The sequence below is a fragment of the Mobula birostris genome, chromosome 22 (genome assembly GCF_030028105.1).
Source record: "Mobula birostris isolate sMobBir1 chromosome 22, sMobBir1.hap1, whole genome shotgun sequence".
NCBI classification, from domain to species: domain Eukaryota; kingdom Metazoa; phylum Chordata; class Chondrichthyes; order Myliobatiformes; family Myliobatidae; genus Mobula; species Mobula birostris.
The window spans coordinates 45,729,407-45,790,709 of NC_092391.1; the positions used below are offsets into that span (position 1 = coordinate 45,729,407).

The 61,303-nt window shown below is 42.7% G+C and overlaps 1 protein-coding gene across 1 annotated transcript; it reads left to right on the forward strand.

Annotated features, from left to right (window-relative positions):
* Positions 1-16,038: 16,038 nt before the first annotated feature.
* Positions 16,039-28,841, forward strand: ambp (alpha-1-microglobulin/bikunin precursor). Its single transcript, XM_072240109.1, has 5 exons — positions 16,039-16,211; positions 20,536-20,602; positions 23,247-23,414; positions 26,069-26,245; positions 28,613-28,841. Exons 1-5 carry the CDS (start codon positions 16,098-16,100, stop codon positions 28,636-28,638), a joined length of 552 nt encoding a protein of 183 aa, XP_072096210.1. The 5' UTR covers positions 16,039-16,097; the 3' UTR covers positions 28,639-28,841.
* The last annotated feature ends 32,462 nt before the right edge of the window (positions 28,842-61,303 follow it).

A 61,303-nucleotide genomic window follows, 5' to 3' on the forward strand; every position in this document is an offset into this window, starting at 1 on the left:
ACTGAAGCAGGAGGTCACGGTGTCAAAAGTAGTGTCACGTTGGACGGAGGAAACGGATGAGGTCCTCCATGACTGCTTTGAATCGGTGGACTGGTTAGTACTCAAGGACTCGGCAGCTAACCTCGATGAGTATGCCTCAGTTGTCACGGACTTTATTTGGAAATGCATGGAGGACTGTGTGTCTCGCAAGATGATCCGGGTATTCCCTAACCGGAAATCTTGGATGAATTATGAGGTCAAGTCCCTTTTAAAGGCTAGAGCTGCGGCTTTTAGGTCCGGGGATACCAGTCGCTACACGGAATCCAGGCGTGAACTCTGGAAAGCCATTAAGGGCACCAAGAGGCAATATCAAGCCAAGTTGGAAGCCCAGGCTAACCAGAGGGATGCCAGTAGACTATGGCAGGGTCTAAATGAGATCACCGGGCGCAAAGAAAAGGCTGGGAATATCAATAATTGTGGTGCTTCTCTTCCTGATGAACTTAACATATCCCACGCAAGATTTGAACAGAAGAGGAGCGTCCCACTCCCTCCGGATGAACCGGACCTGGTGGCATCGAGATTCATCGTCACCGAGGAGGACGTTAGAAGGGTCTTCCTGAAGGTAAATCCAAGGAAGGTGACGGGCCCAGATGGCATCCCAGGACAGGTTCTCCGGGCCTGTGCAAGCGAGCTAGCTGGAGTGTTTGCTGACATCTTCAGCTACTCCTTGCTTCAGTCTAAGATCTCCTCATGTTTTAAGAAGGCAACGATAAGCCCGGTGCCGAAGAAGAGCAAGGTGGCATGCCTGAATGACTATCGACCTGTGGCTCTGACATCAATTGCTATGAAGTGCTTCAAGAGATTGGTTATGGCACACATCAACCACAGCCTACCAGTCAACCTCGACCCTTTGCAATCCGCCTACCGGAGCAACAGGTCAATGGCAGATGCCATCTCTCTGGCCCTACATTCCTCCTTAGAACACCTGGAGAATAAAGATGCATACGTAAGGCTCCTTTTCATTGACTACAGCTCTGCCTTTAATACCATCATTCCAAATAAACTGGTTCCTAAGCTCCAGAACCTGGGCCTGAGCATTCACATCTGCTGCTGGATCTTCCACTTCCTCACAAACAGGACCCAGGCTGTAAAAATAGGGGTCAAGCTCTCCTCTACAATCACTCTGAGCACTGGTGCCCCACAAGGCTGTGTACTCAGCCCCCTGCTGTACTCACTGTACACCCATGATTGTGTAGCCAAGTTTCCATCAAACTCAATATATAAGTTTGCTGATGACACAACAATTGTAGGCCATATCTCGGGTAATGATGAGTTTGAGTACAGAGAGGAAATTAAGAACCTGGTGGCATGGTGCGAAGACAATAACCTATCCCTCAACATCAGCAAGATGAAGGAATTGGTTGTTGACTTCAGAAGGAGTAGCGGACCACACAACTCAATTTACATCGGTGGTGCACAAGTGGAACAGGTCAAAAGCTTTAAGTTCCTTGGGGTCAATATCACAAATGACCTGACTTGGTCCAACCAAGTAGAGTTCACTGCCAAGAAGACCCACCAGTGCCTTTACTTCCTGAGAAAACTAAAGAAATTTGGCCTGTCCCCTAAAACCCTCACTAATTTTTATAGATGCACCGTAGAAAGCATTCTTCTAGGGTGCATCACAACCTGGTATGGAAGTTGTCCTGTCCAAGACCGAAAGAAGCTGCAGAAGATTGTGAACACGGCGCAGCACATCACACAAACCAACCTTCCGTCCTTGGACTCACTTTATATTGCAAGCTGTCGGAGCAGTGCTGCCAGGATAATCAAGGATACGACCCACCTAGCCAACACACTTTTCGTCCCTCTTCCCTCCGGGAGAAGGCTCAGGAGCTTGAAGACTCGTACGGCCAGATTTGGGAACAGCTTCTTTCCAACTGTGATAAGACTGCTGAACGGATCCTGACCCGGATCTGGGCCGTACCCTCCAAATATCCGGACTTGCCTCTCGGTTTTTTTGCACTACCTTACCTTCCATTTTTCTATTTTCTATTTATGATTTATAATTTAAATTTTTAATATTTACTAATTTTTACTATTTTTAATATTTAATATTTGTAATCCAGGGAGCGGGAAGCACAGAATCAAATATCGCTGTGATGATTGTACGTTCTAGTATCAATTGTTTGGCGACAATGAAGTATAAAGTATAAGTATAAAAGTATCACAATAGGGAAACATATCTCTATAAAAATGAGATAACTTATCCTTGGTCATATAAGCCCTATGAACCACCTTAAATTGTAGGAAGGAATGACAAGCACATAGCAATGAAGTATTAACCAATTTAAAAATCTCATTCCAAGTTTCTTCAGAAATTGTGGTCTGTAAATCTTGATCCCAAAGATTTTTAATCTTATCTAAAGAATCATTTCTCATTCCCAACAACATATCATAAATATTGGATATTGAACCATTATAGAATGGTTTCATATTAAGAACTTCATCTAAAACGTTCTTATCAGGTCTATTAGGAAATGTATATAATTGAGATCGCAGAAAATCTCTAATTTGTAAGTACCAAAAAAAATGGGTTTTTGGTGAACTATATTTAGTTGACAATTGTTCAAACGAAGAAAGACTTCCTCCCACAAACAGATCCCGGAAGCATGTAATGCCCAATCCTTCCCATTGTTTAAAGACTACATCAGTCATAGAAGGATAAAAAAATAATTTAAAAAAATGGGACTAGAAAGGGAGAATTTCAATAAACCAAAGTGTTTTCTAAATTGTATCCAAATCCTTAAAGTATGTTTGACTACTACATTTTCAGTTATCTTACTTAAGGATAAAGGAAGTGAAGATTCCAATAGGGAGATAATAGAAAATTTATTAACCGACTTAGCTTCTAAAGAAATCCACCCGGGACAGTCCTCGTGCTTAATATAGTATATAACCAAAAAGTGAGATTCTGTATATTAGCTGCCCAGTAATAAAACATAAAATTTGGTAAAGCTAAACCTCCATTCTTTATAACTTTCTGGAGATGGAGTTTATTCAATCGAGGATGTTTATTTTCCCATATGTAGGAGGATAAAATAGAGTCCAGAGAGTCAACAAAGGATTTAGGAATAAAAACGGGTAATGCCTGAAAGAGGTATATAAATTTAGGTAAAACATTCATTTTAATAGAATTAATTCGGCCAATCAATGATAACGAAAGGGGCGACCAATTTGATAATGTTCTTTTTATATAATTTAATAAAGTAAGAAAATTTTCTTTGAGTAAGTATTTATAATTCTTAGTAATTGTTACACCCAAATAAGTGAATTGGTTTCTTACAATTTTAAAAGGATGGTTAATATCAGTTAATGGCAAAATATTCAAAGGAAAATATTCACTCTTGTGTAGGTTCAGCTTATATCCAGAAAATTGACTAACACAAGATAGTAGAGAAAGCACAGAAGGTAATGAAGTTTCAACATTAGAAATGTAAAGCAATAAATCATCCACATAAAGTGAAACTTTGTGGATAGTACCCTTCTGTAAAATACCAGTGATATCATTAGATTCTCGAAAAGCAATAGCTAAAGGTTCTAAAGCCAGGTCAAACATAGAACAGAGAACATAGAATAGTACAGCACAGTACAGGCCCTTTGGCCCACAATGCTGTGCCAACCCTCAAAGCCTGCCTCCCACATAAGCCCCCACCTTAAATTCCTCCATATACCTGTCTGTTGCTGTTTTTGTTCGTCCATCGTTGTTGCCGATGAAGATCTCGACACCATTATGATGGTGTCGAGACCAGCGCTTAATTTGGATTTAAGTGAGGGAGAGTTGTGCAGCGTCAGCCTCACTCTCTCTTCCCAATTCCCATCTGGATCCAGCGGCAAGACAAGAGTCAAGACGGCTGGAGATGGGACTAGGCGCAGTGGATGACCAGGACGTCTTCTGTGTCTTGTTCTGCTCTACACGTTCCACGACACTTGCAGAGACGTGCATGCCTCTCCTCCTCTGTCTCTTCTTCTCTTATCTTTTTTTGTCCTGACTCTTTGATCCTGGAGTCGTGCGACCCTGGCCTCATCTGATTCTTGTTCTCTCCCTCTCCTTGCCACTTCCCGACGATGTTTGGCGTCATTTCTTGATCATAATCTCCCCCTTCCCTTTCCACGCGGCATAATTAGGCTGACCATTTTTTTTACCCTAACGCTGGATAGAAGATACGAAGCAGTTACATCAAAGGATGCTGATTATTCTTGATGATGTGGCTGGCGCTCTCCTAAATGGATGTGATATAGTCACTGCTGTCCTTTGACTGCAGCAAAGGGTTTTATGGGTGCCTCGAAGTACGTCATTACAATAAGATTTAATTATCTCTTATTGATGGGTGGCAGTTAGATCTGTCCCAATCCTGCACATGCTGATGGTGATTAGCAGAATGTGATCCCTCGAAATAGAGCTGCCCTGCCCTTTTGCTCCAGTAGGTGTCGCTGCTGAGACTGGCCGTGTGCACGCGTCGGGCTGTTGTGTCCCGATTTCCATGATGGCCCATTGGCTCTCAGGTTAAAAGGAAGCCAGTTGATTTTGGTGAATGAGCAATTTTATACTAATATATAGCCCTGAACTGTGCCTGTATTCTGTAAGTTAGCGCATTTTAATTCGATTTAGCCAAAAAAAGTGCCACTGTAATGCACCGTTTGCGCTAATTGGAGGTCACAAACAGACAGACAGAGCATGAGAGTTTTAGTAGTATATAGATTACACTACACTGCTGCTGGAAAACAACAAATTTCATGTCATATCTGTGACAATAAACCTGATTCTGATTAAAGGTGATTGGCAAAGCAACCATAGCTGAAATGAAAGGGACACGGGAGTAGTTGTGGTCTGGAATACAGCATTGGGAGAGTTGTGGGGTCAGAGTCATCTACAGACTTGAATGAGGAGTTCGTCAAGGCAGTTCGTCAAGAAGACGGCATCCATCATTAAAAAACCTCAGCAGCTAGGACATGATCTCTTCCCATTACTACCAACAGCAGGCAAAGGAGCCTGAAGACCAACTCAACAATTCCACAATAGCTTCTTCCTTTCTGCCATCAGATTTCTGAATGTTCCATGAACCCATGAACACTACCTTGTAACAAAATGCCGAAGGAACTCGGCAGGCCAGGCAGCATCTATGGGAAAGAGTACAGTCGACGGTTTGGGCCGAGACCTGTCAGCAGCACTATCTCACTATTTCATTCTTTTGCACTTTTTTTTAACTTTGCAATTTTATCTCTTGCACTATTCTGCTGCCACAACAAATTTCATGCCATATACTGTATGACAATGATAATTAACCTAATTCTGACTCTGAGGAACGTCTTCTGCAGTCAGAGCTGGATTTATCAATTTCCAGTAAGTGGCTTCTTCAGTTTGTACCAGAACTGGCTGGTTCCACCTGTGACACTGTCTCGGTATTCCTCTTTCCACTAACACTGCCTGATGGGCTGGGTATTCCCACACCACCAGACCTGCATTTCAAAGCTTTTACCTCTCCCTTTGATTGTGCACTTTCCCTCTTTATCTTGTCAGCCAGGTGTCTGCATCTGCAGCTTAATCCCAAAGAAACTCTGGCCTCATCCGTTTTCCCTTTGTTTTATCCAGCCCTGCAATTTAAAGCTGGCATTCCCTCTGTTTCCCAGTTCCGATGGAGAGTCATTGACTTGAAATATTAACTCTGTTTCTCTCTCCATGGAAGCTGCCTGACCTGCTGAGTGTTTCAGTATTTTTTGTTTATTTTTCCAGAGAGGAGGCAGATGGTTTAAAATCAGAAGTCAGCCAAAGGATCCTCCAGCCTGCTCTAACATTCATTAACGTCAATGTATATCAGCCCGATTCCCATATCCCTTTAATTCCTATGTCTCTTGCATTGAATGAACATTATTGTAGCTTCCACAGCCCTCTGAGGTAGATTCATTGCCCATTGAGTGCAGAAGTCTCCCCTTATCTCAGTCCAAAATTGCCTTTCCCCCAGCTCTGGACTCATCAGTTAGGGGAAACATCCTCCCTGCATCCAACCAGTTATGTCTATCAACAACTTTGTAGGTTTTAATGAGATGTACTCCTGTTCTACTGAACTCCAAGAAAATACAATCTCTCCTTAGGTGACAGACCCACCATCCCTGGTACCAGTTTCATGAATCTTTGCAGCACTCCCTCGAGGCAAGCACCTCGAGGTCAAGAAACCAAAGATATACATGCAGCCTCACCCAGGCCCTATTCAATTGCAATAAGACTTCCTCATTCTTGTAAACAACCCCTCTCATATTAAAGGATTTCATACCATTGCCCTTTGGCCTTCAGATAAAGCTCTCCCACTCCTTTGAACATATCCAGTAACCAGTCTCACATCATGTAACAAATACTTTACCCTTGTTATGTGCACCAAAGTGTATCCACCAAGGACTCCACATTATATTAACCTGCCCTGGTCATGCCCAAACTCCCATCTTTTCTATAGTAATGGCAGCTTAATTGGTTTTCAATATGGTTGCTGGAGTGCGAATCATTCTTCCTGTATTTCAGTATTCCATTAACTGATCTTTTTTTTTGGCACCAAGTCTTGTTTTGATCCTTCTTACTGAAGGAATCATTAACCAACTGAGCACAAAGTAGGAGCCAATGACTGTCGGTTTGCAGTTCTAGCCGCAGCAGCTGCTAGCTCCTCTCAGCCCAGTCTGTTGTAATTGCAAGAAGACCCGATCACGAACACCAGGTTAATGACATGACAACCCCTGCCGTGGCTTATTTCGTATTGGTGATGGTTTATTATCATTGCTGCACTCAGCAGAGACATGATGGAGAGGTCAGATACTGAGTCCATTTGGGGGGAACTCAGGAATAGGAAGGGTGCATTCACACTGATGGGATTGTACTAGAGACCCCTTAATAGCCACAGGGACATTGAAGAACAGATAGGTGATCATATCAAGGAAATGAGTAAAAATAACAGGGCTGTCGTCATGGGGGATTTCAACTTCCCTAATATAAACTGGGATCTTCTTAGTGTAAGGGGTTTAGAAGGGGTAGAGTTTGTTAAGGGTATCCAGGAAGGTTTCTTAAATCAATATGTGGACGGTCCGATGAGAGGAGGGGCTGTACTGGACCTGGTGTTGGGTAATGAGCCTGGCCAGGTGACTTACCTTTCAGTGGGTGATCGGTTAGGGAACAGTGACCACAGCTCCTTAATTTTCAGGATGGCTTTAGGTAAGGATGGGTATAGTCCTTGCAGGAGAGCCTTAAGTTGAAGGAGGGCAAATTATGAACTAAGAAGACTTAATTGGGATCACCTTTTTTCTGTCAAGGCAACATCAGACATGTGGAGGGTGTTCAATTGCACAGAGTACCGGAAAGGTCTGTTCCTGTTAGAAAGAAGGACAGGGATGGAAAGATAAGAGAACGTTGGATGTCCAGAGGGATGATGAATTTAGTCAAAAGAAAAAGGAAAAGTATGTAAAGCTTCATAAGTAAGGAGCAAACAAAGCACATGAGGATTATAAAGAGGTTTTATTGGGAAAATTTACAATTTACTATTACAACAGGATAATTATCCTCTATTTAAGATTAAGCAAGATTGGGAAAGAGAGCTTAACATGACCTTGATAACAGAGGATTGGTTGCGAATTTTGAAGTTGGTTAACTCTTCTTCGATGCGTGCCAGTCATTCTCTAATTCAATTTAAAATTGTACATCGTTATTATTTGACAAAGGAGAGACTGTCTAAAATATTTCCTAATGTTAATAGTCAGTGTGATAGATGCAAAACTGAGATAGCTACATTGACACATATGTTTTGGTTGTGTTCTCTATTGAAACAGTTTGGAAAATCTGTTTTTTCTACAATTTCTAAAGCTTTAAAAATTAATTTACAACCTAATAAATTGACATAAACACGAGGAATTCTGCAGATGCTGGAAATTCAAGCAACACACATCAAAGTTGCTGGTGAACGCAGCAGGCCAGGCAGCATCTGTAGGAAGAGGTACAGTCGATGTTTCAGGCCGAGACCCTTCATCAGGACTAACTGAAGGAAGAGCTAGTAAGAGATTTGAAAGTGGGAGGGGGAGGGGGAGATCCAAAATGATAGGAGAAGACAGGAGGAGGAGGGATGGAGCCAAGAGCTGGACAGGTGCTTGGCAAAGGGGATATGAGAGGATCATGGGACAGGAGGTCCAGGAGGAAGAAAGGGGGGAGGGGGGAAAACTCAGAATGGGCAAGGGGTATAGTCAGAGGAACAGAGGGAGAAAAAGGAGAGACAGAGAGAAAGAACGTGTGTATATAACTAAATTGACAGTTTTGTTTGGTATAATTCCTCAATATATTCATGGTATTTCTATATCAGACCAACATGTAATTGCATTTGTTACATTATTGGCTAGAAGGTCTACTTTATTAAAATGGAAAGCTGCTTCTACTCCCACTTTGATACAATGATTCTCTCAGGTGATGCTATGTCTTAGTTTGGAAAAAATCAGAAGTCGAACTTTTGATCCTCGATTTGACTTTGAGAAAAGGTGGGGCTCTTTTGCCGGCTACTATCATCTGATTTGATGGTCCCCTTCCTACTCTTGGGTAAAGGGATTTGGTTGGCAGATTGACGTCTTTTTTTATGGAAGCTTGTATGGCGTATAGCTCCGGGTTTGTGCTCCAAATGTTTTTTTTTCCTCGCTTTTTTTTGTTAGCAGGATTTTTTTTTGTTTTAGTTAGCAGGAGTTCTTTCTTCCTTCTTTCACTTTTCCAAAAAAAATAGCTTTAACATTTTGTTTTATTTTTATTAGTATTATTGATACACTGTTTAGCTTGGTTAATAGTTGGACACTTATTATACATGTTGATATATTGAGTTGATTATTTTAACGTATTTTTTTTGTTGTTGATTTTCAATAATAATTAATAAAAAGATTTTAAAATGAAATGAGGCTTATAAAGAAGCCAGAAAAAAAACTAAAGAAGGGGAGTAGGAAAGTCATGAAAAGTCCTTGGCAAGTAGGATTTAGTAGGATTTAGGTGAATCCCAAAGATTCTATAAATACATCAAGAGCAAAAGCATAAGTAGAGTGAAGGTGGGACAACTTGAGGATAAAGGGGGGAACATTTGCTTGGATGCGGAGAATGTGAGTGAGGTACTTGTTTCAATGTTTCCCAAGGAAAAAGACATGGAGGATCAGGCGATCAGTGCTGAGTGCATAATTGTGTTAGGTATTCAGGGGTTAAGGAGGAGGATGTGTTTGGTCTCCTAATGAATATTAAAATGGACGTCTCCAGGTCCTGATGGGATTTACCCCAGGTTATTGAAAGAGGCAAGAGATGAGATTGCTGGGGCTGTATTGTTCTCGTGCAGTGTGTTGAAACTCTGATTGAACACCAAGTTAAACCAGAGCCAATGAAGACAGAGCTGTAGTAAGGTTAACCATTTACTGTTCACTCTTCCATATTAACATCGTATGGTGAAAACTGTTGATAAAAAAATACAAACAGATACGGAGTCTGTTTCATTCTTGAGACCACGCACGCTCTTTTCTTTTAGCGAGTGTCTTCAGCTGCATGGCAGTACTTAGTAACACCCCCTTTGGCAAGTATCACAGCTTGTAAATGCTTTTTGTAGCCAGCTAAGAGTCTTTCAATTCTTGTTTGGGGGATTTTCACCCATTCTTCCTTGCAAAAGGCTGAAAAGGTTTCTAGTTCTGTGAGATTCTTGGACTGTCTTGCATGCACTGCTCTTTTGAAGTCCACAAATTCTCGATGATGTTTAGGTCAGGGTACTGTAAGAACCATGGCAAAACCTTCAGCTTACACCTCTTGAGGTAGTCCATTGTGGACTTTGAGGTGTGTTTAGGTTCATTATCCTGTTGTAGAAGCCATCCTCTTTTCATCTTTGGCTTTTTTACAGATGGTGTGATTTTTGCTTCCAGAATTTGCTGGTATTTAATTGAATTCATTCTTCCCTCTATTTTAACTTAATCAGTCCACAGGACTTGTTTCCAAAATGCATCAGGCTTGTTTAGATGTTCCTTTGAACCTTTTGAGTAGAACTTGTTGGCCACAATGAGCAAAGGTATGTTTGGAGAAAAGAGGGTGCAGAATTTCATGAAAAGAACCCCTCTCCAACTGTTAAGCACGGGGGTGGATCGATCATGCTTTGGGTTTGTGTTGCAGCCAGTGGCACGGGGAACATTTACTGGGAGAGGGAAGAATGAATTCAATTTTGGCCTCAACACTAAGTGGTATGTGTGGCGCAAATCTAATCCTGAGCATCAACCAGGTAACTCCATCCCTTCTGTAAAGTATGGTGATGTAGCATCATGCCATGGATGCTTTTCAGCAGCAGGGACTGGAAATCTGGTCAGGATTGAATGCCGCTAAACACAGTGAGTTCCTGGACAAAACCCCAAGGCATTCTAGAAGTACTGAGACCTGGGAGCAGGTCAGAGGCTGAGTAACCTACAGAGGGTGACTCAGCTCCTAACACCTTATGTCCTATCCACCATCTACAAGCCACAAGTCAGGAGCCTGATGGAATACTCTCCACCTGTTTAGATCTGTGCAGTGCCAGCAACATTCAAGAAGCTCAACACAACCCAGGACGAAGCAGCCCCATTCAGAAGAATCTGAATCAGAATCAGGTTTATTATCACCAGCATGTGATGTGAAATTTGTTAACTTAGCCGCAGCAGTTCAATACAATACTTAATATAAAAGAAAAAAAAACAAAATTAAAATAATAATAAATCAATCAATCAATTACAGTATACATATATTGAATAGATTAAAAATCATGCAAAAACAGAAATAGTGTATATTAAAAAAGTGAGGTAGTGTCCAAGGGTTCAACGTCCATTTAGGAATCAGATGGCAGAGGGGAAGAAGCTGTTCCTGAATCGCTGAGTGTGTGCCTTCAGGCTTCTGTGTCTCCTACCTGATGGTAACAGTGAGAAAAGGGCATGCCCTGGGGGCTGGAAGTCACGGACGCTGCCTTTCTGAGACACTGTTCCCTAAAGATGTCCTGGGTGCTTTGTAGGCTAGTATCCAAGATGGAGCTGACTAGATTTACGACCCCCTGCAGCTTCTTTCAGTCCTGTGCGGTAGCCCCCCTCCCCCTCATACCAGACAGTGATGCAGCCTGGCACCACTCTAAACTCTCATCCGTTCTACCAGTGGTGGCTGTCGTGCGTATTAGCTACAAGTGCATTGCAGTTGCTCATCCAGGCTACTCTGACAGCACTGCCCAAACCCAATAAGCACATCCCCTCAGTGAGATAAAGGCAGCAGGACACCACCAAGTCTCCAGTACTTTTTCACTACTGTGTGTAAGTCCTGGAGACCCCTCCCCAACAACACTGTGGGGATTGCAAAGGTTCAAGGGCGAGGGGGATGGGAGTGGTTTCAACACCTTGAAAGGGAATTAAATTGCAGGAAAGCTTACTGAAGTATGCAGGATAAATACTGTAATAAGACAGGGAAATATAAAAGGGGATAAGTGTTTAATTTTGGACAAAATGGAGATAAAAGTAAGAAGAAGGGTTGTGGATATAGGACTGAAGGAGTTAGATTCAAATGCATGCAGTGTACGAAATAAGGTAGGTGAGTTTACAGTGCAGTTAGAAATTGGCAGGAAAGCCATTGTAGGCATCACAGAGTCATGGTTGAAAGAAGATCATGGCCGGGTGCCAAACACTTTATTGAAAAGTTAGGAAGGGGAACCAAGAAGGTTGGTAGCATTGTTGGTGAAACAAATGAAGTCAAATCCTTCGAAGGAAGTGGCATAGGATGAAAAGATTTAGAATTCTTGTGGGTAGAGTTAAGAAACTGTAAGGGTAAAAACACCCTGATGGGTGTTTCTTACAGGCCTCTGAACAATAGCCAGGATGTGGGGTACAAACTACAATGGGAGATAGAAAAGGCGAGTAAAAAGGGCAACGTTACAATAGTTATGGGGAATTTCAATATGCATGTAGATTGGGAAAATCAGATTGGTGCTGGATTCCAGTGAAGGGATTTGTAGAATGACTACAAGAAAGCATTTTAGAACAGCTTTGGTCAACTCCACTAGGGAAAAAAGCAATTCCAGATTTGGTGTTATGCAATGAACCATATTTGATTAGAAAGCTTAAGGTAAAAGAACCCTGAGGTGATCATGATCATAATTCAATAGAATTTACCCTGCAGTTTGAGAGGGAGAAGCTAAAATTGGATGTACTGTATTGGTACTATAGTTGAGTAAAGGTACTGACAGAGGCACGAGGGAAGAGCTGGCCAAAGTTGATTGGAAGGGGAAACTAGCAGGGATGATGGAAGAAAAGCAATGGCCTGAGTTTCTGGCAGCAACTCAGAAGGTGCATGATTCTTTCATCTCAAAGAAGAAAAAGGGGACATGAGACAACTGTAGCGTCAAAGTCAGGATTAAAAGTAAAAGGAGGGCAAAAATTATAACAAAAGTTAGGGACAATCTGGAGGACTGGGAAGTTTTTAAAAGCCAAAAGAAGGCTAACTAAAAGGCAATAGGGAATGAAAAAATGAAATATGAAGGTAAGCTAGCCATTAATGTAAAAGAGGGTACCAGAAGTTTTCTCAGATAAATAAAGTGTAAAAGATAGGCGAGAGTGGATATCGGACTGCTGGAGATGTAGTAATGAGGAAGAAACAAATGGTGGATGAATTGAACAAGTATTTTGAATCTTCACTATGGAAAACACCAGCAACATGCCAGAAATTCAAGAGGCTGAGGGAGCAGAAGTGAGTGCGGGTTCTATTATTAAGGAGAAGGAGCTTGGGAAGCTGAAAGGTCTGGAGGCAGTTAAGTCATCTGGACAGAACCCCAGGGTTCTGAAAGAAGTAGCTGAAAAGATTGTGGAGACATTGGTAGTGATCCTTCAAGAACCACGAGATTCTAGAATGGTTCCGGAGGACTGGAAACTTGCAAATGTCACCCCACACTCTAAGAAGGGAGTGAGGCAACAGACAAGAAATTCTAGGCCAGTTAGCCTGACTTCAGTGGTCGGCAAGACGTTAGAGTCCATTACAAAGGATGAGGTTTTGGGGTACTTGGAGGCACATGTTAATAGAAGCTAAAGTCAGAATGGTTTCCATAAGGGGAAATCTAGCTGACAAAACTGTTGGAATTCTCTGAAGAAGTAATAGGTAGTTTAGACTAAGGAGAGTCTGTAGATAACAGGAATTCTGCAGATGCTGGAAATTCAAGCAACACACATCAAAGTTGCTGGTGAACGCAGCAGGCCAGGCAGCATCTCTAGGAAGAGGTGCAGTCGACGTTTCAGGCCGAGACCCTTCGTCAGGACTGGAGATCTGTAGATCTGTAGAGCCTGTAGATGTTGTTTACTTGGATTTTCAGATGATCTTTGATAAGGTGCCACATATAAGGCTGCTGAGGCACCTAGCGATTCAGTAACAGCTTCTTCCCTCTGCCATCTGATTCTTAAATGTACATTGAGAACCTTTGAGCGTTATCTCACTTTTTTAATATATATTATTTCTGTTTTTTGTACGATTCTTAATCTATTCAATATAAATATACTGTCTTTGATTTACTTGTGTATTTATTATCATCATTATTATTTTATTTTTTTCCTTTTTCTTTTATATTATGTATTGCATTGAACTGCTGCTGCTAAGTTAACAAATTTCACGACATATGCCAGTGATAATAAACCTGATTCTGATTCTGATAAACAAGATATTGCAGGAACGATTCTAACATGGACAGAAGATTAGCTGAGCAGCAGAAGGCAAAGAATGGGAATAAAGGAACCTTTTTGGGTTGGCTGCCAGTGATTAGTGGTGCTCTGCGGGGGTCATTGTTGAGACCACTTCATTTCATGTTATATGGTAATGATCTAGATGTTGAAGTTTTTAGTTTAGAAACATAGAAAACCTACAGCACAATACAGGCCCTTCGGCCCATGATGCTGTACCTTACATGCACTTATTTTAGAAATTACCTAGAGTTACCCATAGCTTCTATTTTTCCAAGCTCCATGTACCTATCCAAGAGTATCTTCAAACACTCTATCGTATCTGCCTCCACCACTGTCACTGGCAGCCCATTCCACACACTCACCACTCTCAGAGTAAAAAACTTACCCCTGACATTTCCTCTGTACCTACTTCCAAGAACCAACTAGCCCTCTCGTGTTAGCCATTTCAACCCTGAGAAAAAGCCTCTGACTATCCACAAGATCAATGCCTCTCATTATCTTATACACCTCTATCAGGTCACCTCTCATCCTCCATCACTCCAAGGAGAAAAGGCCAAGTACACACAATCTATTCTCATAAGGCATTCTCCCCAATCCATGCAACATCCTTATAAATCTCCTTTCTATAGTGAGGCGACCAGAACTAAGCACAGTACTCCAAGTGGGGTCTGACCAGGGTCCTATAAAGCTGTAACATTACCTTTCGGCCCTTGAACACAATCCTATGGTTGATGAAGGCCAGTGCACAATATGCCCTCTTAACCACACAGTCAACCTGCGCTGCAGCTTTGGGTGTCCTATGGACTCGGACCCCAAGATCCCGCTGATCCTCCACACTGCCAAGAGTCTTACCATTAATACTATATTCTGCCATTATATTTGACCTACCAAAATGAACCACCTCACACTTATCTGGGTTGAACTCCATCTGCCACTTCTCAGCCCAGTTTTGCATCCTATCGATGTCCCGCTATAATCTCTGACTGCCCTCCCTACTATCCACAACACTCCCAACCTTTGTGTCAACTACAGACTTACTAACCCATCCCTCCTCTGCCTCATCTAGGTGATTTATAAAAATCACAAAGAGTAGGGGTACCAGAACAGATCCCTGAGGCACACCACTGGTGACAGACCTCCATGCAGAATATGACCTGTCTACAGCCACTCTTTGCTTTCTGTGGGCAAGCCAATTCTGGATCCAAAAAGCAAAGTCCCCTTGGATCCCATGCCTCCTTACTTTCTCAATAAACCTTGCATGGGGTACCTTATCAAATGCCTTGCTGAAATCCATATACACTACATCTACTGCTCTACCTTCATCAATGTGTTTAGTCACATCCTCAAAAAATTCAATCAGGTTCGTAAGGCACGACCTGTCTTTGACAAAGCCATGCTGACTATTCTTAATCATATTATGCCTCTGCAAATGTTCATAAATCCTGCCTCTCAGTATCTTCTCCATCAACTTACCAACCACTGAAGTAAGACTCAATGGTCTATAATTTCCTGGGCTATCTCTACACCCTTTCTTGAATAAGGGAACAACATTTGCAACCCTCCAATCCTCTGGAACCTCTTCTGTCCCCATTGATGATGCAAAGATCATTGCCAGAGGATTAGCAATCTCCTCCCTCACCTCCTACAGTAGTCTGGGGTATATCTTGTCTGGTCCCGGTGACTTATCCAACTTGATGCTTTCTAAAATCTCCAGCACATCCTTTTTCTTAATATCTATATGCTCAAACTTTTCAGTTGACTGTGTCATCCCTACAATCGCCAAGGTCCTTTTCCGTAGTGAATACAGAAGCAAAATATTCATTAAGTACCTCTGCTATCTCCTCCGGTTCCATTCACACTTTTCCACTGTCACACTTGATAGGTCCTATTCTCTCACATCTTATCCTCTTGCTCTTCATATACTGGGATGGGTTAACTCATTTGCTAAGGATTTGCAAACGTGCAATCACCAGTGGACAAATATTTCGAAGAGTCTGATTTTGCTCCCTATATACATTCCACACTCCTTGTTGACCAAAGGTTGATCCTCTTGTTCAATGAGGAGTGATGACCAGTAATAACCCGCACAGAGCTCAGTCCATCAAATAGTCTAATTCTCCAACTCACTCATTCTCTGACCCGCTGCTGATATTCCAAGCTCAGACCAGTTAAAGTACCCCCTCAAGGGTTCTAGTGGTTTCTCAGTAAATTCATCAAGTTGTGATTAATGAATAACAAAATAATGTCAACATGGACCTTTGAGCTGTCACTGTTCCACACACACCGGGATTGGGACATCGTCTGTCTGATAACTCCAGGCAGAACCACGTAGCTGTGTTACTTTGGAGCAGACCAGCAGAATGTGGTGCACTCTGTGCCTTCTCCTTGTCGTGCAGCTGCTGGGCACAGGGACAGCAGCCCCACGGAAAACAAATGCTGATCTTCTACTACGGGCGAACTTTAATGAGAATCAGGTAATCCAAGCCAGACTGAACTCAGGGATGTGGGCCCATGAACTGTAGTTGTACACTGGGTAAATGACCACAGATAGTGCTGTGACTGATATATTGGGCTCAGAAACAGCAGTTAATGCATTAACTTTGGTCCACTAGGCTTAGGAGCTATGTTAAGGCCATCACTGTTATCATTGTCTTGCAGTTGTTGTAGGAACTCTGGTACATGGGGTTCTGGGATCATAATGACGTCTGTAAGTCTGGAACAGCGGAGTTAGGCACTGAGATTAATGCTGTATAAGGGCCAGTAGTTATTGCAAGTAGTATGCTTGTTTTATTCTGGTGCTCTGGGTCTCGGTTAATTTAACTAACCCCGAGGCGCTGGTTTAAGAGATTGTAATTGATATAGTAATTTGACAGACTGGGATGAAGTTGGCAGCTTATTCAGTAACTCATGTACCCCGTGCTCAGTAAGTTAAGTTGATGCTGTAATGAATGTACTGGTATAATGGCGATATTTCTCACTGTTTCTTGGGCATCTGCCCTATGGAAAAGTCATTAACGCACTAACTCTGGTACACTGGGTTTGGGAATGACAAGCCCAGTGATAATAAATTAGATAATATTCTAATTCTGTCCCAGAGATATAGTTAATGCAATAACTCTGGTAAACCGGGTAAGTGGGTTGCTTTGATTGGTGTAGCTTTGGGCTGAGCAGTGGCATTGATCGGTGCTTACATGCGATAACTACAGTAGCATAGTGAGCACGGCACTATTACAGCTTGGGGTTTTCCAGAGTTTGCCGTTCAATTGTGGTGTCGTTCTGTAAGGAACGTCTGCACATTCTCCCCGTGGATTTTTCCGGGGGCTCCTGTTCCTTCCCACAGTCCAAAAACATACTGGGTTGGTTAAGTGGTGGTTGGAAGTTGTCCTGGGATTAGTTTAGGATTAATCAGAGCTGTGGGGGATGTTGCGGCTGTGTACCATGAAGGGGTTACGCTGTGCAGCATCACTGTACGGGGGCAGCGGGAACACGATGGGGTTACACTTCAACACTCAGAAGAGGTTGAGGCTGAGTTTCAACTTTTAGGAAGTTTATTTTCTTCCAGTCTGCTGAATGTGCATGAGAGCAAACGTAACCTTACTGTGAGCCCAAAGATCATACAAACAACAACACTAGTCCAAGCCTCTATTGGTTCACCCCAAGGAAACTCATGTACAATTACAGACATAAAATCCTTGAACTACGCAGAGGGAAGACAGCTTCTGTGGAGAGAGAATGCCAAGGATCGTTTGTCAGAACTCAGAAGTGAGTGTGGGATCTGATGATTTTTCTGATACCCAGGTTCCTTTGGGAGTCCAAGAATGAGTAAATACTTGTTGCTTCGTAATTGTTTGTCTTAAAGTTTAAACAAAGGAGCAGATAGAGAGCTTATGAAACTGAGAGGAGAAAAAAGGAACAAAGAAATAAAGAAAAAAGGAAACAAAGATGGCGCTTTTGCAGTGCCTGTCACCTTTATCCTTCAATTGAGTTAAATTCCTGAGATAAGAAGGAACCAATAAAAAGTTACACAGTCACAGTAAATGTGTAATGTACTAACACTTAGCCAATGAGAAATGAAAATTGGACCTGCTATACTGCTTTTCCTCCAGTAGGTGGAGACCAACACCACATATTGTGAAAAATACGAGGGGTGATTGATAAGTTTGTGGCCTAATGTAGAAGGAGTCGATTTTAGAAAACCTAGCACATTTATTTTTCAACATAGTCCCCTCCTACATGTATACACTTAGTCCAGCGGTCGTGGAGCATACAGATCCCTTCTTTGTAGAAGTGGTCCACAGCAGGGGTGGTTGATAAGTTCGTGGCCTAAGGTAGAAGGTGATGAGTTATTAACTTCAAACTTTCTGCATTATCACTCAAAGAGTTAAACTGCCCATGCATGTAACAAGAGTGTCTTGGACCTCCAGGTGGTCCACAGCAGGGACGATTGATAAGTTTGTGGCCTAAGGTAGAAGGAGATGAGTTATACAGCTCTCTAAAATTGACTCCTTCTACCTTAGGCCACAAACTTATCAATCACCCCTTGTACATGTGTTTGTTAAAAATACAAATTGCATGTCAGTAAAACATATGATTTTAGTCTTGCATTAATTCAACTAATATTTTACTAAAGCATTAAAGAACAATTACAACAAGGGATTTACCAAATCCTCTGTAAGTAAAACAACCACAACCTGGATAACCTCAGTGTTATCATTTCAGAGCTTCTGTCGTGGGTCCAGCATGTAGGTGTGATCACGAAGAAAGAACTGCAATGCTTCTACTTTCTTAGAAATTTGCAAAGATTTGGCATGTCATCTAAAACTTTGACAAACTTCTATAGATATGTGGAAGAGAGGATATTGATCAGTTGCATCGAGGCCTGGCATGGAAGCGCCAATGTCTTTGGTTGGAAAAGCCTCCAAAAAGTAGTGGATGCTGCCCAGTCCATCACAGTTGTAGCCCTCCCCACCATTGTGCACATTTACATGGAGCACTGCTGCAGCAAAGAAGCATCCATCATCAAGGACCCCCACCACTCAGGCCATGCTGCCGTAAGGAAGGAGATACGGGAACCTCAACATCTGCACTACCAGGTTCAGGAACAATTCTCACCCCTCAGCCATCAGGCTCTTAAGCCAAAGGGAGTAGCTTTAGTCATCTTCACTCACCCCATTGCAGAGCTGTTCCCACAATCTATAGCCTCACTTTCAATGAATCTTCATCTCACATTCTTGATACTTACTGATTATTTTTAATTATTTCTTTATTTTCTCTTTCTTTTTGTATTTGCACAGTTTATTGTATTTCCCCCTCATATTGGTTGTTGTCCATCCTGTTGAGTGCAGTCTTTCATTGATTCTATTGTGTTTCTTGTAACTACTGTGATTGCCTGCAAGAAAATGAATCTCAGGGTTGTATATGGTGACATTAGCGCACTTTGATAATAAATTTACTTTGAACTTTGAACATATTAAAGAACATATTGACATCAAAGGCTGACAAATTCCTGGGATGAGGTTGTTCCCAAAATTACAATGGAAGCAGATGAAAACTTTGGAGATTAACATTATTTTTCACATTTATCTGGGCTTGGAAACTCTTTGTTTAGATTGAAAAATTGTAAATGTCACTGTTAATTGAGAAAAATGATACGCCCAAGGTATCACCAAGATAAGTGACTGAACAGTTTCATGGCTGATAAATCTGTCTGAAGGTTTTGAAGTAGCAATGAATGGGATGGCCAAGGGAGATGTAACTGATAAGGTTTTCCATCTCTGGGCTACCTGACATATGTACGAACAGGGGGTTATAGGGATTGATGGCAGGAGGTGTACTGAGCCAGTGTTCGATAGGGCAATGCTATAAAATCTCATTCAACCCATTATGGAACTGATCAGAATTATGTTCCATATTGCTTGTTCATGTTCTTGGTCATATAACATTGAGAAACATTGTAAACTTGTTTGAGTTTTTCCACAAACAAGTTAGTTATTATAAAATATTTAGTTTGTAAATGAAGACTGAGTATTTTACAGCTCTTGGGAAAGAAGCAACTTAAAAGAAACAAATAAATGCTTCATATTTGTTATGTTTTCTCACTCCAGAAACTAATCAAAACTAGTTTGATTTGCTTCAAAATACTGCTCAATTCATTCAGTATACATCACCCAGTTATCTGTTGTGCACTCAAACACATCTATCTTTCTGATGTAATGAGCCATTTCTGCTTTTTTAAAAATTTATTATAATTATCACCCGGTACTCACCGATTATGAACCCATGAATTCTGTCTGTTTTCTGACTTTTTTTTAAACTCAACCGTTCTTCACTCATTTCTGAAGAAATAAACATGGTGTGCTTTTTTAAAAAAACTCAAATGTCTCTCTGTCTCCCCTTCTGAAGAAGGAATGTGCTGTGTTTCAACAGGTAGGTAGGGGTCTCAGGTTAGGTTTAAAATTTCCTCGTTGCTACTGTTATGTTTTGTAACTTCAGAAACAAATTGAAAGAAACAACCGGGAAGCTGGGGTAAACATGCCTTCTTTCTTTTTATTTTCCATTCTTTACTGACGAGCGCCCTTATGATGTGATAGGCTAATGACATACGTCATCTATGTACATTTGCATATAACCTGCAATGAATTATGTGAAAAATAAAATTGCTTCATCAAGCAATATATTTACAATATTACTCAAATATTACTGAAATATTAAATACTGTACACAACAATATTTTTGCATTATTTTCTGAATCAATGTCTAATCAAATCTGAAGGCACTTTCATTCCTCTTTCATGCAAGGCTCGTGCAAGGAGAGCGTTGACAGACACGGAAGGGTCTGCTTTTGGAGCCATTGAGGCAAATGAAGGTGGGTCCAGCACTGGATGCAGCAAAGGGTGAATCACTGCTCTCAACATCAGGGGAGGTGGGGTGTTAAGGAGTAAATCAGCACCTTGGACGGTGGATGCAAGGACAGTGAGATCACTGGGCCACCCTGATCACGGTGCTGGGAACTGGCCAACAGTGAGCTGGGTGCCACATCAGGTACGGCACTGGCTGCAGAAATGGAACAGAACCAGTGTAATTATGCAGAGTATGCATTAACCAGTACCATGATGCAGTATTATTATGAGGTGTTTTGCACCACCACACTGGGCACAGGTCTAGGCAGGGGATTAAGTACTGTTTTGGCACAGCACTGGTTTGATTACCTGGTGCTGCTTCAGGCAGATGACCAGCCGCAGCATAATGTGGAGCCATCGGTCACTCAGCCCAGCCATGGGCCTTCAGTCCACCAACTCCACTTACCAGCACTTGGTCCACAGCCTTTAAAACTGGATTGATCCAAGTCCTTGTCTACTGTAGATGCTTCTTTTTTATCATTAAATATTTTATTGCAACTTCAACAAATTACATTCAATACAACCAGTTGCCGATTACATTTTGACTCTTTAACCCAGCCACCCCCCAACTTTCATCACCACCCCCCCTCCACCCCTCATCCTCTTCCTCATCCCCACCCCCCCTACTGTAGATGCTTCTTAAATACTTTGAGAATACTGTCTCCACCACCAATGTTCCCTCTAAGGTGTGCACGTGCAAACATCTTTTGCTACCAGCGCACAAAATAATTTAAACTGCGGACAAAAGGTTGTCACCCTGTACCTCGCTGACAATGTTAAGTATACTTCTTTTGATGAATATTTATAAAATATTACCCCCCCTCCCCCTTCCGCTATATGGAAGTTGAAAAGGCAGAGTGTTCTTAGAAATAAAACTTCTGATTGCAAACAGCGACATGTATATTTATCCATAAGTTTGAAGTCATTCAGTTTGCTGGTTGCACTGTTGGAACTTGTGCAATAAATAGTGAACTATTTGCATGTTTATGTGACATCAGCAATGACTCATTGATATGTATTATGTTATTTCTTTTAAACAATGAACAACAAAGTTGACTTGGTAGATTATCATCCTTAGAATAGCTTCAAGTTTACTTAAACATTCAGTGCACACATATTGCTGTCACCGGGCAAAAAATTGCACAGCACAAGATTTTTGCATGCACTGATCATTACATATTAGAGGGAACATTAGTTCCACATTTGTTTTCAACAACATTTCCCCTTTGAATTGTATATTCCCTAATGGTTACTTCCATATTCCGCTTTCTCCCTTGTAATTTTGTTCTAATTGGTCTAGGGATGTGGGCTTTGCAAGTTGAGCTAGCTTTGAATTTCCTGTGCCCAGTTGCCCTTGAGAAAGTGGTGAACTGTCTTCTTGAACCTTATTACAAGAAGGACTTGGAAGCTTTAGAAAGGTTGCAGAGGAGGTTTAGCATGATGCTCTCTGGATTAGAGAGAATGCCTTAGGACGAAAGGTTGAGTGAGCTAGGGCTCTTGTCTTTGGAACAACTTGAGAAGCAACTTTATGAAAGTGTACTAGATTATGAGAGATGTAGCTAGAGTGGGCAGCCAGCACCTTCTGCCCAGGGCAGCAATGGGCAATACCAGAGGACATGTATTTATGATGAGTGGAGGAACGTTTTGGAGAGTTGTCAGAGGTACATTCTTAGCTAGTGGGATTCAGATTCCAGCCAGACTACCATCAAAGACATCTTCAAACTGTGGTGCCTCCAGTGCATGCCCTCTTCTCATTACTCAGATCAGGAAGAAGACACAAGAGCCTAAGGATGGCCATGGAGAGGGCTGGAGAGAGGCAGGTTGGTGTGGGAATGGGAAGGGCATTTGCAGGGACATACAACCAGAAGCTCGAGGTGGCTGTTGCAGACAGAGGACAGGTGTTCCACAAAATCGATGCCTAGTCTACATTTGGTTTCCCTGATGTAGTGGAGGCCACATTGGGCATACTGGCTACAGTAGACAAGGTTGGAAGAAGTTGTGTGAGCTGGAAGGACTGTTTGGGTCCCTGGATAGTGGTGAATGAGGAGGTTTAACTTTGGTTTACAAGCAGTTCTCAGGGCCCTTTACCTGGTCTGGGGAATGTGTATATTTAGAACAAGCAGTCTGCTCAGAAGAAGACTCATATGGTCCAGCATCAATCAGGTCACGTGTGGCCAAGTAGAGAGTTTCACTCTGCTTACTGACCCCTTTGTCATTAAACTTTTGGTCTGATGACTTCTGTTTCTGGGAAGTTATATTTTGCTCCCTTGGTGAAGAGAGAACCAAAGCGATTATAATTGTTGGCCCATTGGTTTATTTTCGATTATAAATTCTCCCATTTCAGACCATAAAAGGTCTCAATCAAACCTTCTCTCGACCTACTTCACTCCAGGCAGAGCAACCCCAGCTTCTGCATCTAAGACTGTAGCTGGAGCTCCTAGTCCTCAACCCAATTCCTGGGAGTAAACTGAGGGGATGTGGTGGGAGGTAGTCCTTCCTACAATTCAGTATTTTGGCATTGGGTGACTAATTTCATAACGCTGTGACATTTGGTTTGTACATTTTGTATAGTTGCTAATGCTAACAATTTTCATTTCCTTTTGTATCAAGAATCCTGCCAACTTGAGCCTGATGTTGGTCCGTGCTTCGGGTTTTTCCATCGGCTCTTCTATAACCAAACCTCGATGGCCTGTGAACTATTTCAATATGGTGGTTGTGCTGGAAACAAGAATAATTTTCAAACAGAACGGGAGTGTCTACAGACCTGCCGAACTGAAGGTATGTGACTGAGCTCAAGCTAACCCTTAGTGAGCACCTCAGGGTAATTGTGATTGCAGAGTCCTGTATCTATAAAAGCAGAGAAAGATAATAATCAACTCTCAGAGGGAGTCCTTGTCATAAGGAGGTGGCTGGGAACGGACCCAAGTGCAAGACACAGACACTGAAGTACTAGGGACAGGACTAGGATACAGTGTGAGGGCTAGGACATGGACACGAAAACTGGGAACCCGGAACAGGACTGGACAAGAGAGCTAGGAGCCCGGGCTTGGACTCCGAGCCAGAGACAGGACAAGGACCCAGAACCTGGATCTTGCTTCTGGCTCGGACCCCAGAACTGGGCAAGGACGTGACTTGGCTGGCAGGCAGGACGAGGCTGGAGTCTTCAGACTTGAGGCGAGGCTGGAGACCAGAAACTTGAGGCCAGGCTGGAGACCAGAGGCTTGAGACTTGGGTCTTGACGCTCCTCTTGGGTAGGGCGCGGTACTCCACCTGATGGAGGCAAGGGACAGGAAGGGACAGAACCAACCGTAGATAACGGCAAGACGGCCTGGCTTACCCGATGGAGGCAAGGGACAGAACCAACAGCAGGGTAATGGCAAGGTGGCCTGACTTACCCGGCAGAGGCAAAGGACAGGAAGGGAGCTAGGCACAGGGTGGCTCAGGCGAGATGAGGCAAAAGTTACCAGCAAGACAAGGCAAGGCTTCAGGCAATGCAAGGCGAGACGAGAACTTCAGGCGAGGCGAGAGTGCAAGACAAGGCAAGGCTTCAGGCGAGGAAACAGAAGGCAGGGGAAGGGATACAAGGAGTAAGGACAAGAACAATCCAGCAGCCATGCCCTGGTCTCTGAAGGTACTTATGCAGCCAGCCCCAACTAGCATCATCTGCCTCAATTAGAGCTCAACAGGAACAGAAACAGGGTAGACAGGAACACCTGGAGCAAGGGTCGATGGACCGGACTGTGAACTGGAACGCGGACTTCACAGACCGGACCATGACAGTATCCCCCCCTCTACGGGAGCCTCCTGGTGACCAAACGGGCTATCCAGACTATGGATGACCCGGGCGGGTGGGAGGGTATTTAATAGAAGGGAACCCCGGGTGGCAAGAGGAAAATGACAGTGTCTGTGTCGCTGGGTCCATGGTTGGCTGGATCGTTCTGTCATAAGGAGGTGGTTGGGAGCAGACCCAAGTGCAAGACACAGACACTGAAGTACTAGGGACAGGACTAGGATACAATGTGAGGGCTAGGACATGGACACGAAAACTGGGAACCCAGAACAGGACTGGACAAGAGAACTAGGAGCCCAGGTTTGGACTCCGAGCCAGAGACTGGACAAGGATCCAGTACTTGGGTCTTGCCTGTGGCTCGGACCCCAGAACTAGGCAAGAACATGACTTGGCTGGCAGACAGGATGAGGCTGGAGTCTTCAGACTTGGGGCAAGGATGGAGACTGGAGACTTGAGGCATGGGGTCTTGAAGCTTGGCTAGGGGTGAGGCTTGAGGTCTTGAAGCTCCTCCTGGGCAGGGCACGGTACTCCTGGGCAAGGCGTGGTACTCCACCCGACGGAGGCAAGAGGCAGGAAGGGACAGGAGCTACCGCAGGGTAACGGCAATACAGCCTGGCTTACCCAGTGGAGGCAAGGGACAGGACGGGAGCTAGGTACAGGGTGGCTCCAAGACAAGACTTCAGGCGAGACGAGACGAGAGTTACCAGCAAGACAAGGCAAGGCTTCAGGCAAGGAAACAGAAGGCAGGGGAAGGGATACAAGGAGTAAGAACAAGAACAATCCAGCAGCCACGCCCTGGTCTCTGGAGGTATTTATGCAGCCAGCTCCAACGAGAATCAGCTGCCTCAATTAGTGCTCAACAGGAACAGAAACAGGGTAGACAGGAAAACCTGGAGCAAGGGTCGATGGACCAGACTGTGAACCGGAATGCGGACTTTACGGACTGGACCATGACAGTCCTTTCCCATATACTCACAGTAACAGCCAGACACCATCTTTCTGTAACAGCAAGTGTCCAGCCTGTATTACAAAGTGCATGGTAAAGCTCTGAGGTGTGCAGTAGAACAGAGACCTGGAAATACAGATTCATAATCAGTGAGCATGGATCTTCGGCCTGATTCCTTACGAGATATTGTGCCAGTAGCTCTCTAATAATGGTGACCAACCAGTAACTTTACATTGCCATTCTGTGAAGACTGTGCTTATTGCTGGGTCCATGCAGACATTCTGCATCAGCATCTCAAAGAATAATTGTTCCCTGTTTCTGAGCCCTACCGGTACAGCAAGTCAACGTCTGACAAGTAAGGGTGAGTAGCCACACCCTTCATTAACAAAGCCAATGTTACCATCGTCATAGTGACTACTAGACTTTGATGTACAGTAAGAACAAGAAAATATTAAGTTTGTAAAAGTGTCAATTTCTCCATCCCCTGGTAAAGTCATCACTTTCTCAGTGGTGAAAAATGTATGTTGTTAGGGTTTCATTGTGAATAACTGGCCATATTTGGGGCCAAATGCTCTCTGTGTAACAATCTGTGGGGATCACACTGGTGTTACAGTGACCTCTGTTGGGAGTTTTAATTAGTATATCACCACTGCCCTCAATCCTGCCTCTCGTTCCTCTTCTCTTCCTTTGTCACAGCTGCCTGCAGGTTGCCCATAAAAATTGGCTCTTGCAGAATGAGCATTGATCTCTGGGCGTTTGATTCCAACATTGGCAAGTGTATCCGTTTCATGTATGGTGGGTGTGAAGGAAACGGGAACAAGTTCTACACGGAGAAGGAGTGCGTGGAGTATTGTGACCCCATCCCAGAAGGTGGTAAGTGTTCCTTATGGTCTCTTGTTCCCGTGAGCTCCGGCTGATGGTGGCTTAGAGCTCATTTCCCTGGTTACTTCAGCTCCATGGGGTAGGATGTGGTCAAACCTGAGATCTCTAGCCACTATCCCAACTCTGATGTATTTTCATAGATCTATAGTTTGCAGCATGGAAATAGGCCCTAGACCCATCTTGTCCTTGTCAATCAGGATGCCTATCTGATCTCTTCTAATGTGTCTGCATTCAGACCATTACCCTCTAACTTTTCCTGTCCATGTACTCTGCAAATGTGTTTTAAACATTGTAATTACCCACCTCTACCACCTCCCTGGCAGCTCATTCTACATATCCACCACCTTCTGCGCGAGAAATTTACCCTCCAATCTCCGTTAAACCTTTCCCCTCTCACCTTAAATCTATACTCTCTAGTTTTAGACTCCCTCAACCAGGGGCTAAAAAAAGCTGTGAATACCTAACCTCTCTATGCTCCTCATCATTTTTATAAACCTCTGTAAGGTCACTCTTCACCCTCCTATGTTCCAGGCATTAACAGTCCCAAGCTAGTCAGTCTTTCCCTATAACTCCAGCCCTCCAATCCAGGAAAACCTCTAGATTAATCTATCCATACTGCTTCCAGCTTAATGACATCCTTGTTATAGTCTAATAGCCAAAACTGCACACTACATCCCTGGTATGGCCTAACCTGTGCTATGTACAACTCTAACATGACTCAGCCAATGAGAGCAAGTGAGCCACATGCCTTCTTCACCGTCCTGTTTAGCTGTGTCACCATTTCTAGCAAACTATGTACCTGTAGCCCTCGGTCACTTGTTGGTCTTCCAGCACATCAAGATGACCATTAAGGAGTGTTGCTGAATGGCACATTCCAGCTTGTAGCAGTACGTGCTGAGAGATGTACTGAAGCTCAGGTGTGGCCAAAGCAAAGGCTTTTTGGGGAAGGGCAATAGTCTGATATCATAAGAACATAAGAAATTGGAGCAGGAGTAGGCCATCTGGCCTGTCAGGCCTGCTCCACCATTCAATAAGATCATGGCTGATCAGGCCATGGACTCAACTCCACCTATCTGCCTCTTCCCCATAACCCTTAATTCCCCTACTATGTAAAAAACTATCCAACCTTGTCTTAAAAATATTTATTGAGGTAGCCACTGCTTCATTGGGCGGAGAATTCCACAGATTCACCACTCTTCGGTAAAAGCAGTTCCTGCTCACCTCCTTCCTAAATCTACTCCCCCGAACCTTGAGGCTATGTCCGCTAGTTCTAGTCTCACCTACCTGGGTGAACAACTTCCCTGCCTTTATCTTACCTATCCCTTTCATAATTTTATATGGTTCTATAAGATCTCCTCTCATCCTTCTGAATGCCAGCGAGTACAGTCCCAGACAACTCAATCTCTCCTCATAGTCTATCCCCCTCATCTCTGGAATCAACCTGGTGAACCTCCTCTGCACCACCTCCAAAGCCAGTATGTCCTTCCTCAAGTAAGGAGACCAGAACTGCATGCAGTACTCCAGGTGCAGCCCCACCAGTACCCTGTACAGTTGCAGCATAACCTCGCTGCTCTTAAATCCAATTCCTTGAACAATGAAGGCCAACATTCCATTTGTCTTCTTGAGCGCCTGCTGCACCTGTAAAGCAACCTTCTGTGATTCATGCACAAGCACTCCCAAGTCCCTCTGCACGGCAGCATGCTACAATCTTTTATCCTTTAAATAATAATCTGATCTTCCATTTTTCCTCCCAAAGTGGATGATCTCGCATTTACCAACATTGTGCTCCATCTGCCAGACCCTTGCCCACTCACTTAACCTATCTATATCTTTCCGCAGACTCTCCATATCATCTGCACAATTTTCTTTTCCACTCAATTTAGTATGATCAGCAAACTTAGATATACTACACTTGGTTGCCTCTTCCAGATCATTAATGTATATTGGGAACAGCTACTGAATGAGATTCTTCTGCTACTGTACACAGAAGGGCTGAATCAGCTAGGGTAGAGTCTCACACATTCAAATAGTGTATTATCACCCCCAGGGGGATGTCACGAGTGACAATGGTGATGTAGCTTTAAAAATATCAATTAACACTATTGAATGTGATGACCATGAATGAAATATATTTTGCACTGTTTAATTCTTGGTATATAGTTTTATTATGAATGCAGGTGAATTTTGAAATGAATAAAAGTAATTTGAGACAGAAGTCAATCAGTATCATTGAATGGAATGAGCTTCTCAGAGAGCCAAGAGATATTCACAACACAGAGGGGACCCTTCAAGGTGTCATACTGTTGTGTCCAGCCTGGGGTGAGCCCAAAGGTAAATAATTTCTTTCTCCTTTTCCAGGGGAGGATGAGCTTCTGTTACAGTGAAGGCTTAGACAAAAATAAAAGTTTAAGGGCAACACAAGAAGTAAATATTAGAAACAATGATTCAAAGCAACCGTTCACAATGAGACCGTGAGTCTGATCCTAAAAACAAGTGGCAGAAACACGGAAATTGCATGAGCTCATGTTCAATAGAGTGACAATGTTCTTTAACCAATTGATCCAATAAACTTAAATAATCAAAGTAATCTGTTGCCTGTCTCCAAAATGCAAAATGTTGTATATTTAATAATCAGTTCCACACAGGGTAAGTACTGGGCTTTTATCGTATGTGTACAATTTGTTGTGAGGATGTGTATTGTATGTAGGATGGATGGTTGTAAGTTTTGGGGTGTGTGTCTGTCATTTATGGGGTGTAATGCATGGTTTATTGTGCTCAGTGTGGGTATTTACTAAGGGATAGATTTTGCATTCTGTGTGGAGAAGGGTGCGTGAGGAGGGGTGTATGTAGTAGTTTGTTAAATAGCACATGTAGATTTTAGCAAAAACAAATTACTGGAGGAAGTCAGAAGGTCAAGCGGCATTTGTGTAGTCAAAGAGGTAGACAGTGTTTCAGGTTGGAGCCCTGTATTGGCTATGTAGATTGCAGGCTGCAATGTGAATCACTGTAGGTCATATTGTGTGTAGTCTGTGTTGTGTGTATACAGTTTGAAGGGTTATTTAAGGTGAGATTGTGGGGTGGAGTATTTGTATGTTGTAGTGTTGGCTGTGAATAACCCATTGCTTTGTGTGTGTGGCTGTATGGTGGGCAAGTGTGATTTGTTGGGTGTATACATGCAGTTTATAGCATGTTTGTTGTGCGTAGGGAGACTGTGCAGTTTGTGGGGAGGAGTATGCACTTGTTTAGATTGTGGCTGGTGCTGGCGTCCTTTGTCATGTGTATGTGTGTGTAGTTTCTGGGGAGGCAGTTTACAAATGTTTTGTGTGAGCTCTGTGTAGCTTGTAGAGGGTGTTTGTGCAATTTGTGGGTGGGAGTGTTCAGTAGGTTGGGTGGGGGTATATAGTTGGTGAGATGGGGTTTATTTTGCCTGTAGGGCTGGACACTAACTTGTAGTTTGGGATGTGTGAAATCTATAGTTTAGGTTTTGTTTCATTGAGTGTGTGGGTGTGTGTGTGTCTGTGTGAGAGTGAGGGAGAGAGACGGAGAGAAATATTTTTCAATGTGTTCTGGCACAGAGCACATTTGGAGAGGGGGATGGAACATACAGGGAGTGGAAACATAAATAGGAGGGGTTTCATTGGGGATGGGGTTGTGGATTCTCAGTGTATAACAGACCGGAACAAGGCTTTGGGAGATGGTGTTTTTAGGGGTGAGGATTTTTGGGGAGGGGTATTTGGATCGGACAGTGGTTTTTGTGTTATGGAGATGGTGAATTTGCAGGGCAGCGAGTTCATAAGGTACTGGTAAATTGGGAAGTCCACAATGATGGGGTGAGTAGGGGGTTAGGGATGGGGATGGGGTTAAACAGGTGGATGAATGGTGGATGATGCTGTTGGGGCTTTGTGCATTGCGAGATGTTGGGGGGTCAGTGAGCTGTAGGGTTTGCATCCAATATTTCTGTAATATTTGAGTAATATTATAAATATATTGTTTAAGCATTCTTTGCATAATTCATTATGGGTTATATTTAAGAAGTGGATGGCAGACGTCTTCACGCTATGACATCATATGTAAGCGCCTCATTTAAAAAGAGGACAAATATCCCGGCTCTTGTGTTTTCCTTTCAATTAGCTTCTGGACTTAGAAAAACAAAACAGTTCAAACTTTGTGAGCTGGAATAGGGGTTAGTGGTAGAAACCCGTACCCCACAGTGTCTCCGGGAACATTTTCCTCAATCGCGTGGCAGGACGCTGATGGACACCAGCTGGTGGAAGGAAAATCTGACCTGGGTGTGAAGGAAGTGGTTCACCCTTCCCGGAAGTGATTGACAAAATGAGGAAAACAACCATGGCGGTAGTTTGGTGAAAGGAATGAAGCGTGTTTCGCTGTCAGAAAGTGAAGTGGGAGAGCAGAGTGGGTGACCTGTGGTCAGAAGTATCCTAATTAGTGATGGTGTGCGAGCTGAGGCAGTACCTGAAGTGTGCCATGGAGGGTGTCACAGTGTCCTCCGGGATTGAGACCTCAAGACGGGCGGAGCCTGTGCTGTGCGGCCAAGCTGCGAAAGACAATGGACTCTTCCCACAGCCTGTCTGTGAGCTGACTCACTGATATAACACACACAAAATGCTGGAGGAACTCAGCAGGCCAGGCAGCATCTATGGAAAAGAGTGAACAGTCAAGCTTTCGGATGGGGAAGTCAGAGTAAGAAGGTGGGGAAAAGGGAGTGGGATTACTGGAGACTCACAACCTGAGCCCAACATATTGCCAATAACTTAAAGGAGGATGAAATAATGCATCATGTCTCTCTCTTTTATGGGCTGAATTATCTACTTTGAGGTTTCCACTCAAACTGCTTTTCGTCACAAAAGCTACGGTAAAAATGTAGATGAAGGTGTTGTGGTTGGATGAGATTAAAGTGGAACTTTTTGACCTCAACACCAAGCGGTACGTGTGACATAAGCCTAATATCACACATCAGCCAGGTAACACCATTCCTACTGTAAAGTATGGTCGATGTAGCACCATGCTATGAGGATGCTTTTCAGCAGAAGGGACCGGAAATTTGCTCAGGATCGATGAGAAGAGTTATGTTGCTAAATAAAGAGAGACCCTGGATAAAAACCTGCTAGCCTCTGCCAGAGAGCTTAAACTGTGGAGGAAGTTGTCTTTCGGCACACTGTCGGAGCAACTCTGGAGTGGCTCAAATGAAGAGAACTGATGTCCTTGAGTGACCCAGTCATAGTCCTGACCTTAACCCAATCGACCATCCCTGGTAAGTCCACCGCCGCTCCCCAACTAACCTGGCACAGTTTGAGCAATTTTGCAAGGAGGTTTGGGTATATCTTGCTCCATTCCATTCTGCAAAGCTAATAGAAACTTATCCAAAAAGACTAATAGATTCAAGAGATAGTAATGAGCAAATATACTTTTGAGCTGCTGACATTAGCGTTTTTCAGAGTTTAGTTTCTCATGTTTTACAATTTTTCCTGTTTTGGGGGTTCGACTGTGGGGAAAAAAAGGAGCATCTGATTCACAAATAAAAATTCTCGGTTAAATTGATCAGAAGTAGTGCTCATTTATGTGAACAAGGGATTGGAGACTGTATATCCTATGAGCAGGCACAGTTTTTTTCTGATTAAACTGTTGCGAAAGACTTCGCAAGGTAGCACATTGGAAAAGAATTGATGAATGAAAATAGTTTTCTTTTGATGCAACAGGAAATTTTACAACAGTCTATTGGCAGAAGTGAAGAATACTTACCAGATTGTCATTTCAAACACTGTGCCCATTTCACAACATAATTGAAGTGAACAGAAATATCTCAACCATTTTGAGACAAGGGAACATTCTGAATCGAAACCACAAATTGAATTCTAAAGGGTCACCTTCCTATTCTGATGCAGAGCCCTCTGGTGCTGGACTCACCCACTATTGGAAACATCCTCTCCATGTCCACTCTATCCAGGGTTTTCAATATTTTGTAGAGTTCAATGATTACCCCCACCCCACCATTCTTCTAAACTCTAGTGAGTACAGGCCCAGAGCCATCAAACATATCTCGTATATTAACCCATTCATTCCTGGGATCATTCTTTTAAACTGTCTCTGGGCTCTTTTCTTCACTAGATAAGGAGCCTAAGATACCAAATGAGGTATGACCAATACCTCATAAAGCCTTATCATTACATCCTCACATTTACATTCCAATCATTTCAAAATGAATGCTAATATTGCATTTGCCTTCTTTACTACAGGCTCAGCCTACAAGTTAACCTTTGGGGAATACTGCATGAGGGCTCCTATGGCTCTTTGCATCTCCAGTTTTTGAATTTGCTTTCCGTTTAGAAAACAGCCTACGCCTTTTTTCCTTCTATCAAAGCATATGATGAGACACTTCCCTGTGCTGTATTCTATCTGCCACTTCTTTGCCCATTCACCTAAAATGTCCACATCCTTCTGCTTCCTCAACACTATCTACCCCCACCTAAATTTGTAACATCCTCAATTTTGGCCCAAAAACTATTAATTCCTTTATCCAGATCGTGACTATATAATGTGAAAAGAAGTGGTCCCACTGAACCCCGGTGAGCATCGCTGATCACCGGCAGCCAACCAGAAAAGGCCCCTTTTATTCCCACTCTTTGCCTTCTGATGCCCCAGCTAATCTTCTATCCACGTTAGAATTGTTGCTGCAATATCTTGTTTAGCAGCCTCATATGTGGTGCCTTGTCAAAGACCTTCTGAAAATTCAGGTAACCAACATCCACTGACTCGCCTTGGTCTAAACTACCTATTACTTCTTCAAAGAATTCCAACAGTTTTGTCAGCCAGATTTCCCCCTTAAGGAAACAATGTTGACTTCAGCTTCTTTTAACATGTGCCTCCATAACCCGTAACCTCATCCTTAGAAATAGAATCTTCCCTTCTGAAAGTGTGGGGTGATATTTGCAATTTTCCAATCTCCTGAAACCATTCCAGAATCTAGTGCTTCTTGAAAGCTCACTGCTAACGCCTCCATAATCTCTTCAGCTACGTCTTTCAGAACCCTCTAGTGTAGTCTATCTGGTCTAGGTGACTTATCTATCTTCAGACCTTTCCCCAAGCACCTTCTGCCCCTGACTCTCTTGAATTTCTGTTACATTACTGTGTCTTCCACAGTGAAGATTCAAAATACTTATTCAGTTCATTCAAGATTTGTTTGTTGCTCATTACTTTATCCCCAGTGGTCTGATATCCACTCTTGCCTCTGTTTTACCCTTTATATATCTGACAAAACTTTTGGTACCTTATTTGATATTGTTGCTAGCTTACCTTCATATTTAATCTTTTCTCTCCTTCTTGCTTTTTGGTTGCCTTCTTTTGGATTTTAAAAGCCTCTCAATCCTCCAGCTTTTGAGTAATTTTTGTTATAAGCTTTGCCCTCTCTTTGGCTTTTACGGTGGCTTTCATAACCCTTGTCAGCTACTGTTGCCTCATGCTCCCTTTAGAATATTGTTCTTCTTTGAGATGAATAAATCATGCACCTTCTGAGTTACTCCCAGAAACTCCAGCCATTGCTTCTCTGCTGTCATCCTTGCTGGTGCCCCTTCCAATCAACTTTGGCCAGTTCTTATCTCATGCTTCTGTAGTTATCTTTACTGACCTATGATACCAATACAGTACATTGAATTTTGGCTTCTCCTCAAACTGCAGGGTAAATTCTGTTGTATTATGATCACTGCCACCTGAGGATTCCTTTACTATAAGCACCCTAATCAAATCTAGTTCATTGCACAACACAAAATATAGAATTGTCTTTCTCTAGATTTGACCATAAACTGTTCTAAAATGCTACCTTGTAGGCATTCTACAAATTTCTTCACTCGGAATCCAGCACCAACCTGACTTTTCCAATCAACGTGCATATTCAAATGCCCTGTAATTATCATAAAATGCCCTTTGACTTGCCTTTTCTATCTCCCATGGTCATTTGTATCCTGCATCCTGGCTATTGTTCAGAAGCCTCAATATCACTCCCATCAGGGTCTTTTTACCTTTGCAATTTCTAAACTCTAGCCACAAGGATTCTAAATCTTTTGATCCCATGCCACTTCTTTCTAAAGATTTGATTTTGTTTTTTTTTAACTAATTAAGCCTCTCCATCCTCTCTATCCTGCTGTGTACTGCTCAGCTAGGTCTTCTAATTTCATGTAACAAACTATAACAAATTTGGAGAAACCTCCAAATTCTGTCGTGTACTGTCTCCCAATGTAAAGGAACAAACTACAACAAATTCAGAGTAGATCATATTATTAACACATTTATTATTTTATTTGCAAGAGAAGGTATATTTCCAGATAAGTATAATCTGGAAAATAGCTTCAATCTTATGTTTCAACCAAAGCACATACTATACATTAAGACAGTTCAATAAAGTCTATCCGTAAGTGTACAAAAAGGGCCATCTCTTGGCGGGGTATGAACCCTCGTTACTCATACCAGTTTGCCTGGATTTCGTAAGGTACATCTCACATCTCATACATTGTCTGCAGATCTGCTCCGCAAATTGAGATACACCAGGGGCATACCAAGTTTGGTTTATTTAATTACTCATTCCCCTCTTCACTGCATGTGTGAACTTGTGAACACAACGGGCAATCCACGGTATCAATTTTCCTGGGGCCACAATGATTCTATCGGGGTGAAGCTCACATACCATCGTGCTGCTTACAAGCCAGCTTTTCCCACTTTACCCTTTCGGTCGGTAGAGCAGTGGACTGGTATGCTCGGGTGTCCTCCACCGTGGGAGGTGTCATCAGGACAGACAGCGTGGTGCAGCGTGTTTTTGGCACAACGAGAGTGAGGGAAACACTTGCATATCCTGCGCATGGTTTTCCAATGTTGTTACATAAAGCCGAACCACAAACAAAGAAAATCAAATCGGCATTAACAATAGGAATATCGATACGGGCCACACGAAATTTTATTGTGTAACAGTTTCATGGCAGTGTGGATCACTGTCTCCCTCTGTGGGGAGAATATGCCAATGTTGGAAGACAATCGGATAAACTTCAGGCAATTGGACCCGAGCACTGAAATAAACAATCGGCCTTTGTCTTTCCCTGTAGTTCTGAGTCGGAACGATATGAACAAACCATTCATGGTGAAACTCCTTCCTGTAGTCTGGGAGGCCCAAAGCTGAGCTGAATATCATCGCTTCTTTTCTACGTTCAAATACTTCCTCAGCTTCAGGGGTATAATGGAATTCTGGAGGGGCCGAACAATAGCAGATAATCTAAAATCAATTGTCTACATTGCCCAGTCATCCCAAGGAAATGGTTCATTTCCCCGTGAGTCGTTGGTTGCTTGGCTTTAACCATTGCTTTAATCGGAATCTTAATCAATGACCTTGCATCCTGCAATAGGGTATGTCCAGTTGTACGAACTGTAGTTTGTGCTTTGATACTTTATGACTATTCTTGGCTAGTTTATGTAAAAGGGAAAGGGAGTCCTGCTCACGGGCTTGCTTGATTGACAAGACCGACGGGAGTTTATACACGTACTGTATTAGAGTAGAGCTCCACCCGCCCCCCCCGAAACTCCTTACCCTCTTTTATTTGCACTTTACATGACAAAACACTGATTGCATCAAAACTACTTTCCAAGGAATCTCAAAGTCAAAAACACTGTGTCAAAGGTCTCGGGCAACATCTTTTCTATTCTATAAAAGAAAAACAGTGTTATTAGCAACACAACTTTTAGAATAACTCTTAAAAATATTCCAATCTTTCCAAAATTGTTAATTTCAAATTCTCAATTTAGTTATCTACCAATGAGTAATTTTCCCCAAATGCCTGTTTCCCTCAGAAATATGAGCATCTCACATCCAGAATCATCATCATCATCATCATCATCAGGTGCCGTGCCCAGATTGAGCTTTGACTGCCATGGCCCACACACTCCTGTTTCGGGTCAAGTGGATCAGTTCATTGGTATTCATTTCCAGTTCTCTGGCTGCTGTCTCGATCATCATTTGTCTTTGTCTTCCTCTTGCTTTCTTCCCTTCAATCTTTCCCGTGCATTCTAACTCCTCTTTCCTAATCACATGTCCAATGAAGTTAAATTGCCTTTTCATGATCTCATACATTATTTCTCTTTTTGTGTTTGCTCTGTTCATGACATCCTCGTTAGATATTCGTTTCGTCCATAATATCCTTTGCATTTTCCGCAAAAACTACATCTCTGCTGCTACAATTCGTTTCCTCGTGTTACTAGATATTGTCCATCATTCTGAGCCATATAACATAACTGGATAAACGTAACATTTCAGTACTCTGAGGCGGGTTGTCATGCCTAGTTTAGTATTAGTCAGTATACTCTTCATTCTCGTAAAGGTGTCTTTTGCCATCCCTATTCTTCTTTTGATGTCCATGTCGCACCTGCCCTCTGGTGTCACCCAGCTTCCTAAGTAGCAAAAGTTCTGTACTTGTTTCATGTCTTCCCCATTTATCCTCAGCCTGCAGATAGGATTCTCCTTCTTTTTGGATATCACCATACATTCTGCTTTTTGCAATTGATAGATAGACCCATTTTTGCACTTTCTTTGACAATTATATCAATTAAGTTTTGTATTTCTTCCTCCGTACTTGCAATTAACACAGTGTCATCTGCATATCTGAAATTAGTGATGTTTTCACCACCAACTTTGATTCCCAAGATGTCTCTTATTTTTGTGATATTGTTTCACTGTACACATTAAATAAATCGGGGAGAAAACACACCCTTGTCTAACGCCTCTCTTGATTTTTGTAAACTGACTCACTTCTCCATCTATTCTTACAGCGGCAGTTTGTTCCCAGTACAGATTTCTGATTAGGCAGAGGTCTTTCGAATCTAGATCTAGAGTTTTCTGTAATATTTCAAATAGCTTATTGTGTTTCACTTTATCAAATGCTTTCGTGTAGTCGATAAAACAAACAAATAAATCTTTTTGCACTTGAGTAGCTCTGATAGTATCATTAACATCAATATTGCATTTCTTGTACCTTTGTCTTTCCAAAACCACATTGTTCTTTACCTACTTCAGCTTGTATCTTACTTTTAGCTCTTGTCATCAAAATTCTTAGAAGTATCTTGGTGATATGATTCATTAAACTAATGGTCCTATGTAATTCACATTCTATTGCTCCAGGTTTCTTAGGAAGAGTGATAAATACTGATTTTTTCATCTCTTCTGGTATTATTCCAGTCTCATAAACGTCATTGATTAAATCAGTAAGTTTTTCAATTCCATAATCTTCAAGGGCAATAATTTGTTCTATTACTAATTCATCAGGACCTGATGCATTTCCTTTCTTCATCTTATTTATTGCATTACAAACTTCAGATTTTAAAATATACTTGGTCCATCTGTTCATAATCTCATCTTTTTCCATGATAATGGTACTGTCCTTTGCTTTCAAACATCCACCTGAAGAACAGAGGTGTCATGGTCTGGTCCATGAAGCCTGCATTCTGGTTCACGGACCGGTCCATCGACCCTTGCTCCAGGTTTTCCTGTCTACCCTGTTTCTGTTCCCGTTGAACACTATTTGAGGCAGCTGATTCTCATTGGGGCTGGCTGCATAAATACCTCCAGAGACCAGGGCATGGCTGCTGGATTGTCCTTGTCCTTACTCCTTGTATCACTTCCCCTGCCTTCTGTTTCCTCGTCTGAAGCCCTGCCTTGTCTTGCTGGTGTTACATACCCCGTAACTGGGTTGCCAAACCAGCAGAAATGGAACGCTCGTTGGAGTCTGTGATTACTAAGAACTAATAAAGTTTTATTAAAGAAATAAGTAATACAGTACACTAATCGTAAGGATATAAATGTAACAGGGTTAGCAATGATAATACACACATATACACAGAAATAGGGTAATAGGAATCAACCAAGCTCTATCGCAGTCTAGGGGTAAAATGATCAGTCTTAAGTGAAGCAGAGTTCAGTTCAGTTTCGTGCAGTTCGAAGTAATCGCTGTTGTTGTACCTTTGGAGGGGGAGGGAGGGAGGAAGAGAGAGAGAGAGCGAGAGAGAGAGAGAGATGCAGTTGGTTTCGGGAAGACCTTTTGATGTCTTCTAATCCCGCTGTGGTCACCGACTGTGACCCCTCCATTTCGGATACGGTCGTTCTTCCGCGGTAAACCCGGCCCCCAGGCAAGGGTGGACACACACCCCAGGTTCCCACTAATCATACCTTTACACCCTGTGAGCCTCTGACCAATTCCCGCGAACCGGTCCTCCAAACTCCCACCAACTTGTGGGGGCACACTGCTCTTTCCAGGGTCTCGTGGCGTGTCGTGCCTTAGCAAACCTGCTCTTTTTATCCCCCTGCTGGGGTATCACCTGTCCATCAAACTTCAAACAGCTGAGGTTCAAAGCAAATGGACTGTCAATATCTGAATTGTGTTTCTTTCTCGTTAATCTCTCTCTTCTCTCTTATTAGCATTTTGAATGTTTCTCCATTGTCTTCCGTTATCTCTCTCATTAGCATCATCTGTCCGGTAGCTCTGCTTGGCGTCACACATGACACCGGTAACTCTCGCCTCACTTCGCCTGTAGTCTTGTCTTGGAGTCACCCTGTACCTAGCCCCCTTCCTGTCCCTTGCCTCCGCCGGGTAAGTCAGGCCGTCATGCCATTACCCTGCGGTTGGTTCTGTCCCTTCCTGTCCCTTGCCTCCATCGGGTAAGCCAGGCTGTCTTGCCATTACCAATGGTTGGTTCTGTCCCTTCCTGTCCCTTGCCTCTGTCGGGTAAGCCAGGCCATATTGCCGTTACCCTGCGGTTGGTTCTGTCCATTCCTGTCCCTGGCCTCCGTCGGGTGGAGTACTGCGCCCTGTCCAGGAGGAGCTTCAAGACCCCAAGCCTCGAGCCTCGCCCCAAGCCAAGTTTCAAGACCCCAAGCCTCAAGTCCCTGGTCCCCAGCCTTGTCTCAAGTCTCTGGTCTCCAGCCTCGCCTCAAGTCTGAAGACTCCAGCCTCATCCTGCCTGCCAGCCAAGTCACGTCCTTGCCTAGATCTGGGGTCCGAGCCACAGGCAAGACCCAGGTACTGGATCCTTGTCCAGTCTCTGGCTCGGAGTCCAAACCTGGGCTCCTAGCTCTCTTGTCCAGTCCTGTTCTGGGTTCCCGGCTTTCATGTCCATGTCCTAGCCCTCAACCTGTATCCTAGCCCTGTCCCTAGTACTTCAGTGTCTGTGTCTAGCACTTGGGTCTCAGCCACCACGTTATAACAAGAGGAGCTTTTTTATTGGTGATATTCTTGATTTGTTGATGGATCAGTAATAGGAATACAAATTTCATCTTTCGAGGAGGCGACAATGGCATCTCACGGCGACTCCTTTATTTGCATCTTCGGAAACAGCTCCGTTTCCATCCTTAGTATCTCTATTTTTCCCTTTCAAGGTTATTTTGAAGGCCTGGAGTTACACACTAACTTCAGTTCTTTGCGGAAGCGGGACCCGCTCTTAGGGTTTCACGACTGGCCGTCGTTCGATATGCCAAGGATGCGGACTAAGAGATTAGCTCCCCTTCGAAGTTCTGGGATCTCATGGTCTGTGTCCTGGCAGGAAATCGGTGTGTTGTGGGAGATGGAAGACGTCTGGCTGTGTGCCCAGAGACCCGAGATCTTTGGGCACAGAACTCAGAAAACGCGACGCAACAGGCTTTTAACATCGTAAATCAATGAATTGTTTGTTATTTCTCCCCTCTCGCTGTGAAATGAAGACATCTCTTTCTCCTTTATTAGGGAGAGAGAGAGAGAGAGCCTGTGGTATGTCGAATACCGGGTGAACGAGTAGTCTTTGTGGTACTGCAAGTCTGTGTCTTTGCTGTTGCTTTGCTGCACGCTTGAGTGCTCGGTGGTGGGTGCCGATGCTTTTTTGACTGGTGGGGATTGTTGCTTTGCTGCTGCTTACACTTGGGAGGGGGGAGCTGTGGGGGACTTTGGGGTTCTAACATTTAACTGTCATTCATTCTTTAGGGGCACTCCTCTGTTTTCGTGGATGGTTGCGAAGAAAAAGCATTTCAGGATGCTTATTGTATACACTTCTCTGACATTAAATGTACCTTTGAAGCCTTTGAAAATTTCTACCTCAACCCAGATTACACCTGGCCATCATGGAATTTGGGTGTCTCTAAATTCAATTCCACGGAAAAAGAAACACAAACCAAATAAAAACACATGCAATACAAAAACGTCCTTGAAGTAAGAGCAAAACTTAAAATTCCAGTCATGAGTAGCTTTCACACATTTTTTCAAAGGACCAAGGAAGAGAGAAAAAATACAACTGGGCGTGTTGCCCCCGTATTAGCACATTGATGCAACATCGTAAAGGTACAGTCTCTTAAAAGCAGTATCTCTCTCTCTCTCTCTCTCTCGCACACGCACACATTTTATCTCACTCAGATGAACTCAGTTGTGGCCACACTTTGCATGAAAACCGTTCACTTATTAAACCATTTCAGAAATTCTCTTGAACCCAAGGGTGAAACCGTTATCACAATGATTGGTAGTCCTTCGGATTCGAAGAAGATACAGAAACCTCTGCGTGATGGAGTTTGAAGTGGAACAGCCGTTCCAATCCCACTCTCTCGGCAGAAGAGACCTTGATCCAGTGGCACGGACAACCGTTACGGCTGGAGACCTCTCCTGCTGCAGTGGATAACCAGGACGCCTGTCTTGTGCTCTAGTGTCATAAGGGAAGCGCTGGGAGGGGACACAAATGCAAGAGACAGACACTGAAGTACTGGCAACAGGACTAGGTGTATCACTTACCGCTGCACAACGCCTCCTGGGCCTGCCTTCTTGACCGTTGAACCATTAATCGGTCTCCTCCGCTCAATCTGCCAGGGCCAGACTTCACACACTGGGATAGACAGATCCCCTACCTCACCGAGGGTCAAAGACCCGTCGGCTACCCTCACCTGGTTTGGCCCGTCTGCCAAGACGGTTTACCGGGGTGTGGCCGCTGCGTGTGTTATAGCTACTTGGAGCCACAGGTGAGAGCTGAGCGCCAGGTGGGGACCAAAGGTGGACGAGCTGTCCTGAAAAGGGCACGGCAGGCCCCCCCTCCCTTGACACCTCATACACCCCGTTACCACAATATTCAGTTACAATCCGACAACATTGAGGATATGTGTTACTCTATTACTCTGAGACTCTAAAACAAGGAAATGTTGGAAGTTATACATTATGCACAAATAAACAACATTCAACAAGTCTAAAGCATGAAATACCCACATTAACCAACATCCCGATATATTCTGACCCTTCCGTAAATAAACTCTCCGACTTTTGCCAGGATTTAAATGACATGAACTGTTTGCTGTTCAGCTCCGAGCATAAATGACACACATTACCATAGCTGAAACAGCGGATTTGAGCGCTGTACTGCCCCCGACAACAGTTCCCTGATTGGGCGACGGCGTACTCCAGGGTTCGTTACTTCCCTCCTACGGTCTCTCTGCTGGCTTCTCCCTGACCTGCGACATCCGCCTATTTTCTCGAAGGGAAATACTTAAGCTGCCTCCAGAGTATTCAAGAATTTAAAATCTAGTCCCTGCAGCTCCTACCATTCTATAATCATCTTCCCAAGTACCTGTGTTTTAGTGAGCGCAGTCATTGGGATCAAACAGTTCCAACACCTGCCTAGATTCGTCAGTACTGTGAGCCACTAATATCATTATTCATCTATTTGTGAGCTATGGCTCTAAATGATCGCGACCTAATGTTGATCCGTGCATCCTCGGAACACCATCCACAAACGGGAGGCAAATGCCGCGGAGAATTCTCCTTTCCTCCCATAATATTTATGTAACTCATCTATTGGGTCCCCGTTGTTATCACCCATAACAGTCAGTGCCACCAATAACATTCTTTAATTGTTCCCCTAGCAAGTCGCTGTGCTTCCGACAAAGCGGAGTGTATGCTCCGATGTAACTACATTATATTCAATCCTCTATCATCACCTCGACTGTGTATTCCTCTCTGGTAATTAATTACGTGGAACAATTCTCTAGAATCATCCCCGGGCACATACAGTATGTCTCGATATCCTTGACAACATCCCTCTGCTGCTGTACCCCGAACGGGGGAGTGTATGTACAGGCACATATTACTCCTCGCTCTGCAGCTGCCGCATCTGCTTTAAACATTTTGTGTGTTTCCAGTGTTACTTTTTCTTTATCATGAGCTGATATCTCTTTCTGGACCAGGGAAAGACGCGCCCTTGTACTTTATCATTATTTTGTTCCGTCTGTGTTTGCCAATATTCTATCAACTTCCCAGTTTTCACTACAGCGTCCTGTAGGGTTTAATCAATTTCAGCATTTATTTCCAGCGTCCGCTGCCCCTGACAGCCTTGTTATTGGATGACTGCCCAATTTCCTTTCTCATATTACATCAGAAAATGTTCAGACGTCCCCGACGCTAGATCGACCTGTCTAGTGCCCCCAGCACTAAAACCATTCAATACATTTGAGCATATCACTTTCACGCATCTCAGACACTGGGTCAACCTAAAGCGTTCACCTCTTTTATTCAAAGTTTCTGTCGTCACGCCGAATGCGTCGGAATGATAACGTGAGAATCTGATCCACAGACAACCATAACATTGATTGCAGAGTACAGAGCAAAAGCGAGACAAAACCGAAGTGGAATACCAAGGGTAAAAATAAACATACGTTTCCTTCAGCGTCCTCTACAGCCGAGGAGCTGTCCCTTAGACAGTTCTGTCCTCAGAATTTTCCCTGTCGCTGTCGCACCTAGACAAGCGAATTTCGGCGGAACCCCCAAGTTTTGTCGAGTACCGTCTTCCAATATAAAGGAAAAAACTCCAACAAGTTTAGAGTAGATCACATTATTAACAGATTTATTATTTTACTTGCAAGGGAAGGTACATTTCCAGACAACTATCGTTTGGAAAAAAAATAACTTCGATCTTATGTTTCAACCAAAACACTTTTATACGTTATTTTACAAGAGAACAGTAATTACTTTGCTCCATTCCATAACATTACAATCCTCCGTTTTCTTTATCCTTAGCTCGTTTTCACTTTTTAAAAAAATCTCTATCCCGTCCACCTCTGAACTCAAACTACTCCCTCCAGCCATAGAACAAATCGCCTGTCATAACAAAGCAGCTTCCTCCCATAAAACACACAAACTTGTAAGTTTTCCCACGCAAACCAGCAAAGCACCTTGGGACCGCATAGACTTAATCACAAGTTACAAATTCATAAACTTTTCAGGGTTACAGATACAGCGGCATGCAAAAGTTTGGGCACCCCAGGTCAAAATTTCTGTTACTGTGAATAGTTAAGCGAGTAAACGGTGAACTGATTTCCAAAAGGCATAAAGTTAAAGATGACACATTTCTTTAATACCTTAAGCAAGAAAACTTTTTTATTTCCATCTTTTACAGTTTCAAAATAACAAAAAAGGAAAAGGGCCCGAAGCAAAAGTTTGGGCACCCTGCATGGCAGTACCAAGTAACACCCCCTTTGGCAAGTATCACAGCTTGTAAGTGCTTTTTGTAGCCAGGTAAAAGTCTTTCAATTCTTGTTTGGGGGATTTTCGCCCAGACTTCCTTGCAGAAGGCTTCTAGTTCTGTGAGATTCTTGGGCTGTCTTGCATGCACTGCTCTTTTGAGGTCTATCCACAGATTTTCGATGATGTTTCAGTCAGGGGACTGTGAGGGCCATGGCAAAACCTTCAGCTTGCACCTCTTGAGGTAGTCCATTGTGGATTTTGAGGTGTGCTTGGTTCATTGTGCTGTTGTAGAAGCCATTCTCTTTTGATCTTCGGCTTTTTTTTTACAGACGGTGTGATGTTTGCTTCCAGAATTTGCTGGTATTTGATTGAATTCATTCTTCCCTCTACCAGTGAAATGTTCCCTGTGCCACTGGCTGCAACACAAGCCCAAAGCATGATTGATCTACCCCCGTGCTTAACAGTTGGAGAGTTCTTTTCATGAAATTCTGCATCCTTTTTTCTCCAAACGTACCTTTGCTCATTGCGGCCAAAAAGTTCTATTCAAAAAGTTCAAAGGAACATCTAAACAAGCCTGATGCATTTTGGAAACAAGTCCTGTAGACTGATGAAGCTAAAATAGAACTTATTGGCCGCAATGAGCAAAGGTATGTTTGGAGAAAAGAGGGTGCAGAATTTCATGAAAAGAACCCCTCTCCAACTGTTAAGCACGGGGGTGGATCGATCATGCTTTGGGCTTGTGTTGCAGCCAGTGGCACGGGGAACATTTACTGGTAGAGGGAAGAATTAATTCAATTAAATACCAGCAAATATCACACCATCTGTAAAAAAGCCGAAGATGAAAAGAGAATGGCTTCTACAACAGAATAATGAACCTAAACACACCTCAAAATCCACAATGGGCTACCTCAAGAGGTGCAAGCTGAAGGTTTTGCCATGGCCCTCACAGTCCCCTGACCTAAACATCATCGAAAATCTGTGGATAGACCTCAAAAGAGCAGTGCATGCAAGACGGCCCAAGAATCTCACAGAACTAGAAGCCTTTTGCAAGGAAGAATGGGTGAAAATCCCCCAAACAAGAATTGAAATACTCTTACCTAATATAAGGCTAGATGGAAGGAAATAGAATTTGGATTGGTTGACAGTTTTCCTCTACAGGCCTCAATGGCTGACAAAGGATTGATGGCCCAATTGGAAAAGTTTAAAAACAGTTGGATAAATCTTACATTAAAAGTATGGGAGAAGGTGGTTAATTCATGTGGAATCAATAACATGTTAAAACTTTTCAGATGGTGTGCATATGATACCGAATTCCTTCCCAACAGAGGAGATAAAAGATTTGAACTATGGATAAAGAAAGGTCTTACAATCTACCTCTCATTTATACATAAAAGAGTATTACAAAGTTTCCAATTCCTGCAAGACAGACATGGCCTAGAACACAATGACTTTTTTAGGTACCTTCAAGTACGACACTATGTTAACCAGAGTTGTAGATATACAGACCTATCAACTGTAGAATTAGAATTTTTCAAGATTCTGAATTTGGTTTGCAGTTCAATACCTAGTAAATCAGTTTCTCGATTATATAATGCACTCTCCCATGCTAAAAATGTAAACACATTGTATATTAAAGAGAAGTGGGAAAAAGAAGCGGGGTTGGTACTTTCAGAGGAGGCATGGGGGGAAATATACAGCTTTCAGTGGTCCTCGACTAATTCTTTGACTTGGAGAGAACATTGTTGGAAAAATATTGTAAGATACTTCAAGACCCCATATCAGGAAAAATATAAAGACACAAACGTGATGTATTGGAGAAGGTGCGGCTCCAAGGAGGCAAATCATTTCCATATTTTCTGGGATTGCCCTAAATTAAGTTTATATTGGAGAGGTATTCATGGAACATTAGTTAAGGTACTGAAGACCCAGATACCTCTGAACTTTGAGATGCTCTATTTGGGGCATGTATTGTTTCTTGAACAGAAGAAAGATATAAAGTTGCTGCAGGCCCTTTTAGCGGCAAGTAAGAAATCAATCACTAGAAAGTGGCTAAATCTAATACCACCTACATTAGAAGATTGGCACGAAATTATCTTGGAAATATTTAAAATGGAAATGACTTACTCCCTGAGAATTCAAAAAGAAAAATTTTATCAAATCTGGAATAAATGGATTGAATATATAACCCCAAAGCGAGCAGACTTTAGATGACTCTCCTAATGATTTATACTGCTCTTCTCATCAACACAGTATATTGCTAACGTAAGCACCCCTGGTCTAAATGTTTACTGGTTTTGTTTTTTTTTTGGAAAATAGAGAATTAACACAAGTAAAGGAAAAGATTTGGGAAAGGGGTAAAAAATGATAAAATTAAGTAAATAAGGGATTGGATAATTATCCAATTATGGATTGGATAATTATGTTTGGGGGCAGGAGCAAGCATGAACAAGTTAGGATATAAACACCTACAATGGTTGTTACATAGGCTTACATACAACATTTTGGACCAGAAGAAATGGTCCAGAAGAGATATATGGAAATTATTATTAATCCACTACTTTTACTATTTTTCTTAACAACTAGTATCATTACTTAGCCTAATAGATTAGAATTTCAACTGTACATAATTATCTATTTAAGTGTCTAATTTCTTTTTATATCATCTTAATGTGTACTTAGGAATGTATAAATAATTATAGTTTTATACATATAAAAAATGGAAAAGGTTATACATGTGCAAAAAGTACATGATACTTGTGAATTCCTTATCCAAATAAAAATAAAAAATTAAAAAAAAAGAAATACTCTTACCTGGCTACAAAAAGCGTTTACAAGCTGTGATACTTGACAAAGAGGGTGTTACTAAGTACTGCCATGCAGGGTGCCCAAACTTTTGCTTCAGGCTGTTTTCTTTTTTTTAATTTTGAAAAGATGGAAATAAAAGTTTTCTTGCTTAAAATATTAAAGAAATCCGTCATCTTTAACCTTATGCCTTTTGGAAATCAGTTCATCTTTTACTCGCTTAGCTATTCACATTAGCAGATATTTTGACTAGGGGTGCCCAAACTTCTGAATGCCACTGTATACTGCATTTCCATAGCTCACCTGTCTGTCTTTAGCATAGGAATGTTTGGTTCCCAACTGTGACCTTCCTTCCACCGCGACTCTGTGATGCCTACAAACTCATTCCTGCCAATTTCTAACTGTACTAAACGCTCATCTACTGTATTTTGTACAGTGCGTGCGTTCGAATCTAACGCCACCCTGCTTCTGAAATTTTCTCTATTTTCCCTGATTTTTGAAATCCCTTTTCATACTTTCTATCTTATACTTTACTCTGCATACTCCAGGCACCTTTCCTGCAAATTAATTCCCTTTAATTTATCGGTAATTTTCCATGCGGTTGAAACCATTCTCCTACCCCTCACCTCCCTTGAGCCGTTCTGCCCTTCTGGTGATAGTGATCCCACAGTGTTGTTCGGGAGGGGGGATCCGGAATCTACACTCAGTAGTGATAAAGCAGTGGTGTCCTGTTGACCTTATCGCGCTTCGGGGATGTAGCGACAGGGTTAGGCGGGGCTCTCAGAGTAGACTGGGTGAGCAATTGCAATGCATTTGTAGCTAATACACACTGCAGCCGCTGTGCACAGGTGGTAGAGGGGATGAATGTTTAGGCCGGTGAATGGGACTGCTTTGTCCTGATAGCGTCGAGCTTCTTGAGTGTTGCTGGTGCTGCACACATAATCATAGAAAAGCACAGTACAGGAAAAGGCCTTTTGGCCCATCTAGTCTGTGCCAAACCATTTAAACTACTTACTCCCACGGTAGGGGTCTCATTCCATCCATCGGAACATTTATCAGGAGCGCCGCATACACAGCACCCTTAGTATTATTAAGGATCCCACCCATCCATCCAGCATCCTCTTTGACTTTCTGCCATCAGACAGGAGACGGTTAAAATGTGAAACAGTTTCTTCTCCCAGGCCAGTGGGCGTTTGAACTCCCGGCAGCATTGTATTCGAAGTGTCACTGGTTAATCTGTTCCGTACCTCCCAATATTCAATATTAATGCACTTAAGTGTATTTATCTGTAGATTTTATCCTTACTTTCATAAGTTATCGTCTGTTATGTGAATTACTGTGCGTTAAACTCTGGTTCAATATACATTCTCGTTTCCATATACATTAAGTGGAAAAAGCAAACTTGCACTTACCCTATCTATACTCTTCATCATTTTGTATACCTTAATTAAATCTCCCCTCAGTCTTCTACGTTCCAAGGAATAAAGTCCTAACTATTCAATCATTCCTTATAATGCAGGTCCACCAGACCCAGCAGCATCTTTGTACAATTTCTCTGTACTCCTTCAACCTTGTTTACATCTTTCCTGTAGGCAGGTGACCAAAACTGTACATAAAACACCAAATTAGGCCTCACCAATGTCTTATACAATTTCATCACAACATCCCATCTCCTGTACTCAATACCTTGGTTTATGCTGGCCAACGTGCCAAAAGCTTTCTTTAGGACCCTATCTATCTGTGCTGCCACTTTCGATTAATTATGGACCTGTATTCCCAGATCCTTTTGTTTCACCGTACTCCTCAGTGCCCTACAATTCACTGTGTATGACCTACCCTGGTTGGTCGTACCGATGTTCAACGCCTTGCACCTGTCTGTATTAAATTCCATCTGCTATTTTAAGCTCATTTTCCAGTTGGTCCAGATTCCGCTTCAAGCCGTGATAGCCTTCCCTGCTGTCCGCTACACCCCGAGCCTTGGTGTCATCTGCTAATTTGCTGATCCAGTTAATCATATTATGATCCAGATCATTGATATAGATGACAAACCACAACGATCCCCGCCGCACTCCACTAGTCACAGGTCTCCAGTAGGAGAGGCAACCATCTACTACCACTCTCTGGCTCCTCCCACAAAGCCAAAGTCTAATCCACTTACTACCTCATCTTGAATGCCAAGCGACTGAACCTTTTTGACCAACCTCCTGTACTTGATCTTGTGAAATGCCTTGCTATAGTCCATGTAGACAATAACCACTGCCTTACCTTCATCAACTTTCCTGGTAAATTCCTCGAAAAACTCTATAAGATTGGTTAGACATGACAAAACCATGCTGATTATCCCTAATCAGATCATGTCTCTTCAAATGCTCATATATCCTTTCTGTTAGAATATCTTCTAATTACTTTACAAGTACTGATGTCCCGCTCACCAACCTATAATTCCCTGGTTTATTTTAGAGCCTTTCTTAAACAGCAGAACAACACTGACTATCTCCCAATCCTCCTGTTCCCCACTTGTCGCCGAGGATGATTTGAATATCTTTACTAGGGTCCCTGGAATTTCTGCACTTGCCTCTCACAGGTTCCAAGGGAGCACCTTGCAAAAAAAAAAATCATTTAATCTCTCCGCCATCTTTTGGCTCCACACATGGATTACCATTCCAGAGGACCAATTTTGTCCCTTGCAACCTTTTTGCTCTTAACGTGCCTGTAGAATCTCTTAGGATTGTCTTCACGTTGTCTGTTACATCTTAACATCTTCACATACAGCACAGGAGAAGGCCATTTGGCCCAGCTCATCTGTGTCGAAATATTTTAACTGCCTCCTCCCATCGACTGGAGTAAGCCCTCCACACTCCTACGATCCATGTACCTATCCAAACTTCTCCTAAATGTTAAAATCGAGCTCGCATGCACTTGCACTGGCAGCTCGTTCCACAGCCTCACACCCCTCTGAGTGACAAACTTACCCCTCATGTTACCCTTAAACTTTTCCCTTTCATCCTTACCCCATGACTTCTAGTTGTAGTTCCATCCAGCCTCAGTGGAAAAAGCCTGCTTGCATTTACCCGATCTACACCCCTCATCATTTTGTATACCTCAATTAAATCTCCTCATCGGTCTTCTATGTTCCAAGGAATAAAGTCCGAACCTATCCAATCTTTTCTTGTAACTCTGGTCCTCCAGACCCAACAACATACTTGTATATTTTTCTGCACGCCTTCAACGTTACTTACAGTATATCTTCCCTATAGGAAAGTGACCAAAACTGTATAAAATACTTCAAATTAGGCCTCACCAACGTCTTATAAAACTTCAATATAACATCCCATCTCCTGCGTCCAATACTTTGAAATTATACAGACCAGGTGCCAAAAGCTTTAGATTAATTATGGATCTGTATTCCCAGATTCCTTTGTTCCATCGTACTCCTCAGTGCCCTACTGGTCACCGTGTAAGACCTACCCTGGATGGTCCAACTGAAGTTCAACACCTCGTACTTGTCTGCATTATTTTCCACCTGCCATTTTTAAGCCCATTTTTTTCTGGCTGGTCCAGCTCCCACTGCAAGCACTGATAGTCTACCCTGCTGTCCACTACATCCCCAGTCTTGGTGTCATCTGCTAATGTGCTGGTCCAGTTAAGCACATTGTCATCCAGATCGTTGATACAGATGACAAACATCAACGATCCCCGCGGCTCTCCAACAGTCACGGGCTTCCAGTCAGACAAACAACTACTTACTACCAATCTCTGGCTTCTCCCGCAAAACCAGTATCTAATTCAATTTACTACATAATCTTGAATGCCAAGCCACTGGTCCTTCGTGACCAACCTTCCAGGTGGGATGTTGTCAAATGCCTTGCTAAAGTTCATGCAAACATATCCAATGCCTTGCCTTCCTCGGCTTTCCTGATGCCTTCCTCAAAAAACTCTAGACATTTGGCTAGAGGTGACCAACCACACACGAAGCTATGCCGATTATCCCGAACAGTGCATGTCTCCTGAAATACTCATATAACCGTTCCATTAGAATACATTATAATAACCTTCCCACTACTCAAACTCACTGGTCTAAAATTTCCTGGTTTATTTTAGAGCCTTTGTTAAACAGCGGGAATCATTGGCTATCTTCCAATCCTCCAGTACCTCACCTGTCGCTAAGGATGATTTAAATATCTCTGCTAGGGCCCTGGAATTCCTGCATTTTCCTTCTACTGGGTCCGAAGGAACAACTTGTCAGCCGTGGGGATTTATTTACCCTGATTTGCCTCAAGACAACAAACACACCCTCCTCTGTGATCTGTATAGGGTGCGTGAACTTTCTTCTTCTATTTCCGGCAGTTTAGGCGCATCTAGGCGTATTACTGCCCTCCGCAGGATGTATGATTAATTATAGAACTTCAAGGAACTCAAATTCTCGAATATAAACTAGTCGCACATATAAACTGAATAATAAACTCTTCAATCAGATGGTGCTTCTCTTGGTGGCCAAACAAGGATTTAATAGAAAAACAAAATACATTTAAGTCAGACGGCTTCTTGAACAATATGCTTCTTTCAATTTTATATCGATTACAGCTCAGCAAAACATGCTGGGCTGTCTCTGAACTACCACAGACACATAATCCATTAGGATATTTTCCTATTATCTTTAGATAATAGTTTAGCCCACAATGCCCCAACCTAAGTCTTGTTAATTTCAACATATCTCTGCAATTTAAAAGGTAACAGTATGAGACCTTTTTAACTAGTGGGTGACTAGAAAAGAAATGCCTTCCCTTTAGTTCATTTTTCCAATCCTCCTGCCACTTCTTCTCTATACCATTTTTTATCCTACTTCTCAATTCTGCTCTGTCTAGGGGTACTCTAATTTCTACTTGCCTGCTCTGTAAGGAAGACTTTGCAATGCCATCCACAATTTCATTTCCCTCCACCCCAGCATGCCCAGGTATCCATGTAAATCTAACTGCACAACCCATCTTCCCTACTCTAAACAAAACTAAGAGAGTCTCAATAACTATGTCAGGACGAGCTTTTGATTTATTCCCTTTTATAGCCTCTAAGGCAGCAGCAGAATCCAAACAGATGATGACCCTACGTGGTCGAGAGTCTTCTATCCACCATAAGGCCCAGAGGATTGCTACTAATTCTGTTGCAAACACAGAAACACCATCTGAAACCCGATGACCAATCTTAGCTCCAAGTTGAGACACGTACATCCCAAATCCTGCTTTACTGCTCTCTGGGTCCACTGAGCCATCAGTAAAAATCTTCAGATAACATCCCCATTTATTATTTAAATATTCATTTGTGATCGACGCTGTTGAAATTGCCCTGCTTCCTTAAAGCTGAAAAAGGAGGAATAGGTTTACTTCTGGTTCTGGCAAAAGCCAAAAAAGTAACGGGTGGCAAACAAATTTGGTCAGCTATGTCTTCCTCAATCACTTTCAATTTCACAGCCCAGTTATTAACCAAATCTAAAAATGGATATCTCTTAATTTTACTTTGGTGCTCCAACTTCCCCTGCAAAAGACACTTTGGTGGACAGCTATGAGTGAATCCATTTAGTTTTGCCCAATACTGCAGGCCCAACTGAACTTGTCTTAAAAGTAGAGGCACTTCTCCCATCTCCACACATAATGCAGGGACTGATGTTGTTCTAAAAGCTCCACAACAGAGCCTAAGTGCTTTGGACTGCACAGTGCCTAATTTTTCAAGCACTGTCATAGCAGCGGAACCATAAGCAATACAACCATGATCAATAACTGATCTAATCATAGCTAGATATATTAAGTACATATTTTCTTGCCCTGCTCCCCAGTCACATCCAGCAATACTTCTCATAACATTTAAAACTTTCTCACACTTTCCAATTGTTTTATCTATATGAACCCTCCAAGTAAGTCTTTCATCAAACCAGACACCTAAAAACTTGAATACCTTGACTTTTTCTGATGGAGAATCATATAGACACAATTCACAATCAGGAATCTTTCTTCTAAAGCCAAAAATCATACATTTGGACAGAAGCAGAAATGCTGAAACCCCATTTATTAGCCCAGTTTTCAAATGGTCTTAAAGCCTTTTGTACCTGCCTTAATATATACTTGACATTTCTTCCTCTTTTCCAGATTGCACCATTGTCTGCAAACAACGATTTACCAAATCCTGTCCCTACCTGATCAAAGATATTGTTTATCATGACATTAAAAAGAATTAGACTAATGATGCTTCCTTGAGGGGTACCATTACCTATTTTAACTGACTTGGAGCTTGTTCCGCCTATTCTTACTAGAATTGTCCTTTCCTTAAGAAAATCTTTGATCCAATCAAACATTCTACCTCTAATTCCCGCATCATAGAGTTTAATTAATAAACCATCCTTCCATAGTGAGTCATATGCTCTTTCAGTATCTAGAAATACACTCCCCTGTTATTGTTTCTCCTGCCTCATTTTCTAGTGGTCTTACATCAACTCTCATTTCTCTTTTATTTTTAAACATATTTTAAAAACTTTTACTATCCACTTTGATATTATTTGCTAGCTTGCTTTCATATTTCATCTTTTCCCTTCTAATGATTTTTTAAATTGCCCTCTGTAAGTTTTTAAAAACTTCCCAATCTTCTATTTTCCCACTAATTCCCACTAGGGAAAGGCCCCGAGTCCTCAGCTTTGCTTGTTGCTCGGCGGCCAGGACGGAGTCGAAGTGCTCGGCAGAGATGGTGCTCGGTGCATGGTGTCGAAGGGCTGGTCGGAGGCTCAAAGTTTTCGGATGGACTCAGAGTTGGCTGGGGTCGGGTGCATCAACAGTTGTCGGTGCCTGGAGGTTTAGGGCAGAGAGAGTATCTCCCTTCTGTCGCCTGCTATCGGGATTATTGAAAGTCGATTGGAACTTTGAGACTTTTTTTACCGTTCCCATGGTCTGCTGTTTATCAAATTACGGTATTGCTTTGCACTGCTGTAACTATATGTTGTAATTATGTGGTCTTGTCAGTGTTAGTCTTTGGTTTGTCCGTTTTTCTTTGTGATATCACTCCTGAGGAACATTGTGTCATTTCTTAATGAATGCATGCATTTCTAAATGACAATAAATGAGGACTGAGTATCCTCATAATCTAATTTAATCTAATCTAATTTTTGCTTTTTTGCAAGCCCTTTCTTTTGCTTTTACAATAGCTTTGACTTCCCTTGTCAGCCACAGTTGTACTATTTTACCATTTGAGTATTTCTTCATTTTTAGAATACACATATCCTGCACCTTCCTCGTTTTTCCCAGAAATGCATGCCATTGCTGCTCTGCTGACATCCCTGCCAGCAGCTCCTTCCAAGTTACTTTGGCCAACTCCTCTCTCATATCACTGTAATTTCCCTTACTCCACTGCTACATCAGACTTTACTTTCTCCCTTTCAAATTTCAAGTTGAACATAATCATATTGTGATCACTGGTTCCTAAGGGTTCTTTAACTTGAGCTCCCTTATCAACTCTGGTTCATTGCATAACACCCAATCTCATATAGCTGATCCCCTCGTAGGCTCAATGTCAAACTGCTCTAAAAAGCTATCTCTTAGGCATTCAACAAACTCACTCTCTTGAGATCCATTACCAACCTGATTTTCCCAATCAATGTGCATGTTAAAATCTCCCATAACTACCATAACATTGCCCTTTTGACTCGACTTTTCTATTTCCTGTTGTAACCTGTGGTCCACCTCCCAGCCACTGTTGGGTGGCCTGTACATAACCACCATCAACATCCTTTTACCCTTGCAGTTTCCTAACTCAACCCACAAGATCTGAACATCTTCCGATCTATGCCACATCTTTCTACTAATTTGATGCCATTCTTTACCAGTAGAGCCATACTACTCCCTCTGCTTACCTTCCTATCCCTCTGATTTAACGTGTAACCTTGGACATTCAGCTCCTAACTACAACCATACGTCAGCCACCATTCAGTGATGGCCACATCATCATCCCTGGCTATCTGTAATAGTGCAACAAGATCATCCACCTTATTTCTTATACTACGAGCATTTAGATACAACACCTTGAGTACCGTATTTACTATTCTTTCTGATTCTGCATCCCTAATGATTTGATACTCAGCCTGTTGGCTGCACCTAACTCCCACCACCTGCCTCCCCTTCCTGACAATCTGACTGCACGCTATCTTTACTTTTTTACCATCCGTCCTTTCCTGAGTCCCTTCACTCTGGTTCCCAGCCACCCCCACCCCCGCCAAGTTAATTTAAACCCTCCCCAACAGCTCTAACAAACCCACAAGGATTCATATTTAAGTGTCTTACTTAAAAAGGAAATAAGAGTAGACAAACATCCCAGCTCCTGTTTTTTCCTTTCAATTGGGTTCTGGAAACAGAAAAAGATCAGAGTTGAAACTTTGTGACCTAGAATAGGGGTGAGTGGAAGAAAACCCTACCCCACTCTTCAGGGACTCCAGGGCAGTTTTGCTCAATCGCATTGCAGGAGACGGCAGGTTGTCACCTGGTGGAAGGAGGGTCTGAGCTGGATATGAGGTAAGCAGTTCACCTTTCTCAGAAGTGCTCCTATGGTTGAAAACCTGGGGAAAACAGCGCTGATGGCAGTCAGATGAGAGGAGTTAAGTGTGTTTCGCTGTCAGAAAGCACAGTGGGAGAGGAGACCGGGTAACCTGTGGTCAGAAGCATCCTAATTAGTGATGGTTTGCGAGCTGAGGCAGTATCTGAAGTGTACTGTGGTGGGTGTCACTGCGTCCTCCGGGATTGGAACCTCATGACGGGCGGATCCTGTGCTGTGCAGCCAAACTATGAGGGACCAAGGGCTCTTCCCAGATCTAGTCTGTGTGCCGGCTCACTGATCCCCAGGCTCTTCCCACAGTCTGTGTGTGAGCCGGCTCACAGATGTAACTCAGGATACACTAGAATATTCACAGTCTTTTTGCCCCTTCAAGTAATCAATCCGTGGGCTGCGAAACATCAGTGGGTGTACTGAGCCAGTGAACATTCCCTTACAAGGATTTAAAATCCTTTGTCTAGTTTCCTCTTTGTTCAAAATAAAGGTCATGCATCTTTCCATTTTTGAAATATATGGTGCAAGAAGTCGTGTTTGATGGAGTCTGTTACCATCCTAATCACTGGTTACATTACCAAGGTTTGTAATTTATAGCTGATCTTCTCAATTTGAAACCATTAATGAGTACTTAAAGAAAAGCCTTTCAGATGTTACATATCCAGTCCCACATCAGGTGACAAATGCTCTCTGCTCTTGCTTTGTACACCAAAGTGTATCCCCCTAAGACTCTGCATTATATTAACCTGCCAAGGTCATGCCCAATCACTCATCTTCTCTATAGCGATGGCAACTTAATTGGTTTTCAAAATGGTTGCGAGAGTGGGGATCATTCCTCCCAACAGTCTCTGTAAAAGCCGCTGAAAATGTGCACTGCAGATCAATGATAAAGTGCAAGATCATCACGAGGTAGATAGTGAGGCTAATAGTCCATCTTACTGTGCAAGAGATCAGTTCAAGAGTGTCGTAACAGTGGAGACTCACATCCTTTGCACAAAATCGTGCTGTTAAGGTAAAGGTGGATGAAATAATGCATCATGTTTCTCTCTTTATGGGCTGAATTATCCACTTTCAGAATTTCACTCAAAGTACTTTTCAGCACAAAATCCAGCATCCTATCCCTTGTCTATTTCCCATCTTCATTTAGACCCTATGACTTCCTGAACTTTATATTTTTGCTGAGCTAGTGAAGGGGAGATAGTGAGTGTCCTGACATATTCCTAGATGCCAGTCATCAGTAAGACTATCAGTAAACCAACTGGCCCCACTCTGAGACAGCAGAAACCTCATGAGGTCCCTGTGTTTGCAATTATCCCCATTTCATTAGTGGAGCCAAATGAATGACCGAACTCCTTAAGTCAGCCAATGCAAGAGAGCTATCGTTTGTAAGTCTGTGATTGTGACTGTCTATCAACACATTACTCCAGTGTTCAATGACAATTCCACTGTGTCCATTCCATTCCTTTCTGTTAGACTCTGCAGATTCAGTTTGTTTTATAAAGCAGAATTTGCATGGAACTCACTAACTTATCTAACCTCTGGGAAGAGATTAAGTCACCTATGAGCAAAACTCCCAAACATGCATTTTTACACCATCCAGATACAGGTTTTCTCTGCCATCCGAAGGTACAGCATTCCTATGAAATGGTTCGTAAGCCAGAATGTTGTAAAGCGAAGACGCAATTACCATTTATTATTATGGGAAAAATTTGTAAGCGTTCGCAGACCAAAAATAACCTACCAAATCATGCCAAATAACACATAAAACCTAAAATAACAGTAACATATAGTAAAAGCAGGAATAATATGATAAATACACAGCCTATATAAAGTAGAAATACTCTACAATCATTGCCTGCACTGTTCTCCACAGAAACACGGCGCAAGCGCACTCGGCAAAAACACTGGCAAAAATCTCACGCAAGCGCTCTCGGCAAAAACACTCTCTCCAGTACCTTTAAGCTATGAAGCTGCCAAATCATACCAAATAACACATAAAAATACACAGCCTATATAAAGTAGAAATAATGTATGTACAGTATCACTTACGGGAATTGGGAAGACAGCGCCGAGCACACTGATGATGGTGTGTTAGGCAGAGTCATCGGAAGTTGGGGTGGTGCAGTGGTCTCCACCTTCCAGGCAGTGAACTGACACCGATCCGCGAAGCATGCAGGGGTACAGTGGTGGCCGGGATGCACCCAGCACATCTTTAAGAAAAAAGCCAAAATAAACAAGCTAATTAATTAGGTGCCGCCCAGCACATAAATGTCGGCCGGCATGTAAATGTCGGCCCAGATCAGAGGTGACACAATCGGCAATCGCCTCTGATCTGGGCCAACATTTACGTGCCAGATGGCACCTAATTAATTAGCTTGTTTATTTCGGCTTTTTTTTCTTAAAGATGTGCTGGGTGCCTCCTGGCTACCGCTGCATTCTCCGCGAATCGGTATCTGTCCGTGGCTTGGGGGTTGGGGTGGTGGGACTCTGGGGTGTCATCTCATCGTTGTCTGTTTCCATTAGGGCAGGCAGGTCATCTTCTTCTATGTCTGCCTGCCTCGATGTCGAAGATCGAGGTTCGTCGTCTGCTGTGGCTGATGTCGTTTTTCAAGCCTTCCACAGTATGCTTGACTGCTAGCCTCACGCATTTTTCTATCATACAGTTCTTTGTAAGCACTCAAACCATCTTGCAAATATGCCCTAAACTGACGTACCCTTTCAAAATTAAAGTTGTACTTTATCATTGCAGCGAAAATCTCATGCAGTTGCTTCATGTTCAGTTCCCGGACAACTTCACTTTCGGTCCGTTCGCTACTGCATTCGGTTTCGATTGTTATCCTTTCCTCTTCCAATTGCATCAGCTCTTCATCTATCAGTTCTTGGTGATGGGATGCGAAAACCTCTTCAACAACATCTTCATCAACTTCCACAAGCCAAACTCACCTTGTCCTTACTTCGTTCACCACGATCAAAACGCTTAATTATGTCTAGTTTTACGCTAAGTGTAACACCCTTACGAGCTCTTTTAGGCTTTTCCGATACCTCAGAACTCACCTTGCTAACGGCTGCTCACAGGCACATGTTTAAGCAATACCAGCGAGAATGCCATTCCGAATCCGGGGAAGGAGCAGCTGCTCGGGGCGCGCGCTTTTTTTCACGCGCTGCCTTTTATTGCACGCTGCTTTTTTCGTAACAGTGAAAACACCTTCTGTTAGCAAAAACAGGTAACTAATGTAGGTCTTTCATAACAGTGAGGTTTCGTAAAACGAACGTTCAAAAAGTGGGGGACAGCTGTATAGTGATTTGAATTTCTTCTTTGTGCACATTTCATTTGCACTTGATCCTAAGATGAGTATTTACTTCCCACATAACAGTGGTTTCCATCTCCTGAGCATTGTCCTTCTATCCAGGGGGTCAGTGTGGACATGGTGGAGGATTACAAATACCTGGGGATACGAATTGACAATAAACTGGACTGGTCAAAGAACACTGAGGCTGTCTACAAGAAGGGTCAGAGCCGTCTCTACTTCCTGAGGAGACTGAGGTCCTTTAACATCTGCCGGACGATGCTGAGGATGTTCTACGAGTCTGTGGTGGCCAGTGCTATCATGTTTGCTGTTGTATGCTGGGGCAGCAGGCTGAGGGTAGCAGACACCAACAGAATCAACAAACTTATTCGTAAGGCCAGCGATGTTGTGGGGATGGAACTGGACTCTCTCACGGTGGTGTCTGAAAAGAGGACGCTGTCCAAGTTGCATGCCATCTTGGTCAATGTCTCCCATCCACTACATAATGTAGTGGGTGGGCACAGGAGTATATTCAGCCAGAGACTCATTCCTCCAAGATGCAGCACAGAGTGTCATAGGAAGTCATTCCTGCCTGTGGCCATCAAACTTTACAACTCCTCCCTTGGAGGGTCAGACACCCTGTGCCGATAGGCTGGTGTTGGACTTATTTCATAATTTACATATTACTATTTAACTATTTATGGTTCTATGACTATTTATTATTTATGGTGCAACTGTAACAAAAACCAGTTTCCCCCTGGGATCAATAAAGTATGACTATGACTATCATCGTTTACTCATCTGTGGTAGAAAGCTGAGGATTTTCCAATATCTGGACTTGCCTTTCAGTTATAGTGTCAGGAAGAGACCATTCAACGCACCATATCAATGCCAACCACTGCATCTCATCTATATTTATCCCGTTTACCCGCACTAGATCAGGGACATTAGGTTGCCTTGGCATTCCAAGTGCTTGTTTAGATGCTTCTTAAATGTTATGAGTCTCTGCATCCACCATCTCCTCAGTTTGCAGTGGTTCTAGACTCCAACCAACCACTGTTAATGTCTCCCCCCTTCAACCCCCTCTAAATCTCCCACCTCTTACACTTAAACCTGTGCCCTTTTGTCTTAGACACTCGCATCATGGGAAAACATTTCTTATTATCTGCTGTATCTATGCTGCTTGTGATTTTCCATACCTGTTTACCCCCTTCTAGGCCAATTTGCATCCTTCACAAACTCCATCCCATTTTGCACAATGTCTGATGCCACATGAACCGCTAACGAAAAGCATAACCTTGCCCGTAAAGAGTTTGCAAAGAGTGGCTTTGTACTTACTGTAAAGATGTTGAAGAATGTCTTGGGGTTAGATGAGACTAAAGTAGAACTTTTTGGCCTCAATACTAAGTGGTATGTCTAGCATAGATCTGGTTCTGTGCATGAGTCAGGTAGCAGCATCTCCACTGTATAGTGAAGGAGCAGCAGTGCTATGGGGATGCTTTGCCGCAGAAGGGACTGGAAATCTGGTCAGGATTGATGGGAAGATGAATGATGCTAAATACAGAGAGATCCTGGATTAAAATCTGCTATCTTCTGCCAGAAAGTTTAAACCGGGTAGGATGTTTGTCTTTCAGTAGGACGATGACCTAAGCACACCGTCAGAGCAACTAGGCAATGACTTCACATAAAGAAAATTGATGTCCTTGATTGGCCCAGTCAGAGTCCTGACCTTAACCCAACCTAATATCTCTAGGAAGGCTTCAAGATTGCTGTCAAGTGCTGCTAACAATGTTCCATGGCACATTGAGTAATTTTGCAAAACAGATTGGGCCAATGTTGCTCCATCTCATTTTGCAAAGCAAATGGAGACTTATCCAATAAATGACACTTCCTGTTTTAATGCAACAAGAAATTTTACAACAGCATATCGACAGATGTTATCAGAAATGAAGATATATTTACCAGATTGTCGTTTCAAATGCTGTGCCCATTTCACAACAGAACTCAAGTGAACAGAAATATCTCACAACCTTTTTTGAGTGAAAGGAACGTTTTGAATTGGAACCACCAATTGAAGTTTAAAAGGATACCCTTTTATTCTAGGGCTGTGCCCTCTGGTCCTTGAATTTCCTAATTTTGGAAACGTCCTCTCCATGTCCACTCTATCCATGCCTTTCAATATTTTGTAGCGTTCAATGATATCAACCCCCTCCCCCCCCACAATTCTTCTAAATTCCTGCTAGTACAGGGCCAGATGTATCAAACACATCTCATATAGTAATCCATTGATTCCTGTGATAATTCTTTTAAGGTGTCTCTGGACCCTCTCCAACGCCATCCCTTCCTTAGATATGGAGCCCAAAGCACCAAATGAGGTCTGACCAATACCTCATAAAGCCTTACCACCTTGCTTTTTTATTCTGATCATCTCAAAATCAATGTTTATATTGCTTTTGACTTCTTTACTACTGACTGGGTCTAGAAGCTAACCTTTGGGGAATACTGCATTAGGACTCCTATGGCCCTTTGTATTTCCAATTTCTGAATTTGCTCCCCATTCACAAAACAGACTACACCTTTTTTTCCTTCTACCAAAGTGAATGACCAAACACTTCCCTGTGCTGTATTCTATGTGCCATTTCTTTGACCATTCTCCTAAAATATCCAAGTCGTTCTGCAGACTCCCAGCTTCCTCACACACTATCTACTCCCCACCTAATTTTGTACCATCCTCAACTTTGGCTACAAAACTATCAATTCCATTATCCTTTCCATAGATGCTGCCAGGCCTGCTGAGTTCCTCCAGCATTTTGTGTGTGTTGGTCGGACTTGCAGCGTCTGCAGATTTTCTCTCATGATTTCAGTTTATGAGAGTAATC

Coding starts and splice junctions, on each gene's coding strand:
- ambp (XM_072240109.1), top strand. CDS start 16,098: ATGTGGTGCACTCTGTGCCTTCTCCTTGTCGTGCAGCTGCTGGGCACA. Junction 23,415..26,068: donor ACAGACCTGCCGAACTGAAG/GTATGTGACTGA, acceptor CCTTTGTCACAG/CTGCCTGCAGGTTGCCCATA. Junction 26,246..28,612: donor TGACCCCATCCCAGAAGGTG/GTAAGTGTTCCT, acceptor CTCCTTTTCCAG/GGGAGGATGAGCTTCTGTTA.